The 72,089-nt window shown below is 31.6% G+C and overlaps 1 protein-coding gene across 1 annotated transcript; it reads right to left on the reverse strand.

Moving 5' to 3' along the window:
- Positions 1–13,819: 13,819 nt before the first annotated feature.
- On the reverse strand, positions 13,820–54,185 carry LOC131853016 (protein AF-10-like). The gene is made up of 26 exons (XM_059203808.1): positions 53,967–54,185; positions 51,627–51,769; positions 51,437–51,516; positions 50,229–50,393; positions 48,848–48,923; positions 47,500–47,621; positions 44,791–44,940; positions 43,314–43,407; positions 41,451–41,513; positions 37,246–37,380; positions 36,207–36,360; positions 35,050–35,224; positions 34,416–34,517; positions 33,512–33,633; positions 32,831–32,906; positions 30,383–30,478; positions 27,285–27,347; positions 24,027–24,139; positions 21,444–21,592; positions 21,052–21,156; positions 20,285–20,321; positions 19,357–19,531; positions 18,605–18,722; positions 17,096–17,230; positions 15,891–16,003; positions 13,820–15,272 (listed from the first exon to the last, which is right to left on the reverse strand). Exons 2-26 carry the CDS (start codon positions 51,739–51,741, stop codon positions 15,237–15,239), a joined length of 2,769 nt encoding a protein of 922 aa, XP_059059791.1. The 5' UTR covers positions 51,742–51,769; positions 53,967–54,185; the 3' UTR covers positions 13,820–15,236.
- Between the last annotated feature and the right edge of the window lie 17,904 nt (positions 54,186–72,089).

A 72,089-nucleotide genomic window follows, 5' to 3' on the forward strand; every position in this document is an offset into this window, starting at 1 on the left:
ACTCTTGAACGAGTGCTGCTTGTAGGGAGTGATCTGCTTTAATCATTACGGCTCATTAGTACTATTTAGTTACTGAACCAATTAATTGTGTATTAATATTTTGATTCTAATGAATTAATGCTAGTTGGTAGTTTGTACTCATCCATTTCAACTTAAAAATGTAAAGTTGCAACGAATATTTAAAAGATCAACACAAGATTCTTGCAATATCTTAAAAAAAGGTACGGTTATTAATATTACTATCATATTAAAGTACATATATTTAAGTTTATTTGAATAAAGAATTTTTAATTATATTCTAAAATGTTAATGATGATATATTATAATGAATTTATGCAAAAACCAGAGAATATAAATGTCGCAGACTTCAAGAAACCGATCATTAATATGCGGGGTATAGATATATTGATAATCGTACAAATCTAAAGGTTCGGTAAAGTTTTTCGAGGAATCGACTACATAAATAATAATAAAATAGATAATAATGTGTGTATTAGTCACACATTTGGTAACGCAAGGATCGCATATGTATTACTTGGTAATTAATTAACTATACTGTGATCTAGGAATTTTTTATCTGCGATTGACATAATTCGTTTAACTCATTGGGTTTACATGTGTCTATTATTTTATGCCCAATAATTATTTAGATTTTTTTTTCATATAAGTTAGCATTTTTTTAACTTTCTTTCTTACCTCGTTTATGCCAATACGGTCGTATAGAATAGAGCCTACCGAGAATGTTGGGGTTTTATTTGTTTATGAAGTTATTTTTTTGAGAGGAGTCGGTTGATGAATTTTTTATATTTAGTTTGAATTGTGGATTTGGTGAAGAATATGATTTAAATTAATAGATATGATTATAGGTTTGGTTTGGTTAGTGGTAGTTATGAATTATTAAAGCGTAAAGAAATCGTTTAGATGCAACTCAACGAATCTCGTAAATTAACATCGGCTATTCAATTCTCAAATGTGTCATCTGGGCTCGCTGCATCGATCGGCGTAATGCGCAACTAGGGCATTCATTTATGAACTCGTCCTTTGATTTCTCATTTCACAGACGAGATTGTGGTCAAACAATTTGAATCTATGGAAAATTATGATCATAAATGAGCCTTTATCTCTGATCTCGTGTCTTATTATTGTCGCCGTAGGTGTTTTAAGAAGGAATGATATGTATATGTGCTATATAGTTATTAATTAATTATTAGTTCAGTGTGTTTTCATATATTATTTTTATTTATGTGGTTGTATATTGGATCTCCTTTCAATACAGCGGTTACGCAATCGGTGTACGCTCGCTAGTATTAGGAGTGAAACTCAAATTAATAATTTTGTTACATTTTTACTGGGCAGACGGCATGCAGCGCAAATATACTTAGTTTAAAAGTACTACCAACCACCGACCATGTTGGTTTATGTTTGATTAAAAAATGTTTTCTCGCTAATGATATATTGTATATGTGTATTATAAAAAATATAAAATATAACGATAATTTTAATTTTTTGCTTCCGGAAATGTTTAGTGTGGTGGTATTGTTTATTATATTAGAAAAACAACAAAATGCAGCAATGGAAATTGTTGTTACTATGGTATGCACTTCTTCTTGCTGTGCGGAAAAAGAGGCGGCTGGAAAGGCACATGAGTAGGGGGCGGGAGGTAGGCGCGCCCAACTCCGCCCCACCCTGTAACTCCTACTTGGGCCGGAGTGTTCTAAGGGAGGCATGAGATCTACGGCCCGTCGAAGCCGCTCGTTTATGTTCACAAACACAACGTAGGGTGAAATAGGATACCACCCTAACCAGACAGTGGAGGTCTTCCCTATGACATTCAAAGGGCGAACATTGCTGTTGCACTTTCGATAGACTCCGACCTAATAACTTTGGTACGCCATCATGACGCCTCGAGGCACGTGTGGTCTCTTTGTGTGTAAATATCTCACACTCGACAGCCCCTGGCGAATGCATGTATTTAGAAGCTGTTTCCTCATGTTGTATCTAAAACTATTTACTTATATATAGGACAATTCAGTGTTTATTTCAGGCTAGATGTGTTTTGTGCGTCGACAAATCTTAATTGTATTGTCTTTTTAATGTAACTGGAATGACTGAATGGCTTATTTCAATTTTGTGAATAACTTTCTCTCATTTATTTCAGTCGTAATGCAATTTCTTTTCTAAGCTGTATTTCGATTGAATGGTGAGTTATGGTAGACAAATCATAGGATAAGGAGTTATGACTTTTTAGGCCGTCATAATGTTAACGCATGAGTGGTTTTTGTAATTAATGATGATGTAATGCTGCCGCCTGCTTAAGGGTATACACGGACGGCGCATCAGTGGTGGATGTTAGGATGATTGATGTAAGCTTAGTTGTGATGAATTCACCAAGTATTTCATCCCGGTGTTTCCATATACAGGTGGCGCACCAATGGAGGATATCTGGATGATGATGATGAATTTAGGATGATATTAGGATAATATTAGGAAGGTATTCATCGCGGTGTTTCCATAAAGGATAACGTGGAGGTCAACCTGACAAGTTTACATTGCTAACGATAATGCCAATTTGCCAATCTCCCCCCCCTTAATATAAAGTCAATGGTTCTGTGCTTATATATAGGCGGATGTTTTCAGTTACTATCAGATAGGTCGACAGTTGATTTGTTATGTCAGTTCTATCAATAATAATGAATAATTCTATATAATTAAGGCAGTGCCACCTGGACCTACGGTAAGCAGAGCTTGCATTATGGGCACTTGACAACTGATATGAATACTTAGATGTTTTATTTTTGTAAATACATGCGTAATATACATAGAAAAAACCCAGACCAAATAAGAAAATAAAAAACAAAAACAAACATGAATATAAATGTTTGCGGTAAAGTGGTGTGCTACCTAACCCCTAGACCACGGAGGTTGTCAGTTCTGTAAAAGTATCGCCAATATTATGTCGTCAAGTAATACCTGCCGTCCTCGAGTATTACGGAAGGCTAAGGTGTCAATCTACCTTTAAGTCCAGTACTTTCATTATTATCTTTTAACTATTATGTCTTAACTAACTGTGCCTGCAACAACGTCCGCGTCGTATACAATGTTTAGTAATCTAACCAAACACTCAAAGAAAAAAATTTCAAGCTTCTAGCTTTTAAAATAACGATAACACCATTCAAGTTTTTATCTCCCCTTCCAACCCTTTTTTGCATTAAAAAGTAGCCTATGTCCTTTTTTAGGGTCCAGACTGTCTGTGTACTAAATTTCATATAAATTCGTTTAGTAGTTTTGGCGTGAAAGCGAGACAATAAACTCTTCAATCCAATACACATCTGTACAAAGTCTACCTCGGTCTACAGCTACCTATACTTAAGTTAGTCAAGCTTTTTACATATGCGGGTAATCTTAGTCTATATATTATATTTAATGTATCGCTATACATATATGTCATCCCAGTATTAATATATAAAATATATAAAATATATTAAGTATTTTATATATCTCTATATATACATGTAATCCTAGTACCTAATTATAAAACATAATAAAACTAATATCGCAGGGGAGCCTAATAATTAAAAATCCATGTGTATATTTATAAAAAGAAACTGTAACACAAATAAAAGACAAAGAAAAAAAAGTTTATAGAATATTAAGAGAGGTTTGCAAAAGCCCATAGTGGAAGTAAATACCACGGCAGAACCAATGGAATACAAATATATCCTTCAAATATACTAGATCTCATTCGCTTCCACTAATCCATTAAAATATTCATACGAGCACGCAGGCTTCGAGTATTATTAAAACACCGCCCGGATGCACTCGTTACCTAGGCAATAGGATCGATATAGGTCCTATCTAGGGCAGGATTACCCCTACCATGGTTTTTACTCATTCGCTCTCGATAAATGGAGATTCTTATATTATTCTATTTTCATACATAGGTACTTTCTAAATAACAGGAACAAAACTCTATCTATTTTATTTCATATTGTAATCGTTGTGAGTTCGAGTTGTAATTATTATTAAGGTGGGTTAGTTATAAGGGATTAAAATTATTCCTCTATTCCTTAACCCATATAAAGGCCACATTACTTGCAATATTAAGAAATGTTCTATATTCTCCAAGCAAATGTCATAGTATTTTATTAGTTTCCAATAAATATTCGGCCTTTATAGGTATAATAATAAAGATATGTAAAATTATCTAATGATAAGCTAATTAAGTAAAAAACAAACAAATACATCAGTTAATTCATTGTTCGATAAGTCGTTATCGGACAGTGGGGTACAATAAATAACAAGGGGGTACGACTGATTTAGTACGTAGGTAAGAACATATTTTTGTAAAAAAAACTAATGAATAAACTTATCTATATACCTATTGAGTATATTAGGTTAGTATTTATCTATCATCACTCGATAATCTTTTATGTTCTGTAGCAGATGTTTTGCTGTGTAGGCAGAGATAAGTAAATGCCCAAGCAGTAGGTAGTAACAGATAAATATCAGAAAAAGAGATAGCAGAATATTTGGTCTTACCATTGGTTACATGTACCTATAGCACCGGAAGTTGAAGTGTAAAATTATAACTAGTATGGTCCAATAGTAGAGGCATGCCCTGTTTCCCGAAGGTTGCGTGGATATGCAATCCAATGCGGTGCAGGGAGGTATCCCTCTAGCAATGCAAATATTTGCTTACAACATATCGTCGTTCCTGGAAATGCTATCAACATAGGTTTCTCTTATGCCGTATTTGATGTACTTATATTTATTAGATATCTACTTAATTATTTCATGAACATCTCCTTTTAGGTAATTAGATTGCAATAATAGATATTTGTGGTACTTTTCTAGTGAATACTAAAGTTGTAAAAGGTAAAGAGTTTTTATATTATTGAACAGATTGATAGGTATAATATGTATATAGATAACAATAATATTGCGAACCCATCGATAGAATTATTCTCATAGCTCTTATCATTTCTTTTACGCAGGGCAAAATAATGTGATAATTATTCAACATTATAATTTGTATTACCTTGGCTTCGATTTATTTATTATTGGAATCTTTACTAATATATGACGTAATAAGAAGAAAATTGTGGCTAAGCTTATAAAGCCAGAGCAAGAAAAATGTCTAGAGGGAGCTGTAACTAATGCAGAATAAATCAGAAGCCGCAAAGCTATAGGTACTAGAGCGAGTAAGATCTGGTATAAATTTTATTATAAATGAATAAGAAATGGTACACTTTGTGTCTGCGCTAACTTTATATGCTGGCAGGGTACCAGTTGAAGATGGTAGGATGAGCATGTTAGTCAGCCCGACGTGGCAATGTCACCAGGAATTATTATTTGCGCGGAGTTTGACCTGACACATTACCAGCATTGAAATAACTAGTCGGGATAACTAACGATCAATCCCCATCTAATATTTAATTAATTAGTTTTAAATAATTATATTTAAGTTTTATCATATGTTTTCACCCCTAACTCTTTACTGCTTGTTAATTAAAGAGGATAGAAATGTGTTGTGACGAAATGATTAATATATGTAAAACGTAAGTATTTCCTCTTTTAGCTAAACATTTATAAAATATTGTATAATGGCTTGTATGCTGTCTTGTATTCCTTCTTGACTTAAATGTTGCTCTGGGTACTCGTATATCTAATTATTTATCAATGGGTGATTGATTGTGATTAGAAATATTAAAGATATATATATTTGTAGTTTATAATAACAAAATAAAGATCCATACGTACCTGATAATAATAGTAGATAAGACTTTAATAATCCAGTGCTTGAACTTTGGTGCGTGTTCGATACTCGCGCCAAAGTTACTATTCATTACAGATCGTACCGAATATTATTTCGTATGCAATCATGCTAAATCAATTTTGGAACCAAATATGTTTACCTCCAGTATATGTACAATTCCTTATTTTGTGATTAATCGTGTATAAAGGGGACGGCTCCATTATATACTAAATTTGACTGACTTGCTACCTCTGATTGGAATTGAATCCAGATTGCATGCATAAGTAAAAAATATATACTTACGAGTATACTAATTATTGTATACATATTTGCCTCACCTTTTATTTTCGGCTGTACTAAGTACCATTATTATATTATTTGTTTCTTGGTGCATTCGATAAACAATCATTACATTTTATCGAAATTATTATACATACTTCGATTAAAAATGACGTAAAACGGTTAGTATAAAAGATTATATATTTATTTTGGATATTTGTTTATTATCTACACCGTTATTTCGATAAAAAGATACAAATTGTTTACTAAATATGCTAGGAATTAATTCTAACGTAGGTAGAGAATACTCTTTACCTAAGACAGGTTTTGAAATGAGGAGATGAAATAAGAAGACCATTTTCCCGACAAATTTATTAATGCTACTAGTATAAATGTTTGGTGACAGGTGAATTAATGATAAATGCATTGTCATGACAACATTGGTATATAGGAGACAGTATTTCTATGACGACAGTGACACATTACACATATAGTATTACAAACGGTTATTATCAAACACACACTGTACGAGAACGTCGTCAACATTATTGTAAACTGATATTGTATCACGTCCTCGCAAATTTACATTCAAATACAATTTAGGACCTAAATTAACAGCATAAATTTGAGCCGGAAACATGTTATATATTAGTAGTTCTAATGTAATTGCAATCTAAAATCTAATTTGTTTATCATGAAATTATTTACCACCATTGTTTATTTATAGCGCATTAAACATGTTTTATTCGATGCAAAACTTTAATCGACATGATGTGAATGAGTGAAAAATATGAAATAAAAATATAAACTTCGTTCTGAGATGAAGGCGTAATATCTATTTGTATGATACCAAATAGTGTCAACTACATTGATAAAATGAATGTTTTAATTTCCTTTTGCATGTTTACTAATTATACAGAACTAGAAAACACGCAAAACGAAAATAAAACATTCAATTATATGTAATATAAACTTATATCGACAACACCCGACATAAGTTACAATGGTGAAGTTCTCAATATGAATGTGTCGCTCTCGTACAGTGGTGTTTGTTATATTATTATTATGATTATACGTATACATTCCCTTATTATAATTCGATTACATTAGTAGCCACCTAGCGAACGCCTCCCATTACACACAACAGCACTCGAATCCAATCTATAATCACGGGCTGACCACATGCAGCCGTTCAACCGCTAAACAAGTGGTTCGTTTGAACACTTTACACATCAGTACAATCGACCGAGATCACTTCATTACAAATTTCAATTGACCTTAAATTAAACTATAATAAAATTAACTAAATTCCAATTCATTCCATAAAATTAACTAAACTCTAAATTACGCATTTAGTTGGGACTGGTTAGTCGTGTACATATACATACATCAAATGAAATATAAAGGAATTGATGAGTCGAACTGAATATACATTTCACTAAAATAAATAGTGATATTTACGTTTACGGCCAGTTACATAATACGTTAGCATTATTAAACCTTTTACTAACAAAAAAAAAACATTACTCTTTTCTTTGGCAGATGAGTAATAAAGGAATGTGACCAATGTTAAGGGACCTTACTTTATCCCACACTTCCCCGATGTTCCGCTATCGTACATAATGAATGCACATGGGACGTTATTCCATCATCATCCACAAAAAATAACACCAACAATAAAAGGATAATTTTATAATTATAACAGATGCCAGGAAATAAGTATACGTACGTATTGGTATAACTAGCCGTACATTTTCAAATGAACCTTCCTTTCCTTATAAAATAAGACTAAAATATACATTTAACAACAAGTAATAGTTTGGAAATGTATATCATGACAAATGGGTCCGACTATTGTTTTTAATTATTCCATTAAGAAGTCAAGTTTAAACAGTACATATAATGTCGTACTATCTTTTTTCTAATATAAAAGAACGTAAAAAAATATACGGATTCCTACAAGTAATAAAACAATAAACAATGCAAGAGGAAAATGCAAACCAGTTCACATTTGGCGAAGACCTGCCTGTCATGTGTTAAAATTATGCTTAAAAACAATAACCATACTATCTATCTAATAATAATTTTATTCATTATATATCGAAATTATAACAAACGGAAGGCAGTTATGACATTCTAGAAATGTCTGAAATCACACAATAATATTAATAATATGCGAACTTTCCATAACTTTGGTAATATTGCACGTAATTATATATGGAATAAAAGCTCTATAATATTTATACATGTGAATTTAGCTATGATGTTTCGAACATCATCAGACCCATTTGTTGATATTTAACATAACTAATTTCAATTCCGAACACAATATTTTTTAAACTTATGTGACGTTTAAAAATATTAAAACTAAATACAGATCTTAAAAAATATAATACAATGATTGAATTTGATGAGATTTGTTCAAAATAAATTTAACATCCATTTATTTTGTGCTTCTCTGTTTGATATTTAAATATGTATACCAATGAATGTTGGCGGTACGATGAATGAAAAAAAAAAAAACAAGACTGATTCCTAGTCGTAGTCAAGCGAAACCTTGAACGGGAACTTGGGTATGGCTACTCCATAAATTAACAGATTCTATTACTAATGTAGTACTCGTTATTTTAAGTAGTATACACTTAGTTCACATTTAATGCTTCACTTATTTATGACGTAGCTCTGAATTTATGCATCTTAAGCATAATACCTAATACATAATTCGCGTATAATAAATAAAAATTGCCACATAATAACGTGATGATTTCATTTTAATAATAGAGTATTGGTCCAGGTTAGAGGATTGGGGGTAGTTTATTAAATTACGTCATTAAATAAATTACATGTCACATGTAAATTAAATGTAAATGCAATACATATGTACAGCGGATGGTAGTCAGAATACGCTTTTGATTTTCAATATTTACAAAAAACATATGAATTACTAACCGAGTAAAAGTAAAATTGTCTTTTCGTAATTGTGATATATGATTATAATTGTGAAATAGAAGTCATTATTGGTATTTAGAACTAGATATGCGTGAATACTTTATAAATTTGTACTAAAAAGATTTTTAAATTACTAACATACTACATGTTAGTAATTTAAAAATCTACATGTAGTAGTGTACATTAGAATAAAATTATACTTTACTGCACTATTGAATATTTATATATATTTTTAATAATTACTAAAAATTACACGTGATCATTTAAATTTCCGGCGGCAGATTGATTAAAGAGGCCTACTTGACGGACTAGTCATTAATCCAACAACAAACATCTTTATCAATCATTATCATATTTATTTTATACAAATACGCGTGTATGGACTGTTTTCCTTCGCATTGCAAATTATATTTAAACATTGACCGATGCCGGAAATTGTCATAAGGAGCGTGTTAGATATAGCTTGTATGAAACGCAACAAGTACATTATGTATCGAACATTATTGTGTAACTATGTATTGTTGTCAAATATTCAATAAAAATGTTTAATAAATTAATGTTTAATTATTTATTAATGATTAATGACTGAGTACCGCTTTTTTACAATAAGACTAATTTGATTGTCATTGGTGACATTTATGCAAGAAGGCATGGTGAGGAATAAGACGAAAGACAAGTAAAAAACCTAGAGTTCCAAAAAATATTGAGTAAAATAGTCATGACAATAAAAAAAATTTAGACTTGAATCTCACTGTTGGTAAGCGTAAAAATTAAATAGAAATAGAAAATTGAAATTGGAAACGTATCCACGGATTAGACTAAATCATCCATAGTACTAATACAAGCCCTAAATAGATATTATAAATTTATTAGAAAAAAACCAACTAAGAGCAGGATGGTTTAGGAGTCATTTCTCGATTCTATACCATATCCATGCAGTCATCAAAGTAATATACAAATACAATGACTCTATGTAAAAGTCCTATACAGCATAAGGCATTCGACATGCTTGAACACGAAAGACATTTGGACATCATAATGTATCTGCATTTAAAAATAAACACTTTATATTCTAAAAAAGTAGTGGAAAAATTAAATTAGAATAAGTAAAGAATTTTCCATAATCTCCCATATGTTCATCAGGGCAACCTAATGTCACTAAAAATATTCTCAGCTGTGTTCGGCGAAATGGTCTATCGCAACTTGGAATGGGATCAAATCAAAATCGCCTAAATATAAATAAGGAAAATCTCAGCAATCGCCTACGATTTGCAGATTATTTATTATAATTATCCGAATATATTAGACTTCAAAGTGATGCTGTAGCAATTACCTAACTATTATTATTATGTTATCAGTGATAAATACCATTAATGGCTTCGATATCAACCTGTACTCCTACATAATTGTAGATAGTTACATACATAGATCTTGATGGATATTCTGTATTTTTATCATGATAAGATACACGAAAAATGCATTAATAGCAAATTCAAAATATGATTAAATTATGGAAATAAATAATATAAATTATATTCTTATTAGATAGCTTTTATCGAATTAATATGTTTTCGTTATTTCACAGTCGTACGTACGTCGTATGACTCAAGGGCTCAGGAATGCAAAAAATAATATTTGGGTGGTCAAAATTAATCCCTATACCGATTTACAATGATAGTCACTCCTCATTATCCCTTTGTTACGCGACGTTTACATTAAATAATTTTGTAGCACAACCATGCATTACTTCATGCTTATTACGATATCAAAAGTTTCGTTGAAATTGAAAGAAAAGTAAACATTTTGTTTGCTACAAAATTATTTATAACCTTACTCTTGAGGTCGCCATCGCGGTGGCCCGAAGCCTTACAATATTTCCACTTATAAATTATCGATTAATAATAAATATTACTTATACCAGTTAAATATAATTATGCAAATGTGATGACGTAAATAATATGCGTAAGTGATATGTTTTACAAATTAACACGAGACATTAGATTATTTCAGTGTCGTGCCGAGCCAAGTTGGTAGAGCTCGGGAAAAGATTGACACGGCTATATATTATTACACTAATTAAGATACGGTGAATATAAGTTATAATAAACACATGGAAAAAACATTGAACATCGATGTAAAAGTTACATATCCCATTAAATTTTATTATGAAACGATACAGTATTATTGTAAACATCGATACAATATATATTATAATGTGGAGATGTGTATATAATTGTAATTTAGGAGTAACACTGAACATCTATGTAAGTTACACATTCCATAAAATTTAATAAGAAGGACATACAGTATTATTGTAGACATCAATACAAACATTATATTCTTGACAAGTTTATTTGAGTGTATTTGAGGAATCACATTGAACATTGATGCAACAGTTATATATTCAATTAAATTTAAATAAGAACGACACACAGTATTATTGTAGACATCAATACAAATATTATATTCATGACAAGTTTATTTGAGTGTAATTGAGAAATTACATTGATGCAAGAGTTACATATTCCATTAAATTTAAATAAGAACGACACACAGTATTATTGTAGACATCAATACAAATATTATAATCTTGACAAGTTTATTTGAGTGTAATTGAGGAATTACATTGAACATCGATGCACGAGTTACATATTCCATCAAATTTAAATAAGAACGACACACAGTATTATTGTAGACATCAATACAAATATTATAATCTTGACAAGTTTATTTGAGTGTAATTGAGAAATTACATTGAACATCGATGCAAGAGTTACATATTCCATTAAATTTAAATAAGAACGACACACAGTATTATTGTAGACATCAATACGAACATTATATTACTGACAAGTTTATTTGAGTGTAATTGAGGAATTACATTGAACATTGATGCAACAGTTATATATTCAATTAAATATAAATAAGAACGACACACAGAATTATGGTATACCTTAACATTATATTCTTGACAAGTTTATTTGTAATCGAGGACAGAACATGTATTTAGAACCTAATTTACATTATGGGACTAGTTTTACGACATTGATTTCATAAAGCAGTTAATGTGTAATCCCTTATAAATAGTGCACATATAATAAATATAAATAACCTTCAATAAAATAAACATAATTTAATCAGTTTATATTGGTCAGTTTTTGTGATTCTGCCTACCAAATAAAGGATCAACCGAAAAAACTCAGCCTATACCCTTCAAATGAAATTTTAACATCGCGTGATTACAAACTACTAAACAGTGTAAAATAATAAAAAAGTTAAGTTAGTTACAATTAAATAATAAAGTAAACCAGTAGTAACGACTAGAGCAGACCAAATCAACTATTAGTGTCACGGTACCAAAAGGATATCGCGCTTTGAGATATTAATTAAATAAAACTATAACTAATTATTATGCATTTTTATTTCATTGTGTGAATGTGACGTAAAACTAGTGCTAGCTGGCGGAGCCAAGATTTCAGCGATATAGTCTTAGTATTGGTGCCATAAAATAATTATGATTAAAAAACTAATTACGAATATAAACGTTATACAGATTATGCTATGAAGTAAATTAGGCTTAATTCTATAGAATAATCGTGAAGACGCGAAAGTTCGGCATTTTGAGCTAAGTTGAAGTATGTCGGCTCGTATTTGTTTTGTCGGGACTAAAAATCGAATTGTCAGAGGGAGATATGTGTCCACGCACAGTATATGTAAGCCGAGAGTAGTGTTCTCGCAAGAGTGTCTCCGCGATTAGTGAGGCCGCAGTTTAATCAAAATCTTTACGATTATACAGATATTCTTATTTGACAATAGTCCAATAAAAGCAACATATATTCCAAGCACTAAATACACTTAATTATACTTTTTAATACGTTAGTGTATGGTAGGTAGGTAAAAAATTAACGACAGCTTAAATCTCGATTTGCTAAATTGACGCCAAAGTATATAAATAATCTGAGGAGAGTAACTTCAAATAATCACGAGCTGGGATCACTTTTCTCTTCATATATTAAGTTGTATAGACATATAATGGCGGACCTTTCCGATGTTTCTCTTAAAGGTAAATGTCAAAATGTGATATTAGATTTTGTTTATTGTAAATATTAGCTAAATGCTTCAGATACATGAAATAGATGATAATGTTTGTTGCAATATGTCGTTACATTAGAGATCTACAGTATTTTCACGCTATGAGTCTTCTTAACGAAGCAGATATACTAAGGCGGATAATAATAAGAACTACAATATTAATAAAAATGGAATTATAAAGATTATTATTATCATGCAATACTATTTATATCAGCATTAAATGAAATTTAAAAATATTGGTATAGTGTTGTCAACGTTGGGCCCATGGAGCCCGGAAGCTAAATTGTTTTTGACAAGTATTTCAGCGTGGAACATAGAGGTTATTACTGACCCTGCAGATGGTGGCTAGTTTGTCCAAAGAGGCAATGCTGCCAGTATCTTGGGAACGTTGCCTGGATGTGCCGCGTTAGATTATAATATTTGTTTTTTGTGATTGTTTGTGAATATGCCGCCAATGTATAAAAACAAAATTAAAATGATTTAAAAATAATTCCAATTTTTATATAATTCAAAACTCAGTATTTTGGGTTGTGTAAATATTTATCATTATTTGTTGTTAAATAATAATAGTAATATTGAAATATAACAATGACAAATAATGCTGCTAGTTGTTCTGTCGTACCATATATGTCTATTACAATCTGTAATATATGAATGTATGTCATATTTTTTTGGAGTTGCTTTTAATTGTGCATCAGTATGGAATTTGAATTTTTTGTTATATGCTTGTTGCCAATAAATGTAATAGGCAAAAAAAGGAACATTCTAGACTATATTGTAAAAGATTTAAATATAAAGGTTAATTCATTCTCATTGTAAAGAAGGTTAGATTGAAGTCAAAATAAATAAAAGCATGCATAAAAGTTTAAAATGGATGAATCGAGACAAAAAATAGTTCTAGTCTAGATTTAAAAAATTGGCAATGAATTATAATTCTAATTATTCTGTAGCTTTTGCACATAATTGTTATCAATACGAACCATTCAACTGCGTATTAAAAGTATTTAAGTCTACATTTGAAGTAGATAAATATAGATGTAATCACTAGAAATAGACTATTGTAAACAATGCACTTATAAATATAAAGGTGAATTAATTTAAGAGAATAGATTGTAGAGAAGGCATAGACATAAAATAAAAGCATGCAAAAAAATGGTAATATAACAGTTTATGTGATTGTCTAAGAATAATGGTAAAATAAAATAATTTATAAATATGTGATTGTCAACTTTTGTACGGAATAGATATTCATACGAACCTTTAAATTTCGATTTAAAAGTATTTAAGTCTACATTTGAAGTAGATAAACATAGAAATAATCACTAAAATAGACACTCCCTACCCAATAAGGGACCCCATGCGAAAACAAAAATACTTACTTAAATCTAGAAGACAGAACATAGTCTATATACGCTCCATTACTCACAAGCGACAAATAAATACATCTACTAGTCGCTAAAAATGACTATTCAGTAATTATTAATTACTGAACAGAATGAATCCCATAATGTCCTTATAAAAGTCGTGATATCTGAACAATACAACATACATTATCGTAAGTCACAAATATATGTAATTAAAGTCATCAGTCATTTTTTTTTCCATGTCCAATAGCTTTTCAGCTGTATTTCATAGCAGTGTAATAAGTCAGTCCAATTTTTCAATACGTCACAATAATAATACAATAAATAGTACACATTGTACAATATATTTTCACAAAGGTCCCTTATAGGGTCTGCCGAGAGAATACAGTAGCATCATCTAATAATTAAATACAACTCTATTCTAACCTCGACATAAACGTATGAATATCAATATACAATGAAATACCCCGCTGGCAATACTATGAGACTATATACAGGATGTTTAATAATATCAAATCTCAAAGCGTGCGATCTATAACGCAATTGTACAGTAACCGGTAGTTGGTAACAACCGGTAATTAACTGTACATTACCAGTGGATTCACGTCAAATACATTTCCTTGTCGGCCGTAGAGTCCGTATGTTTAGTGGTCGAATTTCAGTATGGAGTCGATGGAGAAGTCGGCCCTGCGCCGTTGTTCGAGCATTATGTACGTTTGTACGGTGCGGAGCGCCTCGGGTTCCGCTCCGGAGGGCCCCGGAACTGGCGGTTCGCCGCCTCCGCCACCCGGCTCCTTTCAGCTGGGCTTCTGTTGTACTTCTCGCATTATGAGCTGCAAATTGTAATAGACCGTAGAGTATTCTTTGACATGCTCGATTAGGTTATTAAAGTACGAACTGCAATCTGAGGTTTATAAAAGCTGCAGGGTATAGTGTTAGTTATATACGAGTTTGATTAAGATAAATATTAAGAGAAAGGAAACTCATGTTATGACAGTAGTAATTGAATTATTAAATAGTATAATGTATTCTTTCTATGTATATATTTCCAAAATGTACTTTTAATAAATATCGGCCCGCGCAAAAGGAATACAAAGTATTTACTTGACATATTAATATATAGATTGTTTAGAACGAGTTCTCCTAAGGTTGAGAGACTACATAATACTGTGTGAATTGTCCCAAATAACTTACGATCTCGTTCAAAGCTAAGCAGAGCTTGTGTTATGAATACTAGAGAACTAATAGAAATACTATTATTATGTATTTTTTAAATAAATACATAGAAATCATGACAAATGTTAATTCAAATATAAATGTTTACAACGTGCGAGGATTCAAACCCAGGATCATCGGATGTAAAGCAGTATGCTAAACCACTAGACCACTGCGGTCGTCAAATAACAAATAATGTGATGTATTTATGATTGCATTATAAATCTGTAATGTACCTGATGTGATCGTTCCGACGTGATGGTCTCGGGGGCGCGTACTGGTGGCGGGGGACGCACCTGAGATCCATTCTCGCGAGTACATCGGGTTGGTTCCGGCGGGCCGGTTGTCACTATAAGGTAATAGTTCAATTCCAAAATGATTATCAGCTTTCACGATTAATATAAACCTTTTTTCAAAAAGAAAAAAAAATAAGTAACCAACTACGTCTTTGTGTATCACTACAACTAATCTTCTAAGAGTCCAGGAGTCAAAACTTATATCATATAGTTTGTTTTCTGTGATTACTTATTATGAATTCTATCTCGTTGTATTTGTTTTGTGAATTGTTACCATTTAAATTTGTCTTTAATTATTGATAAACTTGACAATGTTGATCGAGCACAAAAGTGGAAGCAGTGTAAAGTAAATCTACACATTTGTCAGCTGAACTGGATAGTAGTGTTGAAATTGTAATGTAATTTAGTTTTATTAATGGCTAAAACGCCTAATATGAATTAATGCTTTTGATTTTAATAAGAAGATTTATGCTTTTACTTTCTAAGTTATACGTCGCGATCCATAATATGGGCCACAGTTTTGAGTGGACCCTTATACCAGTAAATAACCTCGGCATCATATTTTATAGAAACGACAGCCAAGAGATGTGTTTCGAGTTTGTAAGATTTTATTAGTGCCTGCACTTTCAAAGATACACGTCGCGATCCATAATGTGGGCCACAGATTTTTAGCGGACTTTTATACCACCAAAGAACCTTGGCATCACTATTATTTTACGCTCATGACAGCCAAGACATAACTTTTGAATTTGTAAGATTTTATTCGTGCCTGCACTTTCAAAGCTACACGTTGCGATGCATAACGTGGTCCACAAATTTTGGGCGGGTCCGTATAACACTAAAGAACCTCGGCATCATTAATATTCTATGCTAACGATAGCTAAGAGATGAGTTTCGAGTTTGTATGATTTTGTTAGTGCCTGCACTTTCTAAATTACAGGTCGCAACCCATAACGCGGTCTACAATTTTTGAGCGGACTCTTATACCACTAAAGAACCTCGGCATCGCTAATATTTTATGCTAACGACAGCCAAGAGATGAGTTTCGAGTTTGTAAAATTTTGTTGTATGGGTCGCGGTGCAATCAACCTCAGTAACCACTGGCTTGTGGTATGTCCCCCCCATTCTCTAATCACTTCACTCACCGGTCGTGAGTGGTATAGCGAGGCGGGCGTTGACAGCTAGCAGATGGTCGCGCCTTTGCAATAGATTACCCACATGCTCCTCTAAACGTACGTTCTCTGTGCGCAGTTGGTGAAGACACGACAGTAGGGATGCAACTGAAGCAAACAAATAAGATTAGATAAATGTCGCACCTCCTCTCAAGTAGTGTCACAACAAAAAACTAATATTTGCGAAAAATTTGTTTCTAATTAACCAATTAAAATTTTTCTTGTGTCTTAAAGTAGGAAAATTTTGGAAAAATAGTGCAATAAAATTTCATTTTACATTTTTTAACTTGTGACACTACGTGAGCAAAGGGAGGTGAGATATTTAAATATACAAGATATAAACACGCACAAAAATAAAAGGGGCAAGGCATGCATGCGGCCCAACTTAAAGATCAAAGACAGAAATGTGATGTTGTGCTTATTGAGTGTTATAATTATTTATTTATTTACATTCCATACATTTACAGAACATACAGTACATAATAATGATAGTGTGTACACAAACACGATTGGGGTATAGCAAAAAAAATCTCAGGGATCTATTTACATCAGGATCATTTATGTACAACAATATGCCTTTTGTAATTACATATACATGAGATAGGATATTGATAATGACAATATCATACCGTCCCATATAATTAATACGAGATAAATTAATGTGAAACATTTAAATAAAACATTTATAATATGATAAATACACATTTAAATGCAGACACATATACATACACATGAACACAGAAACGTGCAAGCAATTGTATATATACGTGTACCCATGCAGTCAAAATGAATATTTATAAGGTTTTTACCAGATTGCAGTAATTTATGTCTATTTTACGCGTGTTTATTGAAAGTTTATATACTTGATGTTTGAATTTGATGCATTAAGGAATATATTTATATACATTACAGTAGTATACAGTTAAGGCGCATTCGAACTTTGTATTTGTTTTCGATATGGCAAGAGGTAAAACGAAATCAAAATTTTTTGGACATGATCCTGTGAAAATGTGCTTTTCAGTTTTAATTTATCTGTCTCTAATTTAATTTTAGAAATGACTATGAAAGTATTGTTTGTCAAAACGGAGCTTTTAGGAAAATAAAGTCTAAATCCTATGTCCATATCTATCTATGAGTACTCATAGGACATATTTAGTCACTACCGTCCAGTTCAGCTAACCACTACAGTTGAGAACTGGTAATAAATTCAAATTAATTATTTTTTTAACTCATATGACGTTATTTTTCCTGTGATAAACATTTCATTTAGAAAAGTCGCCTTAGAAATTCGAGAGATTCATTTAGTTTTGCTTCTAGTCTAAGTATGAAGTGAAACATCAGAACGTTTTGAAAGCAAAATAAAAGTTTAATATGGTGAAATTAGGGGCGCAGTTGTTAATAGTAAGAATAAATTTAGTTTTATTTTTTATGTACATTTTGTTTAAATGATATAATTACTTATATCAGAAATAACCAACTTACTATCAAAATGTTGGGCTTGTTCCATGAGAAACTGCGAGCCTTGTTCCCACTGCCTCTCGAGCAATTGGTCGAGGCTTTGTGCACCCGACGCTCCACCACGCCCTGAGCCGCTTGAACTCTGTGTATAAATTGTAATTACAGTTTTAAAAATTTTACACAGTTACAAACGAGACATTTATTGTTATCAATCTCAATCGGGAGCTCGCAAATAATTATGATTATCATTATCTCGTTTATATAATGTAAATAATAAATTGCAAGTGTTTTTTGTCATAATTCCTTTTAATTCAGTGTGAGACTGTTGAACAGTCTCACACTGAATTAAAAGGAATTATGCTTTTTGACAGTAATATTCATGACAAGACTTATCTCTATTTCATTTGTAGTCAAGCAATTTGTTTTGCATTCTGAATTCTGGTTCGTAGAATATAGAGATATAGATATATAGAAGTGAAATTACCAATTACTTCGGAGCCTTAGTCCTCAAGAATGGTAACATGGAAAGTATTTAAATTTTAATTCGTATAATAATAAGTATATATTATTTTCCTTGAACAAATATGTTTGTTATACTTTTCTCCTGTTTGCATATTTATCTACCTACATATATATACGATTATATACGATACTTAATCTTTTCCCGATGGTTGCCTTGATTAAAATCTGCCATGGGCCACGTAGGCGATAGTTAACGCTTCCTACCAAGTGGGCTCTCCTTTATTACTATATTCAGATTTGTAAGAAGTACTTACCGGTCCGGCTTTATTGATGAGCGGTGGCGGTATGAGCGGGTCGACGCCGGAGCCTCCAGCAGCGTGTGCTGCGAGTTCAGCACTCAATTGTTCCTGCAGGCGTGCCGCCGCACCACTTTCTGGGTTCAATTCGTTGCCAAGCATATGTGGCGCTGTGCAGCTCACACCGATACGGCTGATTGTGACAATAATTAAAACTTGTTTTGAGTTAAAATTTGAATGATCGATCCTACGTCCAATTTAATGGGGATCGAAATTACGATGGCCTGAGCCAAGGTTCGAATCCATACCGGTGCCCTCAGACTAAAGTTGGCCTTCACCCGCTCCATAAGTAATTTCATTAATTTGAAGTGTTATCTGCACTCGCTCTCTATCGTCCGGTGAAGCTGTAAAGACCAGCTGCGGCCAACAGCATTATAGTACGGAAAAAAAACATTATTTGGAAAAGTAAATATACATGTAAAAATCCAACTATTGAATATTATGAGCACTTATTTTGTATATTTTATTTGTAACAACTTAACCTGATCCACAATAAAGATATTTGAATTAAGATCTAGTTCGACATTATTCAGCTAAGTTCAGTTCGTTTCTGCTTTGTTGAATGACTCTAAGGATTAGTGAAAAATGACTAAACTACTATCCCTGACTTATGCACAGATAATTTCAGTGACGATATTGTGTTTGCATGTAGATAAGACTGCTTATCAGTGAGATATTAAGTGATTTTCAGAGTTTTTGGAGATAGCTTGCTGACAGTATTAAATTTGTGCAATGCACAACATGGTTCATTCTTTTGGACATTTCCCAAATATTATTATTTTAAATGCAAAATATATCTTTCTAATTTGTATTTAAATATAGTTTTAGAGAAACATTTTTTATTTTCTTTTTATATAATTTTTATTATTTAAAATAATATAATTACCTTGCATCCATTTTAGGTTTCAATGGACGCTCAGAGCCTGTAACAAATATTAAATAAGATAAGTAAAAAGATATATAACATTTAATTTAAAATGTTAAACAAAAATGTCTAATTAATATGCGATAAAGATAGCGTGTTAAAAGTAGTGAAGTAAACTAACATTGTAAAATAAAACGATGACGGTAAAAATATATTGTGATTTAAGTAATATGTTTGCTGTTCGAATGGAAGTTTCATGTTTCAGTGTATTTTTAAGGAACAACAATAATATTCTAGTTTTGTTTTTCAATATAAATGTATTTTTATATGGTAAATATATATTTAACTCAATGTATTAATAAATACAAAATTGTCATGTAAGTGTATAAATATGTGACGCCATCGATTCCGTTCATTACTTATATATTTATTCAACAACAACAAAGATTTACAATTAAAATTATGTTACTGTGTGCTGAACAATAAGGTACATACTATAAAGCTATACTGCTTGGATAGCATTATGCGCACACAATGTCGTATATTACATAGTAAATAATATAGATATGAATACCAGGTATATAAATATAAAATGTTACAAAAATTAGCAATATAATCTTTAACAAATAATTAAGAAATATAGTATACATATATAACATACCTTTTAACAATTTGCGAGTAGTTGAGTGTGGTATGTGTTGAGCTCAATTAAGGTGAGATATGATATTAAATAATTGAGTGTAGGTATTAGTACTCGTTACTTGCGTGGCTAGTACATGGATACTTACTAGGCGAGCTCGGTGGTGAATCTTTAATCGTCTCCTGGTATATGGGTGGAGGCGTAGGCTGCGGTGGGCGACGCATGTTCCCAATAGTTTGACTTGTTACGGTCTCTGGAACGTTATAAATTGTATTTACATGATTACAACAATCACTTCTTTTTTATTGTTAAATGCGTATATTATTTTTTTAATATTTTTAGTGTAGCAGTAATAATTTGAGGTAAATATTATTTAACCCCTAGATTTATTTTAGTTAAAGTGCCCATGGGTGATAACCCGGTCCCAACGTGTACATTTACGTTCGTTGCCGAGTGACCCACCGATGGGCGAAATAAGATGGTAAGGATTTTTATTTGGATATTATGTCAAGTTTAAATATTTTTGATTTGAGTACTTACGTATTGCGGACGTCGATGGGTTATTTGCCATAGCAACTACGGACGTGGCCATAGCATTGCGTTTCTTGTTTCTAATTGTCGCAGGGGGCATAGGCGGCATAGGCGGTCCTACGCTTACATCCTTACTGGGTCCAGCCAGACCGCTTACTCTGTTGAGAATTAAGAAACATATAATAGAAAATTTACTTTATATAAATAATGTCTGTTCTTTGAGATGGGGTAGACAGAGTTTGTAAATTATCAGCTTTGTGGTGCATATATTTTTAAGGACGAAATTTAGTATTAAATATAAATTTCGAAAGATATATGCGTCTGGGTTAACACTGTTTGCTTGAGGGACACTAGTAAAAAAGGATTCATTCAAAGGATGAAGTCACATTAGTTGATTGTTTCCAGGGCTGCCGCGTGGAGATTGCCTTAATATGGCATGTTCGTAAAAATACCATCCCCCAACGCTCTGTATATTTGCAGCAGGGGAGCTCATTGGTGTTGTATGTATTAATTTGGTGGTTTGTTACAGTTTTTTCATCACAGGAGTCAAATAGACTGGAAAGTTGATAAATAAAGTATTTTGCTCCGATTTATACCTTTGGGTATAAATCGGAGTGACAAACCAGATGGGTCACGATAAATTCGAGAATTATACTTAAATCATAAAGTTTATATAGAGATATGAATATTATATGTGTATTGATGCTGGAAAACATATTATAAAGTAATAAATGACAAAATTCTTTGCCATAGCTTTGGTATCATTTTAATAATACTGTTTTTAAATTTTAAATAGATATGCTTTCCAGCATTCAAAAGCTAAGAAATTTACGAGATAAAGATACAAAGGTTCTGTAAGTTGGGTGATATATAATGATATTGACAAAGAAGTTGAGAAAATAAATGCAATAATAACTCTTTATTGTGCATACATAAACAAAGGACACTAAGTACAAAACAATAAATAATGTTGAAAATAAATGTTTTATAAAAGGCGGTCTTATCGCTATCAGCAATCTCTTACATACAACCTGGACAATCTTTGCCGTGTTCTTCATAAATCGTATAATTACACTAAGACAATCTTTGATGAATTTGTTTCGCCTAAATAGTTCTGTAAAAGGTCCGCGACAGCCAGTAATAAGAATATAAAATAATTAATATTAAAATTGGTTTTAGTTTATAAAGCAGATAGAATTTTGATAAATACTTATTTTAAAACTATAAGACGCAAGCTTGATATACTTTAGCTGTTCTTTATCTTAAATAAAAAAAGACAATCGCGGATATACAAAAAACAAAAAAAAATTTTTAGAGAAAAATTGCCTCATTTTTTTAAAATACATCTCTTGATTTCATTATTAGTATTTAATGTACTTAAGTAACCGCGGTAAACAAATAGTTTTTAAAATTTCATCTATCCGGGCGTTTGTACATTCCAATTTAAAAAATAGCTTAACCGACTGACTGAGCTATTCAATGTAATACTTTAGGCAATATTATTATATATATATATTACAATAATATTGCAATAGGTTCAAAGTTATTTAAGTTAAGTTTGACCTATTGTTATTCCGATTACTATGTATTTATGTCGCACGCACAGCGTATGATAAATATAATAAAATAATACCCATGTTGTATTCATTGTGTAGACAACAAAAGCGTAAGAAATATACTGGTATAAAATATTCGCTAAATAATAAGAGAATTATAGTCTATACATGACATTAAAAAAACAGATAAATACATATAATAAACATCGCATTATAAAATTAAAATTCACAAATAAGTAATTATCACTTTCAATGGAGCATTAAAATAAATATAATGAAATAGATTAATATTTAGAAATTAAATTAGGATGAATAATGAAGTAAACTACATAATTATGTATATAAAGAAATATCGCTCTCTGTATAGAGAATACATAAAATTTTACTATTATTAGGAGAAATTGAAAAAAAAAAACCACGGATTACAATTAGAACGCTCAGCTAGTGTTACACACATATAATATTCAATAATCCTCTGCCAAAATACCAGAGTATTACCAGAGGTTACATATACACAATAAAACATGTAAGCTCTGTTATTACTCAATAAAATCTATTCACTATTCAAAAGCTTTATAATTTTGTCATGATCAGAATTAATTGTAACATTTTAGTATAACTCTCGCGTTACTTGTTATTATAACAAAAAATTAAATCTAGGATATATTCGACTTTTTTGTTCATGTAAATTTGATATTTATTTTGCTTAAATATGTATTTAATTATTCGTCTGTAAATTTATATTTTACATATATAATAATATAAATTTACAAATTAATAATATAATAAAATTAGCATTAAAGTACATATTCGAAAAACAAAATGAAACCCATTAACTAATTCCTAAGATAAGAGCTGTTAGGCAATGGTTTTGCTTTCTATATGAATTATAAAATTCATCAAACGATAGTAATAGACTGCAACCTAATATTTCGAAGAGCGGGTCCAATTTCCAGACGCCTGACGCTTCCCCAAACATTCCCAAAACTCTGTATGCATTCAAAAATAAAACATAAAAGTAATAAAAAATACTTGCCCAGGTTTGTTGGGATCCTGTTGCATTTCGTAGGTCACATTCAGACCACCCCATGTAGAGCGTCCAGGCACTGCCAGCGGCGGATGAGCTGGCATACCAGGGTCCATCGCAGCCTGAAAACATATACCGCAATTTCATGTACACCAAGTTAACAATATTCAAAACCTAATATTATTTACATCAATTGTTAATTAACTTAATTAATATTTAAACAAGGATAAAACAACAATAAGCTATGTTGACGACATTGGCTTTTGAAATGAATAATTTATATTTAAGTATTATCAATAACTATAAAATTAGAATTGGAAAATGTTTATGTCGAGACTGCATTTTGTTTAATGTTTTTCTATTCATTATGATGACTTGTTATTTATTTGTATAAATTTGTTTCGTTACATTATTATTCTTGTATATACGAAAGTGGAAAATTGTCATATTCACAGGGTAAGGTGGAAACTAAAATATAATAATCCTATAGATCTCGTGGAGGGAGGGTGGAGGAGAATGTATAGTAGCAAGAATAATATAGGAGCCTTGTATACTTGACGAAACCGTCAATGGACAATGCTTTCGATTAACATGTGTATCCACAAAATTCTGCAACATTTACTAATGAAGCTGATTTTTTTGGATACATATGTTTGTAATTCAGCGTACAACATTCAGAGTCAGTCGCCGTATTTTTACTCATTACTCGTATTAAGGCTAAAAATAGCCAGGAAAAGTGATATCGGATAGAAGTATGTCTCATTTATTTTGTTAAGATTTTAAGTTGGCATAGAATATTTGATGTATTTTTTACTAGAATAGAATAAAACTGGAGGAATATGCAATAGTGTATCAACTTAGCGGTAAAGGAATGCTGTTGATGGGGCGCCAGTGATACACGATAGCATCAGTCTGATACTGATGCTATCGTATCGGCCACCCATCACATCAGCCAGCATGAAGAATTTACTAGGAATTAACTACGATGGCTTCCAGGAAAGACTACGTAGATATCAACCTGTGATATGTCATATAACTGTTTTAATAGATTACTAATTTTAGATTAGAATATGTGTATAAAATAGACATATTAATCGATTTATAAATTAAGTAATTTATGCGGTATCAAAAACGAAAAAAATATATAGAATAGCTGCTTTGTTTGAAGTCTGTTGAAACAGATTAATATACATCGACACAAGATATTAGGTATATATCTAAATACGCAGGAAAAACATTGCTCTAATTGTGGAAATTTAAGACACGCTGTTATTTTTTTTTCAATTAAATTATAATACGGCCTTAAAAACTTTCAAGACTAGACACAACACGCTCTAGCTTTTGAAACAATTAGGAAATCCCTATCCTTTTGCTCTACTGAGTTTGCTCAGTTCGCTGCGATTTTTTTGGTTTAGAGGCTGGGTTTTTTGCCTGTTGACGATGCTCGGTTCCAGCGTTTGCCTAAAATGTCTACTGAAAAGTTTTTTTATTTATTTTAATATTAAACGTGACATTTTATTATTAATCTAATATGAATTCGATACTTAGGTGTAATATACTATAAAAATTAGGAAGCAAATCCGTTTATTAACTACTAATTATAACTACACTGTATTAGCATTTTAAACACCACATGCGCGGATGCGAATGCGATGTAATTTTATATTAAGACTAATTATATTTATCCTTATATGAATTGCTAAACGACACAATATTCTGAGCCATTACCAACACATGTTTCATTAAAACGTGCGAGCATTACTATTAATTCTAAATATCAACGAATGTAACGTTAGTGGAAATAACTTTGTTTTGATTTTATAATATCGCTCAACATAAAGATTATTATTAAATTTCAATTATACATACCATGTTGATAATTCGAGACTTTGTTAAACGCTAATCAAACGGCGAACCCGGTGTAGCGACACTATATTGTGATAACTATGTAGGCGCGCATGCGTATACCGAACTGAACGGCGGGCGACATTGGCGTATCGTCGCTATTGATATGATAAACTCCGCTAGGGTGCCACTGGCAGATGTTAACCGAACCAGAGTGTTTACTGTACTGAATAGTTGGGTCGCATGGGTTTGGATGCGAGCAGGTAGACGGAGGGATGGGGAGAACGAGCAGGTACATAAGAAATCGCAATGTCTTCTCTAACGGCGGTTTCTCAGAACTGTACCGTTTTATTAGGGGTGTTGATTGTTTTAGGCATAGTTATAAGTAAACTTTCTATGTCATTTTTATTACAGCTCTGTATATAGTGTGGATGTGACTTTTCGAGGCCAGTGGGTGTAAATACTATTGAAGATAAATACTTTGCGATAGTGTGAATACAGCACAACTGTGTACGATTATGCTTACTGATTGCGTTTGCTGTATCCTTTTTGTATAGAGTTCTTAGTATTTTGGTATTAAGTACGATTAGATAATCCATATATGAGTATATATATTACTTTGTATTTATGCTTTTATTTATTGTCTACATTTGTTACATTTACAAATAAAATACAATATAATCTAATTAAAAGTCAATGTTTGTACACAGCATATGAAGAAGTTCATAAAAATTCATGAGCTATAAAAATAATTTTATAAATTAAATTATTATACTATACATACTAGCGCTATACATATATATATATATATATATATATAGTATATAGATATAGCGCTAGTACGTATTAATGAACCTAATCGTTGTCAGACATTTCGGCAAGTATTTGCTTGCAGTTTACTATCATACATAACGGCGCTGAGTTATCTCCATTTATTGACTTTATATTTTGTTTATTTACCTAGTTGTTAGTGTAGTGTAGTAACTTATCTTAATTCGATTCGACTACTTCGTCACTGGCCACACGCGTTGTGGCCGAGAACCAACAACAGATCAAAATGACTTCCTTTACTGGCTAAAACTTCTAATATAATTGTACTATGAAGCCTAGTAAAAGGCAGCTGCGGGTCTGAGGGTGGGTTGAAGAGCTGGGTTTTGGATGAGGAGAAAATAATTGATAAAAGACGGTTCAGGGAGGGTTATGATTTCTGTTTTCCAACTATAAAATATGTATGAATGTTATCCCAAAGGAAAATTCTAGAATACCACATATGAAACGGAACATTAATGGTGTTCGTATTTGTATGTACATTTAAATTACCATAATATCATTGTATAACTCGACTATAACATATTCCTCTATAAAGTATCTGTCTAGGCGCAGAATATATGTATAAATGAATAGTTTTCCATGATTACTTACCTGTTTTTGCGGTGGGAGGAATATATGAGGCGACGGGCCACAGTGCTCAGCTGAAGTCGACGCCTACGAAATATATAAATAGATATATAATATATTTAATTTAAAAATATGTCAACACAACACTACATAGTCTACAGTCCATCGATATTAATCTACTAAAAGATAAATTTATCAAACTACATACCAAAATACAATTATATTTTAGTAACAAGTCAATATTATTCTATTGCATTGTGTGAATGTGCTAATGTAATGCGCGCATCGCTTTATCAATGAGGGGATAATCTAAGAGAGAATAGGATGTGAATTGGACACAATTTTTCGAAATCTGCTTTTTTTTCATAATTTTTGAGTATGAAGTAGTACATATAATGGTGGAAAAACGGACAATCAATATCAATATATATATGTCACTGTGGACAAATGTCTCCTATATATGATCGAATACACATGACGCGAGTTGATCATCATCAATTTGAATCATCATTGTTCAACTTTATGTTATGTAAACATACCGTCTACTGTAGCTAAATTACATAATAAATAGAATCTTTCGATGGTATCTAATGTTAGGGATTAATTTAGAAACCTTATAAATATTATTCGCGTGTATAATGATTGACAGTTTCGAGACAGGTGTCTGAGATGTTGTAACATAATAAGATAAAAATGTATCCCTCGACATGGCACAAAAAGTAGATTCATAACATCTTTTACTTTTTAGTTATATATGCGAGAATACACGAATGATTAGCTTCAAAATTTATGTTTATTTAACTATCAAATTGTAAATTGCTTGAAAATCTGTGGTTTTCAAACTCTGGAGGTGCTGCCTTTTTGCGCGTGGGCAATGCACACACACTACGTTACTCACACTGTTTTTTTGTACCTATATTGTGTTTTGTTGACTGACAAATGTTTATATTACAGTACGTTGCATATGTGTGCCTTTAACGTAAATAAATTTTTTATCTATATATCTATCTATCTATAAATTTGGATGAGCGTTTAATACAATAGTAACTATAAATAAATGGGAAATTATTGATAATATGCTCAAAACAATTTTATGTAATTTTTCTAGCGAAGACTGTGATCCTAAGTTGATATTTTATAATATCGCACACCATATAGGCGAGATACATATTAAAAAATGTAATGCACTCTATATTTTAGGTGGCGCATTAATGTAAAGTCATCAATAGATAGCTGAAACTTATCAATTCAAACCCGCACACATTAGCACATTTATTTTCGATTTGTGTTGACATAGTCAGCAGTTCCTGTGAAAAACTGACGTCACTATTTACTATTACACCAAGTTTCCATTCAACAAGTGGACATGCTTTACTAACCCTTGTAAAGTTTGATAAAATTATCGATATGACATGATTTTATTTACTCCTTATCGCATAAAAATATTTGTGTTTGTGTGTGTATCAACAAGCCTAAACAGTTATTAGCTATATGTAAACTAGTGGTGAAGTCCAACCACGTCTGTTACATTTTTCTAGTCTATGATAGTCTATAGTCTTTTTATTTATTACATATCATCAAAGATATCCTACACCTAGTGGCGGCGCTAGACCACACGTGGACGTCGGCGAAATTAGGGCTCGCGAGGCCTTCTTTTTCCCAGTCAAGAAAACTTTAAATTACATAAGCCGAATTATACTTATACTAATGTAAGAGTACACAAGATTTATTGCTAATCAAATGATTATAAAAATTACACAAATAGAAATTAAAATACACGAACTTTTCGGCTTTTGTAAACATGATTCTAATTGTTATATAAATATTTGGATATATTTGAATCCCGTAAAGTACTAATCACTCTCTTTACTCGTGCAACTGTATGAAATTAATAAAAAATGGATAACTAAATTTTAAATAATTAAAAACTTTGTGAGGCCCCATTAATCGCGAGGACGTGGCCGACGCCTAATGCCGCCACTTATCACACCTAAAGTTTATACGAATCTAATGACACACCATCCATTCAAGTCAAAAGGCTTGCCAAAGAAAAGTTGTGCCAAAGAATTGGACTAACATACATATACACATAAATATACACGTCTTAGTAACATTTTTCTTTTCCTTCGGCCGCCGGATGGAAATAATTCAAGCTGTTATGGTAGCGTTGTCGTGGCAACCATGCATCATTCTCGTAGTACTTGCAAATAGGCGATATGTTAGTTCGTACTTGACAATCATTGATAAGAAAAGCATATATAGCGACGTGTACACAAAAATATCGTTTATCTACATATCGCAACGTTACTTATTCCAGAATTATCATACATTGAAATGGTTATTTTACAAGGTATCATGCTAATATTGATTTATTAGAGGTGACGGATTTAGAATTCTATGCACTTTAAAACCACTAGTAATGGATAGTAGAATGTCAACATAAATACGGCATCTGTTATGAAAGTGTATAAAATTAACTGATAATCATAACTTTATTCAGTATAATATTTTCTTTAACACTTTAAATTTTATTAATGTATTTTGATCAAAAGTAGACAGAAAACCAAAAATATTTTTTTACATGTTACTATATTATTCAGTATTAACCCTTTTAGTACTAATAAGCACCGTCGCGCTGCTCTCGCTAGTTTTGAAAATGCCCGCGTTGTGCTAGCGCTCCTTTTGACAGGTAACTTTTGGAGCACGCAGATGACGGCAGTGTTACCGTGTTCGTTACCGTATTCATTATATTGCATTCTAACTATCTTCGATAGCATATTTTTTATATAAACATCAAGATTATAATTTTTTAAATATTTATAATTTAAAATAAAACTAATAATAAGATGTTTTTTATCTGAAAATCTGTGTTTATATTATCATATTATTACTTACTTTACTTCTGAAGAGAAAGTTGAAAAAAATATGAAATTGGTGTGTTGTAATGGAAATGGTGGATATTTTTCTTGTTAATGTAATAATTTTCTACAAAAATGCACTTTTTACTAGCATTTCTAGCATTGGCACTGAAAGAGTTAAATATTAATCACAAATATGTCAAGTATGTAGAGCGACTGAGTCTGTACTGTTAAGATATTTGTGTGTACATGTGAGTTATGAACCTGTGCATGTGCGGAGAGGTTGAGCCCGTGGCTGGTGGATGGCAGCGGCACCGACACTAGGAGGGAAACAGCCACGTCGCGGTCACCCTTCACGCCCTACACAGTCGCGCGATTAGTACACAACTACTTGTGTTCTACTTACACTACCTCTACTCCTTAAATATCATCATAATATTATAAATACGAAAGTAACTAAACTAAACTAAAAGTAGTACTGTTTGTCTGTTTGTCTCGCTTGCACACCAAAACTACTGAACCGATTTAAAGAAAATATGGTACACATATGGTCTAGAGTCCGAGGAAGGACATAGGCTACTTTTTAATGCGAAAACAGCGTTGAAATGCGAGATGAAAGATTCCATGGGAATATCGTAATTCTTTTTAGAGTGTTCTTATTTATAAATATGACATTCAAAGTTTGCAAAATATGGGTAATATTTTTATTAAGGGTAAAATAAAATAAGGGATAAAAGTTTTCTTTGTCTTTTATGAGTTAGATTTTTCAATATTTTATCTTTAATTTGTCATGGTCACTATAACACGCGGACAAAGTCGTGGGCACAGCTAGTAAATTTATATGTATTTGTATATAGTTATTAATTAAATAAACCCGCATGTTAGTATTTTTTTTATGAGTAACAGGCTTTAATTACTGGTCTGAATAGGTGCATCTCATTGAGGTAGCTCCCATTGCCAACTTTGTATGTTATTTTCTATTTCGTATTTTGTGTATTATTGTAATTTGTTCTGTTATGTTGGCAATAAATTAATTATCTATCTATATATCTACATAGTACGCACAATGGAGCACATTCGTTCTGAGAGTGAATTTATTACTACTTATATAGTCTACTGGGACTTCAAATATGGGAATACCTACAACGCCATGATGTGTAGGAAATTCAAAATTTGGCGCAAATTCTGAAATTTGTACCGAGTTCTGATAAATGACTAAGTTTTAACGTTCTAATGTTTGCGAAGCATGCAACACTTACGCAGAATCTCCAACATAGTACGTACTATGAGCGCACTAATTTGCAAATAAATACACTTTGTTTTGCGCCATTATATATTCAAATTTGTGGACAAACTGTTACCGACACAGAAAAGTGATACCAATATATTAATTCTAAGCTATATTTGATAACCATTTACTGATATATATGTATATAAATAACGAAAATATTAAAAATTTCACATATCGGTTGGTTGTTCTGATAGAATACTATTTATATTGTAACTGTTAAGTAATTACGAAAACTCCTTCGCTGCAGCGGGCTTTGGAGTATAAATAGTAAAGACACTGTTCACTTTTGTTAAATTATCTAAGTAATTTCCATACTACCGTTCAATTCAAGCAAATAAGACAGTAGTATACTTTTTGGTAGAAGTAAGTTTTCACTAATGGTGTGGCGTTTATGGTTTACCATGGCAAAGTGTCTCGCCATAATTTGTGTGACAAAAATAGTACTATTAATTTAAAATTAGAGTATAAAACGAAACATCAGTAGTAGGTAGTGTTGATTCATAATTAATTACCCAAATGGTCAAATCCATCACTAATTTCCCCACTTAGACACTAATCAAATTGTGAAATAACAATATATAAATGAATTATCTTTCCAAACTATTTTTTAATTACTCAATATAATGTATAGTCCAGTTATGTTTTATGTGAAGTGATAAAAATGTACATTAACGAAATGTTTTAAAAGATTCTTAACAAATGCTTTATCTTTCCTTACTGTCTTTTACGCAGGAATATTCGCATAATAGGAGTGTGTTATTCTTAATTATTTTTGGTAATTTGTTAAACACAGACATTAGCGTAATAAGGATGTTATTGTTTAGTATAAGGGGAATGCAAGCACCCAGACAAACATACATCACATATATAGCATCATTAATAAAAATATTTATTCCTTATTATGTAAAAGGAAACGAAGATTCACCTATGCAACGATATATATAGAAAAATCTATGTTAACTCGTTAGGTCAGTCCTTATTTATATGTACGGATTGTACATTTCCGTTTGATTTCTATGAATTGAATAGAAGTTTAGAATTTTGTGTCTGTAAGTCTGTGACATCGCAGTAGAAAACAGCCAAATTGGTAATATTATGGAGGTTAAACATAAATATATATAGACGCATGCGTTAATTAAAGCTATGCCATACTCATATTGCTTTGTATAAAGAAACAGTAATAAGATTTAACAACCTATTATTTTATTAATGAAACTTAACAGCCTTCTTCAAGTGACATGGAAATTATATATTTTTTAAGTTAACTGTAATATTTAAAAATTGTTTATAATATAATGTTTTCTCGTATACAATTCCATTTTTCGAAAGTTGTTCAGTTCCATAACATAACTGGATTTTAGATTATTATGGATTTTGTTGCATATTGTAATATATTGTTTGGATAACATGTTGGAACTAACCTGAGGTTGCGATGGCGATCGTATATTGGACATTGTGTTCAACCCACTCGGCCCAGGCATGGGGCTCGGCAGATGTCTGTACAGTAAATATATATTTAACAATACATGAATTCTCTACACGCTACCTGAGTGAATTAATGTAATAAATAAATAACCTATGCTGTTATTATATAGCGCTATACTCTCATACTAAGAAGTACTTGTATTATTACAGGACTCCGGATACTTTATATTATGTTTATAAATACAAATTTGCATATTTGCATACTCAAACCCTACAAATAGGAACTGAGATTGTTCATAACAATTCATAAAATAAATAGAATAAAAAGTTTCTCCATACAATTTATTACATATCGTAGTATAATCATTTTGATGTTCAGAAATGGCAATAAATAACTTTGATTATTATTTTTAACCGTCTCTATTTGTAATCCAATTTCGTTAAAAAGAAATGTTTGTAATAATCATTATTAACTTCAGAGCTTGGAATTGAGCGTGAATTCTCTTTAAGATTCATTATCTTATTATTATTAATTCTCATCATATTTGTTTACCATTATTTTAGTATAAAATAAATACGAATACGTTCCAAAGTATAGATAGGAAATACTATTGGCATCTATCACATGCATCTGTATTGTTAGTAACTATAAACAAACAGTGAATACTCAGACTAACCTAGGACTTGGTTGCGAAGCTGGGCTGTGCGCTGGCGGCGGTGGTGGCGGAGGGGGTGCAGGGCTCATAGTTGAAAAATGAGAGACGGGTACATTCTCCGGTCCGCTCAGATCGGTTTTTGCCTGGCAAACAATCACATAATCAGGTTTAGAGGGAGGAATTGTTATTTATGTCAGCTAATAACACAACTGCTGGCAATGTAGATCGGTTTTCTCTTGGTAAAAAAATCACATAATCATAAGAACCTATTTTAGAAGGGGATTTGTGGACTAATAATTATAGCCCATTGCCTGCAACGAACCCTGTCAGGTTGACCAGCCCTCACCCCCGGAAACATCACGGTAAATTGCCATATCATACTAGCAATGTACTTATTAATGTATGTCAGGTTGACCTCTGCGCGTTTCCCCCTGGTAAATTGCCATTTGCCCATATGGGCTAACAGACTTCATGCTCATTTTATCATTGTCCACTGCCCCGCCAGCGCAAATCGTTAGCGCAGACGGGTGCATCATTCCATTATCATCAAAAAATCATTTTAGTATCACTACTAATATTGAGACGGTATATCTTCAAAACAACGACATTTATACACTCATAGAAGTACTTGTTTCTTCAGTTCACATTATTGATTCATGGATTTCCCAATTTTCACCCGGTAGCTTCTAATGTTAAAGTTTCTATACATTCTTCAGTCAAAATTTACGACCCGCATCATCATAATTTATAACATTTATTACTATTATATTGTTAATAAAACGATTTAAACAAATTTGTGTACTACACAGTCCCAAATTTTGGGTTATTTTTTCTATTTAAACTATTTACACCAATTTTTTAATTTATAATATAAGTTATATATATTTTTTAGTATAAAATGGTTAGAATAGAAATGTAACAAGACCTTTTTGATTATTTTCTCGACAGTGTCCATTTGTGTATCATTTGGGATGTGAGGAGTCTCCCACATATTGTTGCCGCCTTGTGTGTTGGCCTCATTTGGCTGCTAAAAAAGATAAATAAAAATTAGAAAAAAATACACACACAAAAGTCACAGAATACTCTGATAAGAATATAAAATATTTTTTTAATATTCCTTGAACATTAAGAGAGGTTCTTATGAAGAAATATATAAAAATACCACATCTCTTTTTTCATACAAACTGTTCCTAGCAGTCAATTTAAACATATTATAGAAGAATAGAGCAGAATGTAATAGAATATGGTTTATATGGATACCAAGTTAGTCAATGTCTTCTGAAGCCTGCGGTGGGGTGGTCACGTAGCAGTTACACGTTAAAACGCGACAGTTAGCTATCACGGCATATGCTGAATGTCGGCCACTTTGCCAACCGCGTTGTTGTAATTGTTATTTGTATATGAGTGTGGGGGTATGTGAAAATATACATATAAATAGATGAGTGTATGTGCACACATACATATGTATCTTAATGTTTAGTTGAGTTATATAAATAATAAATATTTTTCTTTCTTTCTTTTTCAGTTCACCAAATCATCATATAAATTAGTAAGGATACCTGTACTGGCTGTGGTGCTGTATAATCGACAGGCGCAGGGTTGTTTGCGGCAGAAACGGCTTTACGTTTCTTTGTTTGCTTGGTTTCCATAGACTCTGTGTTTGTGATCACAGTCTCTTGATAACTGGCCGATTTCGTTGTTGGTACTTGTACCACAGATGTGGTCACTGAAGTGCTGTTTAATAAATAAATTGATTTATAAATTAAATTCGGAGAGAGTCTGTAAAAAGTATGCATACGTATGCGATGTTAGTCTCACCTAAATCAGCCTTGTATATTTAAATTGTTTAAATAATTGATTTTTGAATTTTGAACACAAGTTTCAAAAATAATTTATTTATGACATATTTTGAGTCCCATTAGATCCCTTATTTTCAATTATAATTTTAAATCCATAATGATCAGAGCCAAGAAAGTAGAAATTCATTTTCACCTTTACTTTACAGTTACAGAAAACTTTATCTATACAAGTGGCGTTAGCAGTATTTCGGTTGTAGAGCGATATAGTGGCATGATATTTTAGTCCTCAAGAATGGCAGCGCATGAGCGGCATTACATACATGTACATAGGTTACAGCTTACTATCAGGTGGCCCGTCAGTTTATGATTTCAATTACATAAAAAGAAAAGTAACTTGGAGAAGCCAATACGTTTATTTATAAATCGTTAATTGTGCCGTGGTTACCACTTTCAATGGATGGTGAAATTCTTTGTTGATTTACAAAAGTTTGAGCGTACACTCACCCATACCCATTTCCAAGTAACATTCCAGCAATGAAAAATATATAATAAACAGAATTGAACCGTTTGATATATGATAGTAATATGCCAAAATATCGGCGAAGTATACCCATGTTACGTTCTTAACAACAGCAGCTGAGTATTAATATATTTGAGTACCTCATTTGGGATTACGGCCCCGAGCGTACTTTCTTATATTTACACTAGCTGATTCACGCAACTTCGTCTGCAGTACACTTACATGACATTTATCATTATACATATTTCTCCCAATTGTTATTCTGATGCATAAGCTATATTACTGTAAAGTTTCATAAAAATCCGTTTAGTAGTTTTTGCGTGAAAGAGTAACAAACATCTATACTTAGAAAGTTTCGCGTTTATCATATTAATAAGGTTAAGACTTAAAGTACAACCTTGGCACAGTAGCCGTGACAGTGGACACGGAGGCTGCGGTGGCTGAAGCAACTGAGCTTATGACTCCGACCGCTTCGGGGGCCTTGATGGAACTTGGCGAAGCAGATGGTGGTGCTACCTTCGAAGCTGCCCCCGGAGTTGTACCTCCTGAACCTGTAAATAAATTTGTTAGAAACACGATTATGTCAAATACTTAAAGGCTTTCGGCAGAATCTTTATCATTCCGCAGATTAAACAATAAGTTTCAAGTATAAAAATATCTGGTATATTTTTACATGTGTGTTGAAAGTATAAACTTTTTGCTGCTTATAAATTCATCAACTCTATAAGAAGACTATTCTAACAGAAAAGAACGCAACCTGCCTTTAAAAAGTTTCTATTGTGTATTTATTCCAATTTAAACTATTGGACCAAGAGTTAAAAAGTCTCGCTGCTTGGAAACCTTCACCGTGCTTTTATAAAAGCTTATGTATATTTTCTTCAGGGTTAACAGAAACCAATACATGGATTATTTATTCACGAGTCATTCTATTTAAATTAAAAATACCAATAAAAATATTGATAGTTTGGTACTCTTGATTGCGTTATAAGATTGTGTATTAAAATAAAACAAACTAACTTGCTATGTTCCTAAGTTTTGCTTAAAAAGTCGATTGTTCTTGTATGGGAATAGGTATAAAAAATTACAATAAGATACCAAAGGATATATTGGAATCATCTTTAAATAAATATAAAACATCAGTTAAATCAATTACTTAAGTGACAAAAGAGCATGACAATTTAATGTTAGACATAGATACATAATCTAAATAAACTGGCTTAAAAAAGAGAAATTCAGTTGAGTTTCTCGGCAGTTCTTATCGAGTGAATATATATATTGAACTGGACGGTAGAAAAAAATATTAACACAAAAAACTTGACGTTCATAAGCGGCTAAAACGTCCTACATGATTAAATGATTAATTATTAGATTTGATTCATTTTTTGGTTAGATAGAAATTGATGTACAGTTTAATTTTAATAGATGTAGAAATTTACTTTTGCCGCTTGGTGCTTGAGCATGCTCAGCTGCTGGGTGCTGCGGCGACGGTGCAGGAGTTGTATTCTTGCTGCCGGATCCACCCGCGTCGCCAGCTGACGACCCGCGTCGCGACGGCGAGGGCTTCTTTTTGTCTGATTTATTGATGAAATGTCCCATATTAATATCACTGATATACAACAACACTTTAAGAAGTGCATACAATAACTGATGTACTACTAAGTAGCCAGTGAAATATTGCAAACATGCCGAAGTGCTCAAATCAAAATTTAGTTCTAACACGAAAAAGACAGAAGGCAGTTCCTATATTGGACAATAAGATGAAAAAATTATAATAAAAAATTTTACAATCACGCAAAAATAGAATAATTAATATATGATATATTTATTATTATATTTTTGCGTGATTGTGAATTTTTTTCAGTTAATATTTTGATGATAAACAATAACAAGTACTATATATTATTTACTTTAAAATGCTGTCTTGTCTTTTTCTATAACATAAGCAGTAGAAATGCTTAATCACGCTAAAATCACGCTCCTTTTGTGAGCAAAACATAAAAAAATTCAATCAAATAAATATAATATATAAGCACTTTTGAGTACAATGGCCTAAAATAATAAATAAAAAATAAACCCATAAATATTACCAGGTATATGTATGTAACATATATATAAGTTTATACAAATCTATTTGCAGGAAATAGGAAAATTTAACAATACTTATTATGACTATTTTCTTTATTTAATGATAAGATTTAATTTTTCGTAGATAGTTTTGAGGCACAATAGATTTCCGTAAGTCGCAGTGTTACATGCCTGAACACCTTGCAATAAATAACCCAATCCCATCAATAAAAAAAATATCGCGAATAGGCCGGTCATGCAAATTGAACAAATTCACTTGCTGGTTCATAAACGACAACGTGTTCAGTTTTCTATATACACTGTCACTGGAATTTAGAGTATTTTTGTAAAAATATCCCCATATTACCCATAGCTTGATAATTGTATTTCCTAATTCTTACTTTATATTATAAATGCGAAAGTAACCCTGTCTGTCCGTCTGTGGCGCTTTCATGCCACAACTACTGAAACGACTTCAATGAAACTTGGAAAAAAGATAGCCTAGACCCTGAGAAAGGACATAGCCTAATTTTTAATGCGCAAACATATAAGCTACTTTTTGGCTTGAAAGAGGAAACGAAAGATTATTGAAGTGTAGTAATTTTTAAAGCTAGAAGCTTCACACTTATTCTTCAGCTTGATATTAAATAATTAAAAATGCTATTCAAAGTCACTATTCCACGCGTGCGAAGTCGCGAGTACAGCTAGTTCATCATATTTTAAAATCATTAAGGCACTTTTATAATCAATGTTTTTTAACGTTTTCATAACTAAGGGCAATCTGGTGAGCTTATTTCTCATTTTCAATATTTAATATGATTCTAAGGTACCCAATCCCATATTGAATATGAAGTATACATACACTACGTATACCTCGGTATAAACTGAACCTTATTTACAACTCACAAATGAACAACACCGCTGTCAACGAGGGAACAGCGTACACTAAACAGTTTAAATTTTTATCATATTACCCGTTCCAATTGAGTAGACATAAAACCGGGAAGGGATGCGGGTGGAACACGTGACGGAGCAGTTAAAGACATGGCTCGCCGACTACACGCCACTGCTGACCGTACCGCCCTATGCTATTTACGTAAGTAGCCACCGTACGTAAATAAAATAAATTCGATGCGTGTTAGATACCTCTTACTACTCTCGTCGACAGTCGATAATGACTCTGTCTACTAATCCTTCTATAACAGTCGTGAAGTTATTGCTCAAAGACTCAATCTACTTACAATGAAGATAATTTTTTGTAGATAAAAAATATAACCTCACCCTTTTTGAAGTCAATTAAAAGTACTATAGCTATTTTTTGTGATATTCACTTACCATCAGATGAGACGCAGGGTCGTTTGTTCCCTATGTTATAAAAAAAGCTCTATTCTAAAAATTTGTTTCGATCTAAAACTTTCAAATTAGGAATAAATCACGATAATAATATTAACATATAAAATATTCGTGTCACATTGTTTGTCTTGGATGGAATCCTAAACTACTAAATCGATTTTGATGAAATTTATAGTATACCCGGTAGATCTGATAATATATCGGACCTACTATTTATACGGCTAAGTAATAATAACGTTCCTACCCGAAGTAAAAAAATATTTTATTATTTTATAATTGGGCATTAAAAATACTTACAATCCAAAATTACACCCTTATACCTTTATTTATATTACTCTTATTTTTAACAGCGATATTATTTATATGGCATAATAACATTTATATACAGTTTTATTTATATTTTGAATTGCTCAAAATAATAGCTATACGTTTCAAGTACTTATGAATAAAATATTAAACCTATAAATTGTTATGAAATAATTATTGTATACATAATATGTTGAGAGGTTTATCGTGTTGAGTTTAACCAAAAATTAAAATGTTTTAATATCCTGCTTTCCTTTATTATGAGTGACATTTAATAGTATGGGGCATAACAAATTGGTACAAATGGTGAAATTCTGCAAATAGAGCCTAATGACTCAAAATCACTAGGTATCTGTTATTGGTTTTACTAATTATGTAATGCTAAGTAATGTTTATAATTTTAATAAACTGCGGATTACCAAATAAAATAAAAAATAAATAACCCAAAACATAGAGAACTAAATGTTTATAAAATGAATTTCTATTATTAAATTTCGCAATTTTGAGTATTTACAATTTTATCAGTGTTACTCCTTCTGTTTCACCTATTTCTGCCACCAGGCTTGCTTTGTAAACTGTGTTTTGGTTTAACGGTTAATATTAGGCAGTGAAACCAGGGAGAAATCCATACATTATGTCTATGGATGGTCCTTAGAGGTTGCGGAAGTTTGGCAACTTAGTCCTCAAGAATGGCGATGGTGGAGTCGCCATAGACATTATAAAATAATAATGTGATGTTTGTATTGTAGGCTATGTTTGCCACTTACCATTAGATCGTCCATCAAATTTCTTGTCATTCCCTTTACACCATTAAAGAATAAAAATTTGTACTAGCATACCCAAAAATTTACAGACGTAAACAAATTCTTCTGAAGATAGTGTTTCACACGGACATGGACGCGGTAAATATCTAAAGTATGTTTAAACTACTTCTACCACATACACGTCTAATACTAACAATTATGTACATGCAAGAACGTATAATTCTCTATTGATTACAAATCAAATAGAACATGACATATAATGTGATTATACATATTATGTATGTATTATAAGACAGAAGCCGTTATCCTTAAAGATACTAATTGGTCTGTTGAGTCTATTAAATCGGATTTCTTCTGCTTCCTGCATATTCATCAATACATTTCCTGTACCATCTGCTTATAAAATCTAGCCAATTACGTATGTCTAGATTAGTTATTCAATAACACAGAAAATTATTCCAAAGACATATTAATATCATTATTTGTTTTCTTAGAAGAACACCTACTTAATTTCCTTTGAGTACAACATAAATATCTAAAAGCTAGCTAAAGTAAAACGAAATTATATATTAAATAGAAATGAACATCAAGTAAAACATAATAAGATTTATTTTCTATAACCCACTTAGTTGTAAAGTAAGTAATATTTATAAAATAAATTAAATACAAAACACTTCTCAGAAGTAGGTAATTGGTCTATTCTATAAGCACGGTCCGCTAATGACCAAGTTTGAGGATCACAGGTGCGTAGTATTATGACTGTCACCACCGGGATATAGAAAACAAATTTTATGATAATGTGAAGTTCTTAATCCCCTATTTATTTTTTATTTTTATTTATACTTTTTATTGCACCAGTTACAGAACAAAAAAAAACAAAATATACTATTATATACTATTAACTAATACAAAAGCTGCTCTTATCGCTAAGCAATCTCTTCCAGACTATCTTTGGGTGGATAGAGAAATAAAAATAAGAAAAGGGTAGATGGAGTACGTAATAAACAAAAACCAATACATTTGATGATTACTAAGTAATTTCTATTCCCACCAACTACAAGTCGATCACCATACTAAATTCAAAACACAGTGTGGTAACGATCACACAATACATGCTTGTCATGCAACATTTAAAATAAGCAATCGGAACACACTTTTTTCAGACGCTTTGTGTTTCCGTCCAACTGTGGGCACCTCGGCATTGTCCTGATTGATCTCTGCAGCGAGGTTTATGTATAAAAATGCCGTTAGTTATGCAGACAAGACATAATCTGTGGTGATTGTATCTATGAACTTTATTTCAAATTAGTTTTAATTACTATATTATGTATAAAAAGTAGATGCCCTTTCAGTTTACCACCCAATATTCGTTTTTAAGACTTTTATTCATATTCTATTCTATAAAATTTAAATAAATTATTGTAACGCGTCATTCGGATGCTTTACGTGTACTTCTTAGGGCATCAATGCAATCAGGTGATTAAATTTATTTGAAATAAAGTTACATGATTGCGGTACTAATTATAAGTTAATATTTAAACAAGAGCTAAAAACTATTTACATTTATAAACCTATGTAGGCGGGTAAAACCTATGATACATGAGTGAATTTAGATGTTATGCTATGTACATTAAATGGTGATAACATTGTTACGAATCAAAAAGCATTATTTACATTGAAATATATAATTATCTGTTGTAAATGATTCAGCTAGAGTACACTTGCACTTACTTTTAGATAACTACAATGTAGTAAAGTCATATTGCAGTTATGACCTTAAATTAACCTGATCAGATAGTGCTGTAAATTGGTACCACAGAAATAAACTAAATTCAATCGATAACACGAGTAGTTTACATTGTTATACCAGGGGTGCGCAACCTTTTTAATCAACGGGGCAATTAAAACTTCAAAGTATTTTGGCCGTACATAAAGTACCTATAAATTATGTTCAATACTTTATTTATAATATACATTAGAATAAAACAAAATAAAAATTTAAAAAGTCAAGAATTCCTATACTATTTTTAATGCATTGTTTGCATCGCATGTTTGAACAAGACACCGCCGTTGCAGGCCACGTGTTACTCGTCTCTGTTTTATACGGTTTCATCATCATTATTAAACTATAAAACTATAAAGTCAGAAAATCGAACTGCATGTTTATTTAGTGATCGTAAACACTATTAAGTAATGGGTTTTCTAGTTATTTTCATTTAAAAACGAAACAATTGAACCGATATGATCTGATGAAATTTCTGTAGAACCAATTTGCAAGCATATCCATTAAAATAAAAACAGGATTTTCAGAATCGATTTATAAAAGTTTAAAGGTAAAAAACTTAAACTTGCAATCAAAATGGGAACTTCCTCAATTATCAATAAGCCGAAAAATATCATAAAAAGGCTTTAGATTAAAAAAAAATAAAACTCTGTAAAACATACATAGATTTGAAAACTATAACTACTAGTATATATTAAATTTTTAATACTACTACTCTGTTTAGAATATCTGCTCAATGAGTCACACTCTTTAAAAAATATCCAATTAAATTTACATAATATGAAACGGTATCCTTAACTAAATATTATCAAAATGATCCCTGTAGATAACCTACTGTTATATTGTGAACAACAATAAAAAGTTTAAAGTAATATGTTTTATGTAAATGCATTTGTCTTAAATACAAAATTCTCGTGTCAGTGTTAGTTACCATACTCCTCCGAAATTCAGATTTTTATGAAATTTTATATATATTAGTAATATAAAATTTAATAAAAATTTTATATATATTATAGTAGATCTGATAACCGACTACTATCTATTTTTCATAGCCCTACGTAACAATTTTGATTAATATGGCAAAACAATATTTTCAGGGTTAGCAAGTAATTCTATATATATAAAACATATACATGTATATGTATATAAAACACATATAACATGTGTTCTTCGCAAATCTCAGCTATTATTAGTAACATTATTTTATTACATTGATAGTAAGCTATGTACTTACCCATAGGTTGACTCGTGTTGGTCGGAGTCTTGGATGATCCTGGTGTATTTTTTCCAGATGCTGCATTGGAATTGTGAGATGACTTCCGGCCGGGCTGCAAAATTATATAATGCTGTAAATATTAACATTCACTATAACATAGACCATGTTTTTTAAGGAATTAAAATATATGCATCATAATCTGTTTTTTCGAAGTGGTACTGGCACATCAGTGGAAAATGCTGGGATGATGGGTTTGATCAATATTCCAACGCGGCACATTCAGCAGGAATAATTATTTCATTAGGGTTAATCGCGTCGACTTAACAGGTACTAATATTACCATTATATACGCTACTCTAGCCATATTATACTTCTATTCATAGCCATACTATCATCACCATCAAATCTTCAGGTTAATTGTATACCAAGGCGAATATTAGCTATAGTATTCGAAATATTATCTTTACATTTCCACTTTGTTGCTAAAAGAAAGTTGTTCAGATTCTTCCTAATTGTTAACTAATGTAATAATATAATAATGGGTATCTTTTTTTTTATTAAGGATTTTAGGCCCTTAGGTCCGGTGCTAAGACCTGTAGTACTGCGACCTGCATAGATCTGATGTGCTCGCCCTTTTTCCAAGTTGTATGAAGGAACAAGAATTGTAGGATATTCCTAGGAGTGACGGTTCATCTCCTCAGGAGAGAGTGTATACTTTCCAAAGAAGATATTTCGTTTATGCATGAGTGTACTACAACCATATAGGACGTGCAGTGGCGTTTACTCTTCAGCTTGGCAAAATCTGCATATTGTTGTTAAACTCAGGCTAATATTACCACGACTAACCTTGTAGATAATCCTGTAACTCTGAACAAAAGTAAACGGACGAATAAAAAGGCCAAAATACAGAAACGTAATAAAACTATACAATTATTTGTGAAACTATCTGTAAACCTACTGTAATATCATAAAAGTCTGAAAACCATTGAATACATTATGTCATCTATTTAAGTTGATATAGATTAAATTATGCTCCTCTTTTTGTGTTACTGACGTTGCTACGATAAATTGACACACATTTACAAGCAATATTTTCTTATTGTAATTTTCTAAACATCCCTAAACAGTCAAGGCAAATGGCTAGCTAGACAAGTATTTACCTGTTTTGAAATAATGGCTTGTACTAAATTTAAACTTAATACACTATTTGTGAAAACATACATTTTTTTAGTTTTTTCTATCTATTGCGTACTAATATAAATGCGATTATTATACGCTAAAATATTTTTACTTAATTTATACAATCTTTTATATTGTAAACGTCGAAATTTATCTGTCTGTCTGTATGTTACCTTTTCACGATTACGATTATACGACTAAAGGAATTTAATGAAATTTGACAAATTCATTCATGAGACGGAAATCTTCTTACCTTAAAAAAGTAGATGACGAATTTTGATAATACCAGAAAAAAAATAAAAGAATTACTACGTACTCCTTTAGATTTAGTAGTGTGTGTTGGAGTTCCACTGCCACCAGCCATGGGTGAGGCTTCGCCTTCTTTCTCGCAACTCGAGTCGCTGGATTGACTGTCGTGCGACACGGGCTTGTAAGGCGGGATAGTCTTTACGTTACCGCCTTTTTTCTATGAAATAAAACCCATATTTTTATATGAAAATCTCGCGTCATGATATTTGTTCGAGGTCATAAACTTTGGACCTACTTAATCAATTTTTATGAAATTTGGCTCACTGGTATGTAATCTGGCGCCTTAAAAGATATAGGTTTTAATGATTTCAATGTTTCTCAAACGACGTATTAGAACTACTGTGACACAGCAAAGCGTAGTCAGGTCTGTTAATTGTAATATATATGCTATAACGGAACCATCACGTTACTATAAGTATGGTATTCATCACGAATGAGTACTAAGATATCATGTTTTCGTATCCTGTAATTTTACTACCATATCTCATAATTCAAGTGAAATACATGTCGCAAAGCATGTTGCTTGGCGGCTGGAACAGGTGAGACCCAGGTACCCTGGTACCCAGGGACATTTTGCACGAAGTACGTGGCATAAAAATAATAAGCAAATAACAGAATATCCATGCCTATGATTTTGTTAACTGTTATCATCATTGTCTTGACTTTATCCCATTCTTCGGGTTCAGCGCAGTATGTCATCATTTCCCATTGATCCCTATCGGTCGTAATACCTGAATTTCCCTCCTTTTATGAATATCATCTTTCACACAGTACATCCATATTCAGGATACCCTTTATTAATTGATAAGGTATGTATGTACAAAGGGAGATATAAATTATAAATCAAAAAATCTGTTTAGTACATATCCCAGATTATGTGTTATACCTACAGTGCAGAACATTAATTTGAGGCCGTGAATAAAGCAATTAACGGTCTACCTATAATCAAACTAAAACTGCTAGTCGACACTTTTGCAAACTAATGAATTATTTTACTATAACTTGCAAGGAAACTGAGAACTTGAAGTCCAATTACAACTTCAATTATTTTCTATAGATAGTAAGGAAAATTAAACAACTTGCTAAAACTAATATACTTAGTCTATAATTTGTATAAACTGAAGACATACAATTTGAGATATTCTAACATGTGTACAGAATTGTAAAATTACAGTATTTAAATGCATTTCAAAACTATCCTGTAGTACAGTTTGCGTATAGCGAACATGTAGCGAACGTAATCTAAACATCACAGGTTCATGCTCATGATAGTATGGTTGAGTAAAATCACGCATGAGTAAAAATCCGGTATTTTTTTTAAAAGGACCAAATGTAAATTTTGCATAAGTATGAAATAAGTTTTTCTTTAACACAAGTATTGCTCATTCTTGTGATGAATCTGCGTTCCGAATGAGTGATAGAATAAAAATTATGACGATTCAAAAGTACTTGTATGGAGTTTATTTCAATAAATATTATTTCTATTTCAAATTAATCTAATAGTTAAAAAAGGAAAACAGAATAGAAAGTAGTACGAAATCGATTAAACCTCTTCAATTATAAATAATAAACCATATTGCATCATTCGTTCTCATATAACATATTCAAAAACCGTAGTCACAATTATTATTATCATTAAATATTTAGGCATAATTATCGAATTTCTTTGATACTGTGTATTTATTTTAATACAATTTAGCAAAAAATATGGCACGTTTTGCTTCGCCTAATGTTTCGAATTTCATGTTAAGATTGCGAAATTTTGAAGAATCGTGCTATTTAAACATTGTCAAAATAATGTGTGATACTTAAATAATTTATGAACCTATTTCTTTTTTTTTCTTTGTCTTTTTTATCTATAGCATGTATGTATATGTTCTACTTTGTGCCAAATAATTATTCCAGTGTCATCTTTATGCTAAATTATGTAACATCGGCGTAATATGTTTTCCCTTCAATTCATTTTTATATACACTTTCTTGCATCATCTTATTTTTCACTCAACGCACACGTTTCGTTCGTCTTGTTCCTTTTTATCTTTTTCATCTTCATTCGTGTAGGTTCATTATACGTATGATAAGTCAAAGGTACAATCAATTCAAAACGTCGAGTTCGTACCGAGATCTGTCAAAAGACTAGTCTAACTCATTTTAAACGAGATTTTATGTAATTATGTAGTATTTCATATTACGTTTTGAATTCAGAATATAAATTTTATACCACGTATTCTATAAAATTTATGTCACTGAATAAAATAATGTAATTAGCAGGTATAACCCGATTCTATTAACGGTCCACATTCTTATTCAATAACTTTAAAAAAAAAATGCAATTTCTATATAATAAGTATTAATACTATTTCATATAAGTTCGAAATATAAATTTTACCACGTATGCTATAAAATTTCACTGAATAAATTAATTCAATTAGGAGGTATAACCCGATTCTATTAACGGTCCACGTTCATACATACTAACTTTCAAAAAATCATTTTCACAAATTCTGCATATTAGTACTAATACTATTTAATATAAGTCCAGAATATAAATTTTATACTACAGTTACTATAAAATTAATGCAATGAATAAAATAATTCAATTACCAGATATAACCCGATTCTATTAACCGTCAACGTTCAAAGCTCATAAACATAATAATACAACTTTCAAAACACTTTATTTAATTTCTGCATATTAAGTAGGTACTAATACTGACCAGCTTGCTGTAATGGTGTTGACAGTAGCCGCAGTACTTGACGTTGTCCAAGTAGTTGCCAGCCTCTTCGCAGAGCAATCCGAGGCGCTGAGCGCAAGTTACGTGGGCATACAATCTACACCCTACACGAGGAAAAACAGAAATAATATTAACCCAGAACATTACACACAGCGTCACCTAGTCCCAATCTTATAACCTTATATAGGTTCTAAACGATTGATAGAAATACTAAAATACTTTTTATTTGTTACTAGATGCACTCGCGATGTCGTCCGCGTGGAATTTAACTTTATTTTATTAAAATAAAAGTAGCTAAGTTACTCCTTATTCATATAGTCATACTCCATCCTCCTTACTCATACTCCATCAGCTATCTGCCAATAAAAGTCCCGTCAAAATCGGTCCAGCCATTTCAGAGATTAGCTGGAATAAACAGACCGACAGACAGACAGACAAAAATTGTAAAAAATGATATTTTGATATATGTACTGTATTTATATTTATATGCATGTAGCAATAAACGGTTATTTCAATATTACAAACAGACACTCCAATTTTATTTATATATATAGATGTATAGATTACATATATAGTATGCATACTACTATATATAGTATACTATATTAGATCATTACAATCACAGTCATGAATACAAATATTTGTATAGAGCGGAATGTACCCGCTACCACTTAAAAGAATGATGGGTATTTTTATAATATTGCTACTAAGAGAATTAACATTAGATTTGTTAATTTACTTAATAAGGTTATATATTTAATTAAAAAAAAAACAATAGAGATCTTGAAGAGCTGTTTTTTACATAAATATAGTTATTACCTATTTTTTTATAACTACCGAAAAAAATTACATTATTTTTCTTTAAAATGATATAGAAAAAGGCAATTCCTCAATAAAATATAATAATATTCATATTATCACAAAAAAATAGCATTTAAATATTTAATAAAATATATTGAACTATTCATAATTTGTTTATTTTTCAAACTAAGGAGTGTGAAACGACAACTGGTAGTCATGGCATATTTTAATCGTTAATGTAAAATCCGGAGACCTAAAATCTCGTGAAATACAAAACAAAATAAAATAATTTTTAACATATATAAAAATAGAAAAAAATAAATGAAGGGTGAGGTTATGACTCACAATAAATATTTTTTTTTTACAATAATTAAAAATATACGCTCTCCTGAAGCGTATGTATATGGCACCCATCGATACATAGATATAATAAGAAAATTTTATCCGAGAATAAGTATGATTAACTTAGTGAAAAATAAAAAAAATAACGATTTTATTTACTTATGTATTGTATAGGAGTTTTACAAACCTGATTTGTTGCACTGCATGCAAGCACCGGCTGTGGCTCGATGCGACTTGCCGGATTCTTGACAAATGTAACACGTCTGAAAGAACCTATATTGTTGAGCCATAGAAGATCTATATAGAGCATAAGTATGATACAATGCTCAATTTTGACAATGGCAATCGTCATACAAAGACATGAACAATACGAAAACTAATGCATAAGATTCCTCTTGGCTGATTCTACAGGGCTTGCTATTATATTCATATAATATTATTAATTCTCTTTATTTCATTAATGATAATCCTTTATATAATTTCTGATTATTTCCACTCTTTGACAAGCATCATGATCATCATCGTCATCATATAATCTATGACTTTTAAAAAGTTATTATGAGCATCTGCTCATGATGATATATCATGATATATCTATATCATTTCACGTAAATCACGTCAAATATCCCAACACATCTTATATAAAACTCTCGTGACAATGTTAGGTACCATACTCAACCGAAACTGTTGAACCGATTTTTATGAAATTTTATGCATATATAGTATGTCTGAGAATCGGCTACTTTCTATTTTTCATACCCCTAAGTGATAAGGGTTGTCCACTCCTTACTTTTTTTTTTATTTTTGGGAATTTTTTTAACCATTTATTTTCACCATTCTATCAGCAACCGCTATTTTTTAACAGCGATTTTAATTTATATGGCAAAATAACGTTTGCGGGGTCAGCTTGTAATATGTAAATAATCTTATACTCATAGTCGAATTGTTCTCAATAAATAAGTTTTCAAATATATACCGTTACGCCTTTCAAAGGCGTAAACTTTCAATGACAACCCTTGATGTTATAATGAACACAACAATTTAATTATCCATATTTCATTGGGTATATTTGAAACCAACGTGTCGGCTGGCGCGTACAGGCGCCACTCTGATATGTTATTAGTGTTTCCATCAACAGCGAGTAAGTCAGAAACTTAAATCGACATAATTTTTGATATCAGCCAATTTAGAACTAAGAACTCAATTTCATTAAATTAAACATTTGGTGATGGCTATATAAGTCCCATGATTGAGTATTGTAAGAAATGTTTGCACTCATTACATAGCTCTTAAAGTTAGCCTATTATAAATATTTAACAAGGTATATGATCAAGAAACATGTTGCGTCCGTGACAACATATAATTTAATTCCGATATAGAAGTGCTATGTATATTTCATTACTTTTGGTAAGTGGCGTAATATTGTAGGCTGAAACTATACATGAAGGTTGCTGAAGATGGATTCTTCCATGCAATGTATATTCTACTAAATCCATATTGTTATATCTCTGTATTGGCACATAAATAATAAACCCTTTGATAAAGAGTAAAATAGAGAGAACCCTTACCTTATTGTATCTTTCTGGTGGTATCAGCCTGAGTACTATTGGCTCCATAGACGTGACATTGCCAAATCTCACTTCTGGTATGTACAGTGCGCAAACAACGTGGGCCCACCCGCCTGTATCCGTACGTTTCAACGCTCCGGATTTCGCAGGGCAAAGTTCGCATCGCTGTAAAGTTACATTTTCCTATAACTTCATACCTAAATAAGTTTTTTAAAAACTACATATTTAGATCTATAATGAACAAAGATGTTGACTATACAAATGCTGCAATAGAGACTCTAATACCCAGTTTTCTATTACATTTCGTAATAAAAAATACACAAAAAAGACTAAAGGTTACAACATTCTGCATATTATATTATTAACTGTATATTAAGAAATTGATGATAATAAACAAGAGCAGCTTAGAAAATGACGGTAGTTGTTGACAATTGTTACGAGCAGAAGCACTTTGCTACCCGCCTTCTTAGGTTTTTATAAATACATCGTCATATATAATATTATCTCAAATATGACGTTTTTGGAATGTGGTTTGTTATTACCGATTAGGTACCGTTTTTCAGTTTTTTGTTAAAATTAGTGTTTCTTTATTAAGAATCTAATTTATCGAAATAATAAATTTTTTTAGTAGTTTTCAGTTAGTCAGTAAAAATATAAATTTATCAGAAAACAAACAAGAAAAACAATTTAAAAGACTTCTTGAATGATTAGGCATACATAATATCTACAAAGAGTTAATTATAAAGCTATCAAATCAAAATGGCTAAATATATTTTGTACATAGGAACACGGCAGGTACCGTAAACATCTAGCATATTTTTTATAACATACCATATATGGTATATATAAATGGTGTACAAGATGACAACTGACTGGGATGTAAGTGGTAACCGTCGCATATAGTCGGCAAGAGCGCAACAAACATCACGTCATCATGTGAGACCCTGTTACCTCTCATGTGCTGCCAGGTTTGAGGACTAAGCTGCTATATGCTTTATACCCTGTAATTTCACATATCTATATACTATTGTATTGTATTGTGGAATCTATGTGTGTGTAGAGGCGAGACTACTAAAGTAGCCAGACAAAATCCTCACAGAAGTGCAGAAGTATCCTGGTGTCGTCACAGGCTTCACGGAACGACTTCACCGTTTCGAGGATTTGTGTTTATTGATCTATATACTATCTATACCTAGTGTAAAACTTACCACTTTTCCTTTGGTTTCGGGACTTTCACACTTCCTGCAATACCACGGTCCAGTTGGTACAGTCACAATTCCGTAACATGCTGTAACAAAACAGCAAAATCAGTGGCAATGTATTTGTATGTTTTTTTTTAATTTACAGTAAGTTTGTAAGCAAACAAAATAATAAAGCAAATAAATTAAAATTGCATACCCTGGTGCACTGCAACTGTGCAACCATTGCCATCGCAGTAGACGAGCGGATTGTCAGGCCAACCTCGCTCGTCTGAGCAGACACAGCATCCTCCTATCATGTCCTTTTCCTTCATATTGAACTCAGCATTATTACTTTACACCCTAAAAATATCTCAATACTCATATCTCAATATTCATTTTTTTATTTCCAAATAATTATTTTGCAATGAATATGTGTGCTATAGCAATTATATGCATGAGTAATGATATGACTGTTGAAAACGTTATGTCCACAAGTAGTGAAAGCAAGGGGTACCACATATAATAGACTCTACATTAACATACAGGATGGAATAAGAAAAGTAACAAGTAAGGAATCCAGTGGAAATATCTTTTAACAATTTTGATGAATATTGAGTTAAAGCTGTAGATATTATTATCAAGATGGTTTAACACATAAGCATTCTGTTCAATTCTAGACTGCCAGTACTGTATACACTATTAAAACTCTCATTATTTAACATGCTGTGTTCTAAATTGAGTAATGTCATTAGAAATTAAGAATAAATATTTTTACGAAAATAAAAACATTCTCACATTGATCCAAAAAAAATATAACTTCCGTATCTGTCTACCTAGATGGTATAGTGAGAGTCATTGTCAACTGATATTGTAATAAATGTCCAGGGATACAAGAGCAAACAAATTGCCATTCCTTATAATTGTTATGATTTGATATTACTGTTTCTATCACCAGAGACAAGATAGCTTGTTCGGTCTTGTGGTTTAATATACCGCTTCACATCCTATGGTTGTGGGTTCGATTCCTCACTCAATACTAACATTCATGAGTAGTATCAGCCTAGGTATTCTCTATGTATATTATATATGTATTAACAAAAAAAAAGTATCCACATATATATCTCCGTTGTCTAGTACCCATAATACACGCTCTATTGAGTTTGGAACTAGGTGGTGCTGTGTGAATTATCCATATCTATTATTAAAGACAAAAAATGAAGGCTATTATTGGAACATAATTTATGTCAATATTTAATCATTGTCACATTTTACATACCTTACTTATATGAATATTGTATTTAAATGTATCTAAAATAATGAATGTTGAATGTAAGTCATACAAAATGTACTACAATCTCTAGATTGTATACTGGCAGTAAAGAAATTGCACACATTGATGCGGAATATGACAGTGTTATTAAGTAAGTACACAAATCAACATAAATATGAATGATATAGCTTTTACCATGTATTTCACCCTAATAATGAATATGAATTACTTCAAATTGTATTAAGCATACAATTAAATATTCACTGCAAGTTTTCATTCAATATATAATATATAGTTATATATGTTTTATAAAGTTACTGTTAAGTAAATCATATAATATTTAAAAATCATTACATTTAATTAGCTCATGCATGGTAGGGGATATTACAGTATATAAGAAAGATTGAAACATACTGGTATCTATTATTATTCAAAAGAGGAAGAAATATTGATTAACATAATATTGATTAAACTATGGAGCATCAGTATGTATTACCAGTAATACAAACCAGAAGTACATATATATATATATGTATAAATAAGGGGTAGCATATTTTTTTTCTTCCAGCACACCCTAAATGTAATACTATATTCTTTATATTCACATTGAAATGTCCATTATAACATTGCAATTATATTATCACAGTGCACAAACTAATTATAGTTCTTTAATATCTAGGGTTAAATGATCTTCTTTGTAACTGTTTAAACAAAATTAGTGATAACTACATGACTGATAATATGAGTGCAAAAGTTCATATAGAGATACATACAAAGTATAACATGAAGTGCAGGCAACTGACACCCACTGCAATGTATTGATTTTCTAGTATGCTATAGGTACATGGTACATTCATAACATACATTTATGTTTAGTTCTTTTCTATGACATTGCCAAAAGTTATTATGTTAATGAAAATGCTAAGAATGCATAATATAGAAGGAAATGTTAATCAACTTAACATAAAATTAAGTAAAGTTATATATTGTATTTAAGTAGGTAAAAATAGGGCCTCAGGAGAAATAATCAATGTTAGATTAAACCACTTTTTAATTTAATATACAAATCATGCATTGTTAATGTAATGAAATGTATATTATGCAACAAATCGTAATTTTATAGTGCAAATGCAGAGGTTAGTTTTGTATTGATCTGCGATTCTGCGTACAAGTTACTGCTCAGGAACCAAGCATAGCTTATACAATTTGAAGTATGTTTCTATAGGTGGAGAGAAATGCTGATTGCTAATGGCATGAATTAACAGCTCCCATCAATTGTATATTTACCAAAGAAACAAATATCTCTTCATTGTTGGAGATTTTAAAAAATCCGGTAACAACTCATTCATTCATCTTTAAATTTTGATTATTGACAAGCTTATCACCTCACCTGCGCCTACCAATAACGATAAAAATCAAGTCGAAACGACACAACCGAGACACATTAGAACATACACAATACTATATCTATTTTAAATGAACACTGGATTTAGATAATTAAACTGTTATCTTAAAACCCCCCCACGCTGCCATACGTATAATTATTTTAATTTTAGGCTGCCATTTAACTACACGCACAAGCCATGTTGAAATGGGGAATGCATTTTGTTTTGTTGATGCATTGGCTAGGAGTAGGAGCATTTATAAAGCTAGTTAGGTATATGAATTTCTTCAAACACACACCTTTTTTGGTACATTAAGAAAATATTATAAATTTTATTATAAGGATATTTAAAAATTATTGTAATTTTTCAATGGAATTAATCCGTAATGAATTGAAGTTTTGTCAAAAGTATCAATTATAGCGTTTACAAAGCAAGTCCTGTAAACGAACACATTTTTTACACTGTGGAAATAGCTAGTGTTGCACTAACAAAAAAATTAATAGCCTAGCACTTTCCGTAAGTAATCAATACAACATCGTAATGTATCGGAGATACACGAATTATAAATAGATGAATACAAAGAACCCATCCTCTTATATTTAACTAGTTATGCATCCCGGTTTCATCAGTTGTCTAATTTAAAACTAACGGTTGCTGATCCATTATATCATTCTCATGTGCTGTTTTCTTTTTGTAAAGTATTCTTGGCTACTTTATTTATTTTTGCTGATTATTAAATGTTGATATGTACATTGAATAGCCAAAAACACTCCTCAAGTATTATGCTATTAAATAGAACAAATTATTTATCTAGTCCGACTAATGAATTTATAAAAGGTTGTACAGGAAAGATGATTCCTAATTTTTGACAAATACCTCAGGTATATTACATTATCAAATACTCTTGCCGTACATTATCAAATACTCTTGCCGTACAGGTACATTGTAAGAGGGTATGTACATTGAAAAATAACAGTTTGAAGTTTTGTTCTAATTACACAGTGGCGAAGTGTGGGCTACGGTAGCTGTGCAGAGGGGGGTACGGGCCCGGCAAGCATATCGAATGGGGCGGCGCTAGCCAGTAAATATAGATGCATTTTAAGTAAAATATCAAACTTTGTTAAAAATCATGAAAGGCCCTAGGTCCATTAGTTTATTAATTATTTAAAAAACTGAAGCTACTCTATTTGATAATATTAAAATAAAGAGGATGACAATTATCAGTTCTTTATAGCGTATATCCATATACGACTACCTCTAAAAGAACCTGATGTGAAAGTGACGTTATAAAATATTTCAAAATATACAGGTTTAGTCTAGCTTTAGTACTAAACTTTAAGTACGTAGTACGTAAGTAAGTAGAAAAACTAGTGGTACTCATGAATAGGAACAATTTTACTAAAGACACAGACTACAGAAAGATAAAATTATCAAATGTCTTCTATCTATGTAGATTATTTTTAAACCTTCATATAAACTGCACAACATATATTTTTAACATTTCATCCTAAATTGATAACCAATTTATTACGAAAAGTAAAATATATTTTCAAAGTTCTAGTTTGTTTCTTGCGGATAGGGTTGATATTTATTAATATCTATTCTAACTAATTTAACTACCTTCATCAGCTACAAAGCTATAGCACCAATACCATTGTTGTAAAATTTTTGGAGTCATTGCTTTTAAAATTTGTACTTGCGCCATCTAGCGACAAATAGGACTACAGAATAATTACTATCTATTCGTCGATAGATGGCGCCAGTAAAAAATTAAAAGCTAATGCTATCTTTTACATTTTTGAATGCCGCATACAATTTTCGAGTTTCGAGTTGTATACTATACTTCTATCGGGTTATATTTCAGTAGCGAACATAACGCTATTCATTTGTAATTTTATTCGAGTACGCAGCAATGTAAACATTACAGAAAGAATATATATTTATAGATGTTTCTAAGTACACTACTTACGATTTTAGTAGGATACAAGATGTACCTATCTATGTAAATAAAAATTCCTTAAGGTAATACATATTGTTCTGATACGATTGAAGTTAGTACAGCCATAGACAATAAAGTATAGGAATAAATAAAATAGGCATACACAAAAATTGTTAAAACCCCATACTTCTGGTACTTATTTTTTTTATTTCAAATATAGAGACTGAACAAGCTGTTAGTAATAAAATTTCTATTAATTTTAAAGAATAAAGGCGAGGTTTTTTTAATTAAATAACCCCATATAGTAAATACCCCTGTTAATTAACACAGCGCCATCTAGTCCCATGCACAATAAGCACAGTTTGTGATGGTACTAGATGTACTGTTATTAATACTTGGATATTTTTTTGTAAATACATGCATAATAATAATATACATAAAAAACACACTAAACATACTACTCCTACTCCTACTCATGAATACTAATGTTTGCACCGTGCGAGGAATCTGACTTGCAACCATCGGAAGTAGTGAGCTAAACTGCTAGACCAACAAGGCCATCAGTACACTTGTTACTTTAAAAAATAAAGATAATTATATTGTGTTCGTATTGAAAAAAAGGATACGAGTAATGTATCTATCGCATATAGTTAGACTAATTAAATATTAGATCACCTATGTACGTGACGATAGGAGTTGAAAAAATAAAAACACTGAACGTGATATCTTTTTTCTCTAATGAATTACGATTGTAATAGGATTATTTCATATAACGCAAGAAAACGTGTTGATCATTTTAGCTGATTCTGTTAAAAATTAATAAAATTGATTATGTAACTTAACGTGTTTAGCTAAATACGTTTCTGGGGCTTTCCATCATTGTGTTTTCATATGCTACCGTTAAATTATCTAAATGTGTTGATTTATTTCTGACCTTCAAACCATGTGCGAAAAATATTAACGTAAAAGTCAAATAGGCTCGCAATGGGGAGTTCCTACCATGTTCCCACCATACCATGGCGTATTTATTAATATAATATAGTATCTACGCCTTATACCAATAATAAAGATTGTAATTATATAAAACAAAATATTTTTTAAATTAACAGTAGTTTCAAAGCCTATATGTAATGCAAATGAAAACACAAACAATCAAATCCTTCTTCTTTTTAACATTAGTATCTTTAAATAAAACTAACGAGTAACATTTTATGATACACAAAGAAGTAGAGAATTTAGTTATCGTTCTATACAATTACTTGCATGACCACTTTCTGCGATCTGTAACAAGTGTGTTTGTTTTCCCATTTTCTTTTCTACCATCGCGCGTACTTTCTCCGGCTGACGTCAGTTGGGAGACAGACTGTGAGGCGCCGTTGCCATCGATTTGGTATCTCCATTCAGCGTCAGCATCCAGGCCACGGTGACCCCCACCCACAGTCTTTCCTCTTACGTATTCAGACTCCCAACTCTCATTCGACTTTTCATATTGTCACGCTCTATATAAAGATGTGTAGGTAGGTACCTCTCTGTCACTTACTAATGACATTTTAGGGCTATTATTAATTTCAGTTTTTTTAAAGTCGTCTATGTGAATCTATTTCATTTATTACAGCTGTCAAGCAGTTTTATTTGTAAGATGTCTTTCTGTTGAAAAACAGTGAAATTATAAGGCAAATTACAGGTTAAGAGGCATGCTATGTTGGTCGTCAGGAATGCCAAAACCCGAGTGATAATGTAATGTACGTAGTGCTGTTCATGGACATAGATGATGGTTAACATCATTAAGGCAGATAACTTGTCAGACATTTGCAAAAAGAAAATGTATTCTTTTGCACTATATTTTGCTGCCAAGTAAAGCAAATATTTATAGTTATTATAAAAACAAGTTGCTTTTATTAATGTTTTCTAATACAAATAATGTTATAAATATTAATAGATTGCGAATGCGTGACGGTTTGGTCGCCGAACACTAGGCCTCCAAGCTATATCCGAACTTTATTCGATGCCTCGTTCAGAGGCGAAACCCGTGTCGTATGGGTGCAGACTCAATAACGATCAGAATTTGATCACTATTAGAGAAGAATGTAACGGTAGTCAAGTTACTACACTGCATATTTACTGCATCTAACACATGCTAATTGTAGCGGAATTAAACTAAATAATATATATCTATTCAGTATTGAAAAGGATTTCCGCGAAATAACACCTATTTCGATAAAAATTACAATTATAGGATCCGTAATTACAATGATTTATTGTAAGGTAGGATTTAATATATAAATCATCTCTAATGTTTGTGAAACAGGAATATAAATAAAGACGAGATATATACCTATTTAATATTCCATAGTTCAGATTGATATAGGTATGTTCTTCTGAATAAACATGTATTTCACGTAATGTGCATGTTGCACCAGTGTGAATTCGCTCACTGCTATTGCGTAATAGGAAATCCTATATCTATATGAAGTAGATCTCACAATTTATATTAATTTCATTTATTAATCAAGGTCCAAATTATGGTTTATGGCTACCCTTGTGAATCTTAATTCGTAGCCGAAATTGCATTATTGGAATGTTGCCATTTTTCAAAATTGATTTATTATGCAGAAACACTAATTCCAACTGATTCCTATGTACAGAAATTATTTAAATCAATTCGTTTGTGTCAAAAAATGAAACAATATGAAATAAAAATTGAAGTGAATAAAGCTTAAATTTTTACATTGTATTTCGGTTGAGGGTGGCGTTCTGTAGACTATATCGCACGGCCAACAGTATCCCTAACTTATCTATATGGAGTGGAAATTGGAAAATGGGTATGTAAACCTGTATTATTAATCTAGAATCACTAGAAATTAATGTCTCCGATGAAGGAAATAAACAGTATTTACTGTAATGTCAGTCAATTAATCTCATAATATAAACTTAAAATATGTCCTGCTTCAAAACTGATTCGACAAATCTTATGTCTTTTATTATAAATTGGATATGTTTTTAGAATGTAATGATTATATTTCTATAGGTAAACTTATTAAATTGTACTTACTACATTGATATCAGTCTGATCTTTCCCAATGTTTGTGAGCTCATTTGCTATTTGATCTTTATTTATTTCTATTTCTATAAATTAGGTTTTTTAATTTCTATTTCTATAATTTAGGTGTTTTATTCTGATTAGTATATTTATAATGAAAACAAAATAGACTTACCACATCTCGATATAGGTTGATATATCGTCTCCGATTTGAATAGTAGAATTGATAGTCCATTCTTCAATAGTCTGTAGGACCTACCTGATATTTATTTATGCAATTTCGGTACCATATCATAGAATCATTAAAATTCTTTGTCTTTATATAATTTAATTTAGAAGTTGTTAAAGAAAGTAATAAATCATTGACATGGAGTGTGCACCATGTCGCCCGTTTGGGCAACTTTGTGTCACCTATTCAGTCTGTAAAGCATGTTGCTTTTTGAGATCCGTCTTTGTCTTTCCATTTCTAAAGAATGTATATATTGTATTGTGATACACATAGTAGAGGCATCATATGAACATCTGGCGCTGTTCATTAAACAGTCACCCCTGAAATCATGTATGCCGTGAGGTTGTTTGTTACTCTAATGACATAAAGTAAAATAATATTTACTCATACTTTTATTTTACGCTTTTGAAGTCGACAACTACACGAAACTAACAAGTTAGGTATTTCGAACCGTTGCTTGTTGAGATTGTTATCAAATTATGACAGCAACACCACGTTATTACAGCCCATGTCCAGCCAACCTGTACTCGATGTGGACTATACATACGTTATTGGTAGTGATCGTCACATGTTTGTGTGTATATATTGTTGTCTCGAAAATCAATTACCGCACAGACGTCTGTGAATGCTTTGATTGACAACCGCATACTGCACCGTGATTAGTTAGTTAATTACTTTAGTATATATGTGTGATGGTTAGAACCTAAATTATAGCATAGTGATTACGGGAGAGTGTTAGAGCATGTAACCTCGGATTTAATATTTTGACGTTAATTGGTGCTATTAACAGATTTTGTAAAAAAGTATTATTGCTAGTGAGATTAGTGAGAACCGAGATATAAGAGAAAGTACTCGCAGAATGGATAACCCTAACATTATAAAAACGACCCTTAATGGTATGAAGCTTGGCGAGGATTTCCAAGCTAAGGTTTCATAACTCTTTGCCCAATAGTTTAAAGATAATACATAATTGGAAGCTTTTTAGGGCGTTGTTTTCTGTTGGAGTAATCTTTTTACAGTGTTGATGAATTTTTTAGCAGCAAAAATTGTATAATTTCAAACACAATATAAATATAATTTTAAGTTTAAGTTTAAGTTAAGTTAATGAATAAATAAATATCAAATATCAAATTACTGTATCTTTTAAATTACAGTTTCATTAATGTGTATATCGGATAATGCTACCATATCGGAGAAAATAATAGGAAATATTTTCTCCGATATGGTAGCAGAGCGTCATTGTTGTCAACGCATTATAGTAATTTCAGGATTAACGAAGTAATCAGACATAGGTGTGGCCGGGAGGAGTGGCGTCTGGTGTTGTTTCTATAGGTTTAATAATATTGACAACTAACTACCAATGGGACTATAGTGTACCGCGGTGATGCTCGCGTGTATTCAGAAAACCCTATGTATGTGTTAATCTAGGTCATGACCTACCTACCTGTGCACGAATCTCATTCAGTTGTTATTTCTAGTAGTTTTTGCTTCAAGAGAATATTCAAATGTACATCTATTATACAAATATACCTTTACGACTTTGTCGCGAATGTGGTAGTCAGAGACATTATTAACTATAGAAGTCGTGGTAAAAACAAAATTGGTCTTGCCCACATTTCGCTGGCTATAGTAGAGGCAGGCGAGGTTCCATCTTTCGTTCGTTCGTTCAATCAAATTTTTGTAGCGGCCAAATGCGGCTTGACGGATATGACCTTAGTCTGAGAGCACCGCTAGGGGTTCGAACATAGACTCAGGCCGTCGTAATTTCGATCCCCTTTGAATTTGATGAGGGATCGATCGAGCGGAAATTATTGGTGATTTCGTCATCGGAAAGTCAGAATGAAATACAAATTTTCCATTTTTAAACCTCTACGCTGTGAAGTCACATCTGACGTAGTCATATGATATGGACATAGTTTCCTAATTAGTGTAACTGCAGCTATATAATCTAAGTCTAATTACCCAAATTTGCTATATATCTTTATCTAGGATGTGTCATCTACCTCGACACACCCATACAAATGACGCAATGGCCTCTTGAAATGATAATAACTGATAAGACACCAGAGGAAAATCACAACGCTGACGAAATACGCATTAAATTTATTTATTCCGTACTAGCTGCTGCTCGCAATATCATCCGCGTGATCATCATTTACAGAGTAAAAAAAAGATCGATTCTTCATTCCTAATGCTATATGTTGCTTTCATGACAATTGGTTATGCTGTTATGTGTAATGAAGAAACATACTTTGACACTTTATATTGTTGGAATAGTACAGATAACATCGAATGTTGTTAATAATTTATACTAAGAATCATTGTAAAACATCAGATTAGATGTTAAAGGCTGATATATATAGCCATGCAGCGATATCCTGATGATTACATCATCATGCATCTATCAGCGAACAACTGTGTTTGTGACTTTTCTGTTTTTTTTTAATTACACACAATAACAGACTTTTATTGAAAACCTATTCAAGTGAAGCACGTAACATTATAACTATTAACCAAGAATAGGTCAGTCAGAAGCATTGTCATTTGTTGTTGTTGCGGTCATCTCAACTCTTGACATGTCCACATTTCACTCGCTATATTTGAATCAAAGGTTTGGAGCCGGGGGCGCGGGTTGTGGAGGGTCAGTGTGGTGGAGCGGGTAAGCCTAGCGCCAATGGAATAAAGCAAACACTAAATATTCGGGAAGCTGGTTACAAAACATAAATGGAAACTACATTTAAATCATTTAAGCCGATTTCGTTATGTTTCATGGAAACATATTTAATGTACGTGTTTATTGCATTTCCCTGTACATACTATTCACACCTATATCATAATGTATGAAATATGAATAATCCATATTCAATAAACTTTATTCAAATAATAAAACAAGTCCTTTTGAATTGTCATATTTTTTATTCTACCACACTTTCGGAAAGCAGATTCATCACAAGAAGAATGAGGAAGTAATTTGAGTGTTGCTCATCAAAAATCAAAAAATCAAAAATCACCTACTCCAGTAGGTGATTTTTTTATATAAATAATTACACATTAACAAGCATGATATTCTTGAATCAATAATGTCAACTTACATGATGTCACAATTGATGAAAAACCCTACATTTTCCTTGTAAATGAAGTCAATAAAATGTAGGTCATGAATAAATCTGATTTCAGCTTCAGTCCGGAGCGAATTGATGGGCAACCGATCTGTTTCTTAGGACTTTCTTGATGCTTTAATGTAACAGACCTATTTAGATTAAATCCAACCATCTGGTTAATATCTGATAGTATTTAGTTTAATTATATAAATAATTATAGGTAAGTTGCTATTGATGCTGTTACCGTATTGTATAATATAAATTTCTACGGCCTCGTTGATCTAGCAGTTAAGCACACCGCTATACTTCCAATTGTCGCAGGTTCGATTCCTCGCAATGTACAAATCTTTGTATTCATGAGTATGTATAAAACACCCCGACCGATACAAACAGTATCGGTATGGGTGTTTTCTTCGTACATATGTTATGTATGTATTTACAAAAAAATCTAAGTTTTCTATCAGTTGTCTAGTACCCATAACACAAGCTCTGCTTACCGTAGGACTAGACGGACTGTGTTAATTTTCCAGGGGTTAAAAAAACGACTGATTTAATCTTATTTAGTTACTGACTAATTGGTTGAATATTTAATATATTATTTTATTGAGTATTTGTATTCACATACTTGTACTTAAAAATGTAAAATAACAATAAAATTATTAATTATTAAAAGAGCAACACACAAGTTTCCTGCTCGTTCTTCTTGTGTTGAGACAGCTTTCCGAATGAGCGGTAGATTGAAAAAATGTGATGACTATTCAAAAGTACTTCAATGTAAGTTTATTTTGAATAAATGATTTTCTATTCTATTCTATGTTCTATGCTATTTTCTGTACATAGTCGTATGAGTAGGTACCTCCGTCGGACCTATTTATGTTCTGTCATTAAGCAGATTGCTATGTTTCCTTTAAAGGTTGAGGATGGCATTCTAATCATAGGGTAAGTACAAAGGCAATACATTAGTACTAGCTTTAGAATCGCAACGCATGATAACATTCATCACATTTAGCTTACCGCCTTACTTCCGTTAGTCGCAGGTTCGGTTCCTCGCATGGTACAAACGTTTCTATTCATGATTATGATTGTTTATATCTGTAGTATGTAAAAATGAATAAGTATTTACAAAAAACATATATTATTCTATGTATGTATTAACAATGAAATATATCTATGTATCTGTAGCAGGTTTAGGGAGGGAACAAAAGGTTCAGGGAGCTTAACTTGGTACTAGATGACGCTGTATGGATTGTCCTGAGATTCTTATGCAAGTATATTAGCGCAAGTACGTATGCGTCACATTTCCCCCGTTTTTGCAATATTTTTTATTGCAACTCCGCTCTTATTTATCACAGCGTGATGATAAGCTATGACACTCGTAAATAACGTGGCTTTTTATTTATAAAAGAATTTTCAGATATAGGTTCAGTAGATCCAAAGATTACCCCCTACAACATACTCCCAAGATTTATATCTTTACAATCTTAGTATTCATAGATAAGTGACGCCATCTATCATAAGATGTTCCAGTCACCTAAAAAAACCTGTAAATTACACAGTGTTAGGTATTCGTTGTTATATTACCTACATTGATTCATAATCTAAATTTGACGATGACTTGCAACGTACCGTTGTTCGTACTGTGTTCAAAGTGAACGTACTATTTGTGAATACGCAATAAATGCAGGGACTCAAAACTTGGCAGGATTATATCATTTTACGGCGTTGAACTATATAACTAATTAAAATTATTTATATTCTGAATACGGCATTTATGTGTAAATAGTATATGCAAGTACACACTAAAATGATGTTTAAAAAAATATCTGTCTGTTTTATTGCTAAACTCTGAAAGAGCTGGATCGACTTCGACCGACCAATTCTACTGGGAGTTTCACATGCAGATTGCTAAAGCTATAAGAAAAAAATATTGGGGTAAAAAATTATTTTAATAAAAAAACACTTAAATTCCAAGCGAATGAAATCACTGGTTACAGCTAGTTTGTTATAAAGTTGGTGTCTCATGAGTGTAAAGGTGAATTTCAACAAGCAACTGTTACCTAATTTTGTTTAGATTTTTAATTAAAAATTTTAAATAATTTTGTTTTCTATAAATAGTTTTAGACACCATTATATAAAAATAATATGTATTATTACAGCCAATTAACAACGAATTGGTTACAAAAGTCACAACGCTCCCAAAAATTTGCTCACCGCCGAAATTATAAATTAACGAAATTCTGTATTATTCATTTTAATACCGAGAAAATACCAACCAAAATACAATGAATTTACATTACACTATTCAGAATAATTATAAATTTAATGTTAAAATTTTATAAGCAGCTTAATAGCATTAACGACTTGGCGAAATGGCGCTATGTGAGTGGTCCAAGAATATTATTATTATTATAAAAGGTATTAGTAAAATGTGTTGAACAAAGAAACGAATCGATATGGCTATGCGTCGAATTGCAAAATGTTTTCAGTGAAATAATAATTAAGCAAATGAGAAAGTAATAATAGTAGAATGTATAGTAATATATCAGTATCATTAATATGTTTATTCTCCTTAAAATTAAATTGAATATCAATGCCCGAGCTGGGAATATTCTGCTCACACTTTAGTTCTAAAATAAATCCTATTACTGGCTGTTTAAAGGCAGCGGCAGCAAAGCGGCTCTACCTAGTGACAAGAATAGCACTGCCGGACATCCTCAGGGACATGGGGAGGAAATGTCTAAAATGGATACTAATATACCAGAATAGCTTAGTTATTTAAACAAACCCCTCTGACTACCTCGGCTTCAACAGCCTGACTTAGTTTGTGGTACGATAAAGTGGCTACTCCTAGTCTCAGTTGGATATTACAATTTAGTTAATATTGTAACGTAGGATATCATAAATCCTCCTATAGTACTTGTACATATGATAAAATTATATGACTAGGAGAAAAATGTCTGTTTATTTTTTGTGTGTTTGTGGATTAACGTGAAAATTGTTATTAATAAATCTCTCATAGTGATCTGTAGAAAGCTGAGTAAATCATCCCTTAAAGGGATGGAATAATTTTATGAATTGTTTCAATAGGCTTCTTAAACTAAATAATTAGTTTATTAAATAAATTATAGGTGACGTCTAAATGATTCATTTATTGAATTAATTTTATTTATTATCAATAGATCACCACCAAATGTACACGCGAATAAAGTACTAGATAGTTGAATATTAATGCAATATTTAGACATAATATATATTGTTATTATTCAAATAAGTAATCTAATTAGCTCAATTCAATTTGTATTGAAAGGATGGTTGTGACACGCCTCTTATTTTAGATAATGTACCTTTAAGCTTTTTTTATCATTAGTAAATATGTGTGAATGGTGTTCCATAAAGCTAATAACTTACTTAAAAAGTACTGCAATTCATAGATATTTCATTCGAACCGTAGCAAAATATGTATGGAGAAATCACTAGCAAATTTTAATTGAGAGGATTGAAATAAGAGGATACCAACCTCTCTCAGGTTGGGATTATATTGCAAACGCCTAATGGCTATTTCATCGGAAACTAAAGCAACATTCGATATTGGCTAGTGAATATTCTGTTACAAAGCGTTCAATCTCTATGTTGTTAATGGATGCAACTGGAGTTTGTAAATTAAGTACAGTTTATATAATATATTATATTAAGATAGGTATGTATACATTATAGACCAAGAGCCCAGACCTGATCTTTAGCACGTTGGCACTATTTAGCAAAGTTAAGACTGATTTTTGTACAGACAGAGAGACCACCACTACTCAACATATACATACATAGATGATCAGAATATAATGATCTGTGGCGGTCAGGAGTACATGATTTATTACATTAACTGTAAAAATAAAATGTCGACTTTTTTATGTAGTTTAAGCACATTGTCAGTGACTAACGCTCAGTTTTTTTGGAGAAAGTAGTTTTTTTGTTAATGTAACTCAATTCTGGCCACATGACTAAAATAATTAGGTTAGTATCTAGATACATCTAAAAATAAACAAAACTGAATAACCGATAAAGGTGAACAAAAAACCATTTAAAATAAAGTATAGTAAACAAACGAATGGAGTGTATTTTGTTTTCATTGTACAATCATAAATATTATACAAAGATACACATGTTTTATAATAATACTACACAAAGAAAGGAAGTAAGAAAATTTAATAATAATAACAGTTGGAGAAGAAGGTATAACCTAAAACAGTAACAACTAACTCTAAGTTTGAAGGAGGTTGAAAGGTAAGTAGAATTGTTTAGTGCTTTTGCTGTGTGCTAAAATTTACTATTCTGTTAGCGTCATGAGGTGTGAAGTACAAATAGTAATTGTTTTGCACGGATCTCATACAAATAACTCATACATTATCAATATTAACAAATTTTCCTTATATACTAAACTCTATCTGATTTTTAGCATGAAATTCGCAATGGAATATTATTATACATTTTTTTCAAAACAGCTACATACAATAGATTTATTCAGTACAATAATAGTCGTAACTATTTTGACTTAGATCTAAAAAGGTCGTTATTTGAAATCTAAAAACCTATATCTAAAAACGTATAATTTTATTCTAGCTGACTCTCTGATTGATTGGCCAATAACAACCAATATTAATCTGGACGTAGGTTAATCTCCGCAACGTTACCTTCAAATTCACCGAACAATATGTGGATAATAATTAGTGTTGCGTTAACCACAGCGACAGACGACAGCAATTCGGACTAATCTATTTGACTATTCAAAGTGCTTTAGGTATATTAAGTTAATTTGAATGAAGATTATTTCTATTTCTATTTTATACATTAAGCTATATTATTTCACTAAACAATACTAAGTTTTGAATAGAATTATATAATAATTGAAACGTGAAATACTAATGAATACCAGTAGCAGAATCCAGTATTCAGAATACATTATTCCATTTCAAACAAACTCAAAACAATAGCTTGCATTTGATATTGTTTTGAGTTTTACCTACCTATTTACCTAACAAAACCATGAGTGCATTAAACTTTATATGAAAATCGATACCTTATACCGGATTTACACGCTTGCCAAGTCACGGCGAACTCCCAGAAATACGTAAATACATTCCCGCTTCATATTTGGTCAGCTCCCGGCTCATATTGCGTAAAGTTCAAGTGTTTGTATAGCGTCAAACGAGTCTATTGATCTGTGTGTACAAATCAGTGGAACTTCAGGAAGATTAATAGACATGTATTTAATATACCTATATATGTATGCTCTCGTATGTAGCAATAAATATGCATTATCCTATCATTTGAGGGCAGCATAGATAGAACTAATAGCATTATCATGTCATGCGAACTCAGCGTCATTTTTATGTCATCTCACTTCTTTCTCCAGTGTACTACTGCTGTATACTGTACAGTAAGCATTGTTATAAGAAATATTCCATAATTTTGAGCATTTATTATCCTGTCCTTGATACAACCGTTTTATTGCAGCACTCATAATTTTAATGACTTACGACTGTTTCGACAACATTTAGTTTTATTATACACGAGAAAGCTGAAGGATGCAATGGCGCCGAGGATTTCTGTTGCGCATATCCATAAAGGAATCTACGAGGACAATAAACTTTTTATAGTGATGTATTTTTGATATGTTCGGAATTGCAACGAATATTAATCTGTGCAAATACGTCGTGGTTGGTTAGATCGGTCTTGTTTATTTCATATGGTTACTTTATTGACCACGTATCTACTCTAAAATTCAATAGGGATATATCTTGATCTATGTTATAAAACATGTAGGTGTTCATTATGCATTCTGTATTCGTATACAAAACTGAAATTGTATTTTCAATGATGTGGCGTAGATTGTCGGAACAGAATAGAATAACAATAATTGCCCGCACATTGTCACTTGTTCAGGTAGCAATCTCATTTGTTTGTTTCGTAGGTATATCATTAGGGTTCTACAGTTGTAACTGGAAAACGTTGAATTCACGTATCACTTCATATGATTACTTTTGAATATGCAAGAGAATAACAGATCGCAATTTGTATAGGTTCATTTTCAATTCGATGGAAACAAAACAAAAATAAAAGATTCAGCATTTTCGAATAGTGTATTTTTACATTCAAATACCAGGTAAAATAAAACAAGTATTCACAAACGTATGTAATACATTTTCGACAGTGCCACAAAAGGCAATACGGTCGACTGCGCTACGCACTCGAAACAATTTTGATTTGATCCCACTCGTGTTGTTTGCATTGTACTTTGTTTATTTTACTATCCGCTTTGTCTGACCACCCCTTCCCTATATTTATATGGAACAATATATATACACTTGTTAAAACATTTTTTAGGTAAGTGTATTTTCATTGCAGTCTGTTCATACGTCATCCTCTATATATACGCTTTTAAAAATAATAATAATTTCAGGACAATTCACACAGCGCCATCTAGATCCAAGTTAAGCTAGTTAAAACTTGTGTTATGGGTAAATAGATATATTTTTTTCGTAAATACATACATATTACACATAGAAAAAACCTAGACTGATTACTAATAATCATACTCATGAATACAAATGTTTGTGCCGTGCGAGGAATCGAACCCGCGACCTCGGAAGCAAAGTGTGCTAAACCACTAGACCACCCAGGCCGTTTAATATGAGTGTGGTATCTAGTTATATCTATTAAATGTTTAGTTTTAATACTGAATTCAAGAAACTTTCCATTTACTACAACTACCTACTCTTTTTATGCGTGTCCGACACGCTCTTATGTGCTGTAATTCTCGATAGTGTACTTTGGTCTTTATGCGCAACGCATTAATGAAATTCCTTTGCTATTTATGTGATTGTAGACGAACAGAATTTTTTTATTGACTGAATACGGAATGATGACCATCCGTATGCGTTAACTGTTACCACAGATAATATATTACTGATAGTGCACGAGTGGAGGATGATAGATTAGGATAAAGTTAGGTCTCATCTTGTCGAATTCACCTGGAATTAATCAGAAATGTATCCACGGGGATCGTATAGCAATCAACCTAATAGAATACGAAATAGCTTCTAGTCATTACTAACTATTGACTAATATATTTTGATGTATTTGTTATTCCATAACTATGTATAAATTAACATTAACTGATATAAATAAAAGTTAAGTATAAAAAGTTCTTACTGTTAAACAATTTATTCCAGACTATCTTTGGGTGGATGGAGAAAGAAAGTGATAAGAAACATTATGTGTAGTTATTTATTGCACATTAGATCATTTGCTCGTAAATATATACACCATATGTATATATATATGTCAATGTACTCAATATACAAGTGAAAAATAAAATTAAACGTTATCGAACAGTTCCGATAAGTGTATATTGGCGTAGGTATCCGTATATAAATATAAATAGTATAAGGCAAAGTGGTTGTTATCGTCCGTCTGTCTATTTTTCTCTCACTTCTTAAACACGGTATGGATTTTAATATGGTTTTCATTATCAAACGGAGAATTTTTAATAATAGATTAGAATAAAATATGATTTAAGTCAAATTAATTTAATTTAAGCACTTTTGAATAGCATATTTTTTTAATCTACTTCTTATTCGCTGTCTCTTTAGAAGAAGAACGAGCAAGAAACTTGTGTGTTGCTCTTTCTCAAGATGGGATATTCCAAGTTTAGAAGGAATAGGCAGTATTTGCGGCCTATTTTACATCATCATTCAACATCAGGTGATATTGTAATATTTATATACATATTATTATATAACTAGTATTTACATAATATTGTATTTAAATATAATTATTATTTTAATATTATAAATGCAAAAGTTTGTAATCTTTGTTACTCTTTTACGCAAAAACTACTGAACAATATTTGATGAAACTTTTCAGTAATATAGCTTATGCATCAGAATAACATATAGGCTATATTTAAACCACGTGTACAGCTAGTGATAAATAAATCCGTCAAATACACACTTTACGCCAGTGTGAAGTCGACATATGGATGTCGACGTCGACATATAAACAATCAACACGCTGTATTTTATTAGTGACGATTCAAGTGCTAATTCGCAAACATGTAAGGTTTACTCACTGAAAAAGTATATATGTATTATATTGCATATAGAACTCTCAATTCAGATGTTGACGTCATTCTGACGCAATAGATTTTGGGTCGTATTTATTTTTTAATTTCTAGCCATTTGCACAAATATAAAACTATATAGGTGTAGTGTAATAACAATCTCAGGACAATTCACATAGCGCCATCTAGTACCAAATTAAGTTAGCTAAAGGTAGTATTATGAATACTAGATAAGTGGTACAAGTACATAATTTTTATTCGTAAAAGAAAATACAAACAATCATGCTCAGTTATACAAATGTGCAGTGTGAGGAATCGAAACCGCGACGATCGGAAGTAAGGCGGTATGCTAAACCGCTGGACGAGGCCGTCTGTTTTAATATATATGTTCGCTATATACATTACTGTAACCATATTGGGAAACAAGATGGTGGCATGTTGCAACTGTAGCCTTTGTGTATCAACAGCACCATGGATAGAACGTCACCCTTCATTGAAATTCTAAAGCACGTAGGTAGTAAGCCTCTGTACACTGTAATTTCACTGATGTATCGCATCCATTAGAATCACAGCTTAGGAAATAAGCTGCTTTGCGCCTGAAATTCGGAAGACAAAGGTATTCCCACACATCCGTCAGGATACAAAATATAACCAGGGCCGTCTTTCATTTATTAGAGGCCCTAGGCAAATAGGATAATGGGGCCCCTATGACCATAGTAATTAGCACTATTTTGCTAGAATAGACAAAGTAATTTTTGAACATTACCTACTATTTAGAGACGTATATGACGTATACCTTCAAAACCAGGCAAAAATAATTGTGAATAGTCGTTATGTGATGAGGTTCAAGTTTTTGCTAGACATTTATAAATTTACCATAGTCGGTAAGCATTTGTTAAGATTGATTTTCAGGCGAGAGTAGAGTAGCTATCGGTTATCGTTTGGTAATGGAGTAGGGATTAGACTAGACTCGGGGGCCCCAGCCATCGCTGGGCCCTGGGCACGTGCCCAGTATGCCCGGTGGGGTAGAGGGGCCTGAATATAATTATGTTCGAGTATTCAGAGGTACATTTCAGACAATAGGTGCTTACCGTTGTAGTGATTCGTATCAAATATTCGACTAATTTCAAATGTAAGTAGATACAGTCATTTCGGTTTTTGTTTCGTATGCGCCTTTTTTAAACTTGTGAATTGAATACTAAGGCTCAATCTTCCATACAGAGCAACGCATTTGGCGGATGATGACTTACCTATTTAGCTGTATGAAAATTATGTTAATTGTAACTAAAACACATAACACCTTCCTTGTCTACCAGGAGGTTAGTAAACAATATAATAAGACAATTTGCGTTGTTTCAATTAGGTATTAGAAAAATGGGTGGGTTGTGCGAAAAATATAGTATGGGGTTTTCAGCTTCCTGTGTATAACAAGCAAACATCTTGTTTACTTGTTGTATAGGTTTACTGTACTTATTGCGTTGTAAAGATAAATTGTTTAATTAAATTTGAAATATGGTTAAATTAGAATTACTTTTAGGTAATATGACTGAATAAAAATGGTGTATTTTATTTTTATATAAATTTAACATTTAAATGCCAA

The sequence above is a fragment of the Achroia grisella genome, unplaced genomic scaffold (assembly GCF_030625045.1).
Source record: "Achroia grisella isolate CSIRO2021 unplaced genomic scaffold, CSIRO_AGI_Agris_v1 utg874, whole genome shotgun sequence".
In the NCBI taxonomy this organism is placed as follows: Eukaryota; Metazoa; Arthropoda; class Insecta; order Lepidoptera; family Pyralidae; genus Achroia; species Achroia grisella.

Coding starts and splice junctions, on each gene's coding strand:
- LOC131853016 (XM_059203808.1), bottom strand. CDS start 51,741: ATGAAGGAAAAGGACATGATAGGAGGATGCTGTGTCTGCTCAGACGAG. Junction 47,622..48,847: donor CATGCAGTGCAACAAATCAG/GTTTGTAAAACT, acceptor TTCCTCGTGTAG/GGTGTAGATTGTATGCCCAC. Junction 36,361..37,245: donor TCAAGCACCAAGCGGCAAAA/GTAAATTTCTAC, acceptor ATTTATTTACAG/GTTCAGGAGGTACAACTCCG.